A 61572-nucleotide genomic window follows, 5' to 3' on the forward strand; every position below is an offset into this window, starting at 1 on the left:
TCAGCAATAAACAGCAATGCAATGCTAATGCAAACAGAGTGCTTTAAAGAGTGCAAAAGTGTGTTCTCTGTTGGGGGTGTGTTAACTTAATTTCACTTAGTAAATTTACAAAACCTTGGAATTTGACCAGGGTCATACACAATTATGTACTTTTCTGTTTTTCAACTGCAGAATCAATATGTGCACAAGAAAAACCCCTCAGTGCAGAAAACGCAGCTTTATTCATTCGTTCGAGCTTTGAAACTGGTGGATCTCCCAAACTGCATTTGGTGTTTTTTTCTTTTCTTGAAGAATGTTCACAAATGGCAAAGAATCATTAGAAATGTAGTGGACGGTAGTGATTAAACTCACATACCCCTCTTCTGTATTTCCAGGCATGGACAGCTACAACCATACTATGGTGTTTTACCTATTTCAGTATTTCAGTGCAATTTTGTGCATAGCTAATTCTAAGTAAAATATTTTAAAAGAAAGTTACTTTGATGATTAATCGAGGCTCCACAGTGCCATCTGCTGCTCACATTCTGATAATGCATTGGGCTTCTTTCACTTTTTCAAAGCCTGGTTGAATAATGATGTTTGAATGTTGTACTTGCTGAATGTTGCATCTGCGTCCTAAACTTTGTATTTATGATTTTTGCATAATCTGTACATATAATAAGTCACATTAATGTTCAGACAAGGCAGCTCTGCTCCAATCCTCCTGGCCCTACACTATTGGAACTAAATTCTGCATCTGAGCCTGGACCATTTGTTTTCTAGCTAGTTAAAATGAAAAACAAATTAATCCGCAAGTTGTTGATTAAGGTACTTCAATATGATTTTTACCCTCCTAACAGTTGCAAGAACTGTGCCATCAATTTAAGTAATACTGGAAGTTTAAGTATACTGGGAATTCTGGAAGTTCTCTGTGACCAATGATAATTACTGCAGAGATCATAAAGGGTCAGCAGGGGCTCAAGCTTTTGTTCCTACTACGCAATAACATACCTGGCTCAACTGATCAAGTTCTAACTTAAAATACATACAGTAATTCATTTTTGTCTCCTGTGGGAAACATGAGTCCCCAAAGGATATCTCAAAAACCATATACATACTGATATGCCATAACTTTATGATCACCTCTTTGTTTCTACACTCATTGTCTTACTATATCACCTACCACTTACTATATAGGTGCACTTTGTAGTTCTATAATTACAGACTGTAGTCCCTCTGTTTCTCTGTATACTTTGTTAGCCCCCTTTTACCCTGTTCTTCAGTGGTCAGGACACCCCATGGACCCTCACAGAGCAGGTACTATTTGGGTGGTGGATCATTCAGCACTGCAGTAACATTGATGTGGTGGTGGTGTGTTAGTGTCTGTTGTGCTGGTACGAGTGGACCAGACACAGCAGTGCTGCTGAAGTTTTTGAACACTTTGTCCACTCACTGTCCACTCTATTAGACACTCCTACCTTGTCAGTCCACCTTGTTGATGTAAAGTCAGATATGATTGCTCATCTGTTGCCACACAGTTTGTGTTGGTCATCCTCTAGTCCAAGGTCCAGTTAGAGAAAATTTCCTCTGGCAAAGGTTTGGAACACCATGTCTAACGTGCATCATGATTCAGTGCCATATACTGTATACTGAGGTAGCCTAGAACTTATATAAACATTGTCAACAACTGAATTTCAAATCAAATAAAGTGCAATTCAGTCATATTTCAACAATATTTTTTGTCAATATTTTCTTTTTAGAGTGCGCCATGTGAAAAAACTTCCCTCTGACACACTTTCTTCTCTGACAGCTGTAACTCACCTTGTCCCTCCCCTGTGTGAGCCTCACTCACTCAAATCTCAGTGCTCATTATGATGCACAGATATGACTGGCTGAGTAGCATCTTGTGTGATATTTACAATGCACGTGATTGGTCTGTGAGTTTCCCGGACTGCTAAAGCCATACTGTAAAGGCTAGAAAAGTTTCACTGGTTAAAATAGGAACACCCTGATGAAATTAAATAATTTCCCATAGTTTATCGGGTATAGGGCCAGGTAAGCATAGGACAGCATCTGAGTCCGGACTCAAACCGCAGTCCACCTGTTAGTGATCTCTGCTCTAATCCTTCATCAGTAGTCACAGGACGCTGGCCACAGAACACTGATCAACTCAGACCAGCGCAACACGCACTAACACACCACCACCATATCAGTGTTACTGCCGTGCTAAGAAGTGGTCATAATATATATAAATGTATATATAAATAAATGTATGTATATGTATATATAAATAAATAACACTCAAAGAATGATCAAAGGGTTCTTTGTATCATGAACATGTTCCTTATACTGTTGGAAAATTTGTATGAATGTGCTGTAGATGGATCTGTATAGAACCTTTTTGAAATGGGGTTCTATATAACAGCCAAAAGGGATTCTTCTATCCTCACAAGCTTGACATGTTAGCAATAGATGTGTGCTATTGAACCCTTTTAAAAAGGTTCTGTATAGAACCATCTACAACACATTTTCCTTCAGTCTGAGGAATACATCCATGATACAAAGAACTCTTTAATCACATGTAGCGGATACTCCCAATCTAGGTGAGCCAGAATCACACTGCTTAGGAGGACTCCACATTCCTGAACTTTGAGCTCAGGACTTTTTCAAAGGTCAAGGAGATGTCATCAAACAGGATTAGCATACCAACAAGTTTTACGACTTAAAAGGATGCCATCTTGGGAATATGGACACAGTGGGAGGCCTACAACCCCCCGTCCAAATGGCATACCATACCAGGCCATAAATTCTGGCCTGGAATCCAGCTGCAGATCTTCCCAAACTTTAACTAAGTTATGAATTAATAGAAATCATTCTATAGACTGTACCAATACGGAATTTCCACCATTCCATGGGATTTGGTTCAAGAAGTCCAGAGACATCAAGAAATAGGTTGCTATGAGAATCTATAACAATGCTAGCCTTTTTAGGTTTCATTGACAATTTAGATATGGAACCACAACACCCCAAGTGGTGAAAATGAGGCACATCACACCACCACTATGTGCTTATAAAGAATCCAAGGGACTTGGACATCGTCTGCTTTGAGTATTAACATTTATATAGTCTGTAAGCAATACTACTTGTTATTAGTATTATGTGTGTTATCAAAATAGTACTTATATCCCTTTTTACCATTGAGTGCTAGAAATACGGAGTGTCAACTTTAATAACCAACAGCAACAACCATCTAATTGCAGTAAGTTAGACCAGTGACCAATAGGTATCCTGAATGTGGTTTTCTGTATTTCCTTTGGTCCTTTCCTTTCATGGTCAATTTGATTTCTTCAACATTTATGCAGTCTATGGTATAGGAAAAGCATTACCCATGTTTTTAACATGTGTTGTGTATCAGGTACCGAGGGTTAAACTCTCCCTTATAAACGTATCTGAATATTCTGTTCATTCATTGATTCTGAAAGTTTAACCAAGTTGATGATATAAGAATGTTCCTTTGTTTAAACTAACTGAAACAAAGAAGGCAGTGATTCTGGGGAAGGTGTTCCTAAAATTATGCACAACCAATCAGGGTTGAAAACAATGAATAGCTAATTAAGTGTTAGGTTAGGAAAACCTATCAGCACTCTGATTCCACCCCAAGGGGAAGGGTCAGCAGTTGGAGCAAAACCCCAGGGCATGGAACTTTTGTGAGACAAAGAGACAGAAAACACACAGAAAAAGAGACAGAGAGACAGAGAGACAGAGTGAGCAGGAGTCAGCGTTCTCAACCAGAAGATAGCTGAACTCCTAAGTTTGTGCCGGCCTTGGTCAGAGAGACAGGCCAGAATTGTAGGTAGTACAGACAGATGATAAACAGTTGAGGAATACAGGAGAACAAAGAATTGCAACAGTGGAGTTCTTAATCAATGCTGGATATCTTAAGGGGATACATATGGCAGCAAACCAATCAAGGGCCATTATTGCCATAAGAAATGAGCTGGTAGCAAGAAATTATCAAAATACATTTGTGTGAAACAAGCATCACATTATATGATATGATGAATTTGCTCCCGAAATAAAATACTAAGCGAATTAACCCCATTAACCCCACTTATCATGTATGTGGAAATGATTCAACACAGTGGTAAACTGTCCCAACTTTTTTGAAACATGTTGCTGGCATTAAGCTCAAAATAGTCCTATCATTAAAAAAAAAACAATACAGTTCCTCAAGTTTCAAGAATTTATACAGTATATTGGCAAAAGTATTTGCCATATCTGCCTTCACACAAATATGAAATTGACTGAGATCCCATTTTTAATCCATAGGGTTTAATATGATGTCGGCCCACCCTTTGCAGCTATGACAGCTTCAACTCTTCTGGGAAGGCTTTCCACAAAGTTTAGGAGTGTGTTTATTGGAATTTTTGACCATGTTTCAAGAAGTGCATTTGTGAGGTCAGACACTGATGTTGGATGAGAAGGCCTGGCTCACAGTCTCCGTTTTAATGCTGGTGCGCAGTAATGTTGGAACAGGAAGGGGCCATCCCCAAACTGTTACCACAAAGTTGGGAGCATGAAATTGTCCAAAATCTCTTGGTCTACTGAAGCATTAAGAGTTCCTTTCACTGTAACTAAAGGGCCGAGCCCAACTCCTGAAAAACAACCCCACACCATAACCTCCCCTCCACCAAACTTAACACTTGGCACAATGCAGTCAGACAATTACTGATCTCCTGGCAACCACCAAACCCAGGCTTGTCCATCGGATTGCCAGATGGAGAAGCATGATTCAGCACTCCAGAGAACACGTCTCCACTGCTCTACAGTCCAGTGGTAGTGCTTTACACCACTGCATTCGATGCTGTGCATTTCGCATGGTGAAGTGAAATAGGAGTTAATTAGGGTCTATTCTTTGTTCAGTCCAAGTTAGGGGTCATTCAGACCAGGGTCATTCTTGCATTGTGCTTGGTGATGTAAGCCTTGGATGCAGGTGCTTGGCCATGGAAACCCATTCTATGAAGCTATCTATGTTGTACTTGAGCTAATCTGAAGACAACATGAAGTTTGGAAGTCTGTAGCGAAAGTTGGCGACATCTCTGCACTATGCGCCTTAGCATCCACTGACCCCACATTGTTATTTTACATGGCCTACCACTTCGTGGCTGAGTTGCTGTCGTTCCCAATCACTTCCACTTTGTTATAATACCACTGACAGTTGACTGCAGAATATTAAGTAGCGAGAAAATTTCATGACTGAACTTGTAGCACAGGTGGCGTCCGATCACGGTACTGCAATGTAGTCACAGTAGCACTAGAATCTAACACAATGATTAAAAAATGTTCCCGGTTGACAAAATCAGGTAGATGAAGAGAACAGCTTGCACTATATAATATTGAGTAAGAATTCCTGGAAAGCCTTGCAGAACAAATTTAGGCATGTGCATCATGCTGTTTGTACGTATAAATGTTCCATCATTTCTAGACACCATCTGACAAAGAGAAAAAAATTAAATTCTACATTAAATTCTACACATGACTAAAAATATAGAGTTTCATTCATTAAAACATGATAGTGTTCTTAACTGCCTAACTCCATTGTTCCTGAGCAAAGTCCCTCCTTCCCAGTGTATCCACCAGCATCTTGTTAGTCTCACTGTATATGTAGCCTTTGTGTTTGTTTGTCTGTATGTCAGGTATTCTGTATGTCCACATTTACGTGAATGTGTTTTGCTATGTTGCACTTTCCTTTGTGTTCTTCTTATAAAGACCGATTCTTGTTCTCATATTTTTAGTTTGTTTAGTTTAATGAAGAAACTAATCAAACTAGTTCAGTGTTTATTCCCTGGTTTGTTGGTTTTTTGCTTAATTGCTGGCTCTCCCTCTTGCTATATTTCAATAAAGAAAAATTCATACTAAAATACACTCACCTCCAGTTTCAGGCCTTGATACAATAAAACACTAAAGAGGCAAATCAGTACCTTCTACATCAGGGCCCATATTCTCAAAGCTTCTCAGCATAAAAGTGCTGATCTAGGATCTGCTACTGTGTGTAGTCAAACTAAAGATTTGAGAAAATGGATGAAGAGCCAATAAACAATGCTGTAAAATAAAATAAGCTCTGGGTATCGAAAGGCTTCCAACGTCTTCTAGGTACAGTCTGCCCTGCTGTTAGAAATAAAAGTACTATGCAGGTACATGATTCATTCATCAAGGTACAAACAATGTAAGTGTACCCTCAAAGGTACAACAGTAGTTTTAAGGTCCAGTGGTGTACCTTACATTAGTTTTTCCTAGTGGAAAAGAAGTTATTTGTACCTTTTCATAACCAAATGTTTTAAATCAGAACATAAAAAAAGCCTGGAGATGAGACATGGGGTGTGGAGTCAATACAGCTTAGAAAATATCATTTCAATGGATTCTGGTACAGTTATGTTCCCTGACTAAAGGTACTGGGATGTACCCCTGAGGGTACCACCACAGTGACAAGAGGGGTACTGCCCCAGTGAGAGTGTCGTACACTTTTTTCTGAGATTGCGGGAGGTTTTTTTCTCCTCGCTAAGAGTGACACTTTCCTGTGGCTACTTTGCATCCAAGCACATCACAGAAAATGCTGTGTCTGAGGCATTGCTAAACACATAAAAGAAGAAAGCATTTTTTCACCAGAAGGGATTTTTTGAAGGGGGGCTACACCTCTAATGCTCAGCTGAACCTGTTGGTGCAGTGAGTGTGGGGCTCACATTTCCATGCTTGCAGCCGTTTCAGCCATTCTGCCATGACCCAGAACAGGGGTGTCCATTCTTATCCTCAAAGAGCCAGTGTGGCTGCAGGTTTCCACTCAAAACAAGCTGAAGCACACCTGATTACACTTGTTTTCAGGTGGTTTCAGTCGTCAAACTGCCAGCCTTTTGTGGATAAGATTGGACTGCTGCTGAGGACATGATAGTAAAGGTCACATGCTGTGGACACTGAATGTGTCACCGACGTTTTGTATGTGGCCTGCAGCCTCTCCATCATGAACAGCTGTACCTCTCATCTCACTGCCCACTGTTGCCTTACTCTACCAGTCAGTCACCTTTACTTGGCCACTGATAATACAAGTGAAGAAATAAAAGGGTGAGCAGCCGCCACAGCAACATTCTGCTTGTGGCCTGGACCCTTTCTTACCACTATATCTTCATGACCATGAACATGAACTTTCTCCTGCCTGCAGCCTTCCTGTTCTGCACCCAGGAACGCTATTGCTGCCCTCTTTTGGCTGGTTCCCTGTTACATTGCTGGCAGCTAAGTGTCAAAGAGAAGAACTGTTATGAGAGGGGCAATTCAGAGCATAGGTTTACACAACAAGATTGATGGTATGACACAAAATCCTAGTGCTGATAAGTAAGCAATAACATAATCTTTCAAAATGTATATTACAGTCACTAAAGCCTACTAAAGGCTACAGTCATGGTTTCTAGAGGCAGGTATCTAACGTATTCAAACATGAATAGTTTTAAAAATCTACAAATCTTTTTATTAACCCTCTGAAGTCACTGATTATGCTGGCATGAATAAAACACGTGGCTGGTGTAAAACATCACAGTATAAAAAGAAAGTCATGTTGTCATACGGTCAAAGGTGCTAGCTTGAAACTGTGTTGACAGACCAAGGAGGAATGGAGATAGGATGATTTAAAATTTATATAAATGTCAAATTAACACATGCATAAAAGTATGCAAAATGGGATGTGGCTGGCACCATTGCTAAAGGACCTGTCTACACTGCCACCAAGTGGACAAAAAAGGAACCCTGCAGCATGAAAATGCAATCCTGTAATCTAACTCCCTGTATTGTTGTTGAAAGAAACTGCTTTGAAGAGTTGGATAGATAAAAAAATTAAAAACACCCATAGCCACACCTGCTTTTTATTGTAGGTAATTGTATATAGATTAATTTGATCTCACTTTGCCATTGTATGTATGCAGTTGCAACCTGTGTTTACAATTCAAATTTTTTAAATGCTTCCTTGAGCATGTGTGTTTTTATAGTAAAAAGAAAATAAAATCAGATTTTTGTGTTTTATGTGTGGTTTTGGGGCCCAATGTGTCATAAAACATGATATTAAAAAAAATCTAATTAAAAAACAATTGTCAGGTCTTATAGGTGATACTAAAAAAGATACACTGGTATGGTAAACATTTTTAATGTGGTATATTAAGGCAAAGTCACAAATATTCAAAAATGACCAAAATAGGCCAAGATTTCTAAGGGTTAATTAGAGTTTTTTTAAAATGACATGGATACTAATTAGCTATGTGTTATAATAATATTTCATGCAGAGTTCACCAGATGAAAGTACTGTCATTTAGAAATTCTCGAAACTTCACAATCCTATCCATCCAAAAATTCCTTGGCTCTAAAACAGTTTAAGTTTTTGACATAATATGAAAATGCCTGTTACGCTTTACATTGTGTATAAATTGAAATGGCCCAGAATGGCTTGGAAAAAAAGTCTGATTCCATTGACTTACAGTAAAAGTAGTTTTTTCCTTCTCCTGTAAAGCTACCACTTTGGTTTTCTTCTGACAATAAAAGCATGAGTGATGATACAAATAAGTGATAATCATTCAAAATTCATATTATGGTCACTGAAGCTCCAGTAAAGACTATATTCATAGTATCTAGAGGCTGGTATCTGAAGCATTAAAATATTCATTTTATTAAAAGGACGTTGTAAACCTAAAAGCTCTTATACAATAAAACATACTTTACATTACATACATATAGAGTAGCTGTGTGGTATAATATTTCATGCAGAGTTCACCAGATGAAATCACTGTCATTTACTGTTATTTGTACTTGAAACATGGCAATCCTCTGAAAGAAGATGGAAAAAAGCTTCAGTACTTAGTGGTGGCAGAAAACTACCAATGTATTAATTTTTTAAATGAATAAAACAACAGTTTATTTATATATTTAATATGAATTTATATGTATATTTCATAGGGATTTGCTTACTTGATGTTAAGCTCATATTATTGATGTTAAGATCATATTAGTTCTAAATGTATGCACATCTCTACAATTTAAAGTACTTTCTACTGTAATTATTCAAGTATTCATTCTTATGCTCGTTAAGTTAAAGGGCATTTTCCATCTACTTCCACTTGTCTTTGCTTTAATTTCTTCATTAGCATTTCTTTAAATTCTTTGGTTTTAAAGCAGTATATGAATGGATTGATAAGAGCAGGAAACAGACTATACATCATTGTTAACATAATGCGGATGTCGATTCCCAAATCAAAGCTGAAAGTATGTGCCATGTACACAAAAGTTCTGGGCAGATAGTATAGACAAATGATAAACAGTTGAGGAGTACATGTTGAAAAGGTTTTGTATCGGCCCTCCTTATTTAAGATTTTCATGACTGAAATAATGATTGATATGTAAGAAAATATGATAAAAAATAAAGGACCCCAGAGCACCGACATAGCAACAGCAATAGAAGTGGCTTTTATGGCTGTTATGTCTGCACAAGCCAGTTTAGTTAGTGAAATGTAATCACAGTAGCACTGAGCTATGATGTTTGGACCACAGTAAATCACACCAAGGGCCTGTGCAGTCAGTGCACCAAGTGAGATAAGGTTTGCGATCCAAACCACAGAACAAAAAACTGCAATAGTGGAGTTCTTAATCAGTGCTGGATATCTGAGGGGGTTGCATATTGCAACAAAACGATCAAGGGCCATTAATGCCATAAAAAAAGAGCCGCTAGAAGCAAAGAAATGGACAAAGTACATTTGAGTAAAACAAGCATTGAATGATATGATCTTGTCTGACATCCAGTACCTAGAAATGATTCTTGGAACAGTTGTAGTTCCAAATCCAAGATCTGCTATGGCAAGATTACAGAAGATGATATAAGTTGGCTTTTGAAGGCTTTTTTCACACACCACAAACACAATGATAAAAATGTTCCCAGATGCCAAGAAAAGGTAGATGAAGAAGAAAAAGACAGCTAGCAGTCCGTAATACTGAGGAGGGAGTCCTGGGAAGCCAAGGAGGACAAACTCAGGGATGTTGGCTGTGCTGTTTGTATATGTTTCAGTATTACCCGACACCATCTGACAAAAAATAAAGAACATACATTTTTACAATACATGCTATAAAAGGATTCACAAAAGTTTGATTTAAAACAAATTCTGCCTTAAGTGAGAATCTGAGCAGAAACATACTTTGTGAAAATTCTTGTATCCATAAACCAGAGGTTGTAGACTAAGCTTTGATGGGGCTTTTATAAGACAGTTGAGACCTCAAACACTTGTTTGACGTAATGAATAACATTCACAATGGAGCAAGGCCTTAGAGACATCAGATGACGTGGAATTCTTGCATCATTGGACTATAGTACTGTTTGGCAGATAATGCTTCTGCAAACTTCCATCCATCCATCCATCATCGTTGCCCGCTAGTCCAAACAGGGTCGCGGTAGCAGTTGGGAGAGCAGAGAATCCCAGATGACCCTGTCCCCCGCAACTTCCTCCAGCTCATTCCCGGGGACCCCAAGCCGCTTCCAGGCCAACTTGGAGACATAATCCCTCCAGCGGGTCCTAGGGCGACCCCGGGGTCTTGTAGGCCGGGAGGTGTCCAGGGGGCATCCAGATCAGATGCCCGAACCACCTCAGCTGGCTCCTCTCTTCTGCAAATTTGCATTGTTTTATTACTGAAAATGCCAAATGGGACTGCCTGGGACATCATATCACCCTATACATATCATACATACATGTAATACATACGTATGATATATATAAATAGTATATGGCCCAAAATACAAAACCAGTGCTGATCTCGGAACAATATTACTAAGTTTCCTTAAAAGGAATAATTCTTGTTGAAATGTCCTAACATAATGCATGATTATTGGTAGCCCCATACATAAAAGTCTGGGGTGTATGTGGCTTGGGTGCAGGATCCTATCCCAGCCTTCATTGGGCAGAAGGCAGGATACACCCTGGACAGGTAATTCAAACACAGAGTTGAGTTACTTAAATAAATGCCTTAATGAATTTGGCAAATCGAATCTAGCCAATTTGTGTATAATAGCTTAGGGTGAGATGCAGGTCTCTCCTGAGTGGGGCCTGAGATGCAAATTACTTTATCAACAACTTTTGCTTCAAATTAAAAGACTCTGAGTAGAGTGACATTCTTGTAAACAGAGAAGGCAAGCCCATGCCAATGGATACCAAACACGCCACACTCCAATTGGGTAAAAATCACCAACAGTAAGATGTTACCATACTGTAGATTACTGTAGCACACCCTGTGCTACCCTGGGGTCAAGAAGGACCCCGGATACAGGAGAAACATTTGTAGCAGCCAATTCATTAATTTTCTCTGCAAGCAAACAGAACCATGAACCCAAACCAGTACAGATGGGAAGGTAGAGAAGGTCAGATGGGAGGGGAAAGATGAGGAACACTGAGCCTTCTCAGAGCAGGGACTGGAGGTGTGAGGGGAGTGAGAGTGGGGCTTCTGCCCCTATGCACACCAAGGGGTGTTGCTCCACCAGCATTCTCCTGACCCTCTGACAGTTCACAACCTGCTGCGTCTCAAGCGGCTTCCTTCGCTTTTTAGCATCATGAAAAGCAGCCTGCAGCTCCCACCAGACGGCCAGTGGCAGGTGGTTCAGGGTATTGATGGCCTCCGCTTCTACCGTAGAGACTCCCTTGGTGTGTTGGCATCCTCCTCCCAGGTTTTGACACCAATATAGCACACCCTGTGCTCCGCTGGGCTCAGGAAGGATGCTAGTGGTAGGAGAAACATTTGTAGCAGCCATATTACTTTAATTTTCTCTCCAAACACAATAATGAAATCAAACCAAAGCTAAGCTGGCCACTTTTTGGTAGTTTCAAACAAGACTTCTTAGTCTTTTGCTCACTTGACCTTTCCAGGTCTTCAGTCTGTGGAATGAATAAGAGGTGTAGTGAAGTGGCCTCACTGCGGAACAGGTAGTGGGGCCTTGGCGATGGAGTTTGGGACTTGCATTCCGCCTTTTTGCCTCACGTAACATTGTGTCATCGTCCCGACTCTGGTGGCTGATGTCCTTCTACTGCCATCACTTGCATCCCTCTGCGGTGTTCAGGATTCAGGCCTCACCTTCCAGCTGGGTAACGTTGCTGACATCAGGGCCCAGGGGTCGGGTGTATGGCACATATACCTACTGAAAATGCTCTGCAAGCAGGGCCTGTTACATATGTAATATCCATTTGCAGTAGTTATATTTGGCTCTGTTCTGGGACCTCTCTGCCCTTCCAGGTACACATGGGGTACAGCAGAAAGATCCACAAAACCAGCATACCAGGCAAACCACCAGCTAGCAGGTAGTTGCAAAGTGGCCTGCAGGGGAAGCGTGAGAATAGGCGGGCTAAAGCAGCTTAAAAAACACCCTGATGAAGTTGGCCAATTATATGCATAGCAGGTCACCTGATAACAGCTATGATTTTGAGATTTGGGCCTGAGCTTGACTTTGTGGCCTGCCTGAACTAAAGTTAATGCTTGATATTGGAAAAAAGGAGCCTGATCAGGACTATGAGTTTTTTCTTCCTTTTTCAAGCTTTTATTTTCTGGCAGGGATTGGATTTTGAATCAGTGTAAGATATCAGACTACAGAGATCATTCTTTCAATAGGCACCAGAATGAAACTCTTGCACCATTTAAAGTAGAACAGAGAATTCTTAGAAGCTGGAAAACAAAGACAATTTCAGACTTGTAGATGTGTTTATGGCTAACACAAACAGGAATTTGGTCAATCATTGAAATACCGTTAGCATTTGCCAAAGTAAAAGAAATGAAATGGCTTTGACAGACAACAAATCTTATTTCTGTCCTGGTGTGGCAGTCAGCCAGATGGGATCTTAGAAGAACTGCATTGGCTAGATATATCTTTTAGATACAAATACCTACAAATACCCTGATCAAATTATAGTGAAGGCCCTTCCTGTTACTCTAACTTATTTTTCTATGTTGTCTTGTGGAACTGTGTGAGCACTGGTGCCAAATGAATTCAAATAAGATGAGCAAAGATATAAAACGTGCTCAGAATTGAGGAAAGCTTTTCTTGTTATCTTCAGTAATATTGTTGAACAGAGGTTAATTTAAGAATTTTTGATAAATCACCAAGTCTGAGACAATGTATTATTGTTAACAGAGGTCTGATTATTTTTGACAGCATAGTAGGGGGCAGTCATGGGCTGGAGGTTAGGGAACCAGCCTTGTGACCGGCTGGTTGCTAGTTCGATCCCCAGAGCCGACAGTACATGACTGAGGTGTCCTTGAGCAAGACACATAACCCCCAACTGCTCCCCGGGCGCTGCGGATTGGGCTGTCCACCGCTCCGGGCAAGTGTGCTCACTGCCCCCTAGTGTGTATGTGCTCACTAGAGTGTATGTGGTCTTTCACTTCACGGATGGGTTAAATGCAGAGGTGAAATTTCCCCATTTGTGGGACTAATAAGGGTCTCTTAATCTTAATATCTGGTAATAAACTCTAGTATGCAAGTAGAGGATATGAAGAAGAAATAAGTGCTTATGTTTAGAATTATTGCTTATTTATATATTAGTGCTCCTTTAATAATGCTATATCTGACAATATAGGTTAAGAATCCAATCACTTTGCAAATCAGGTTGTACTCCATCTAGTTGTACTTGTCATATTCAGTAATGTTCACATTAATCTATCCTTCAATGTACCTGGTCACCACAAATTTCATAGACTACTTCCTTAAATGGCTTCAGCATCACCTTGAAGCCTTGATGTCTTATCTACACATGGACTATCCAGTGTGTTACCCATTTTGCTAGTTCCTGTTTATCTCCACTTGCCTGTAGAAGCTCATTTTCTTTTCTCAATGTTACTAACCAGCTCTGTGACCAGGAGGTTGCCTGTTTAATGCCCTCGGCTGACAGTCCATGACTGAAGTGCCCTTGAGCAAGGCACCTAACACCCAATTGCTCCCCAGGTGCCGCGGATAAGGCTGCCCATTGCTCCGGCCAAGTGTGTGTGTTCACTAGTGTGCATGTATGTGGATGTTTCACTGCACGGATGCATGAATGCAGAGGCCTAATTTCACAGTGTGCAAGCACAGTGACAAATGGTTCTAAATTCTATTCTATTCTATTCTATTCTATTCTATTCTATTCTATTCTATTCACTGTTGTCTATTCATTAGGCTACTCAAGCTGTAAGTATCAAATACACAATAATATATATTCTGTGGAGTATTCTGAAAGAGGACAAAATCATGTAAATGGCACATAAGGCCATGAAAATAGTTTTAAATACTATATATATGATAGTCATTGCCTGAATTAATTAAATTAAAAGTCCCACAGATATTGTGAAAAAATGGCAGAAGAGTATATGTTCATTGGAAATGACAAGTCAAGCATTATAGTACGGTACACACACTCCAAGTAACTACTACTGCTTAGGAATCCGTGGCCACCAGGGAACCCCAAAAACAACAGTTAGGTAATTAGTGTGCCATTATGTTGTCTAAGGTGAGTGAGAGGAAAAAGTGACTTGCATTTTTCCAAAAAGAATGTGTGTAATTCCACATCTGGAACAGAAGAATGAGATTAGAGAGATGTGAGATTAAGTAGTTCAACCACAAGGCTGTATTTTAGGACTCCTTTTATTAACATTACATATACTACCACTGGTTACTGTTATCAGTAAACATGGCATCAACTTCATGCTATGCTGCTGACACAAAATTGTATGTACTGGCCCAACCAGATGATACATTTCAAATGAGCAAGACTGAGAACTGTGTAAAAGATTTTAAAAAATTAACGTCAAGTAACATACTAACACTTAAAACAGAGGTTTTTCTTTTTCTTGGCCTACAATCTGCTAGAAAAAATGACTAATTTAAATGAAAAATCTTAATAACACCTCAGTTACATGTGCAAAAAACTTTGGCATCACTAATTATCCCAATGTGTCATTTGATACATTTAAGTAAAACTGCTAGAATAGTTTTCCTTCACCTTCAAAATATTCCTAATATAGGATGCAGAAAAGCTATTTCACGCCTTGATTACCTTGATTTATGCTCTGCTTTTGTCATTGTTTATGAGAAGTTCTGGATTTTCTAGCAAAAATTCTGACAATTAGCTAGTTTTATCAAAGCCACATTGGTTGCCAGTGAAATCCGGGATTGAGTAAAAAATTCTGCTACAGATATATAAATCCCTAAATGGCCTTCAGTACTTGAGTAAACATATGTCTTATCATGAACTGTCATGTGTACAGATCACAAGGTGCTGGCTCATTCTACATAGTTGGATAGATAGTTGGATAGTTAGTCCCGAAGGGCAATTGCAGCAATATTATTATGCAGAATAAGTAAACTTACACCAGGGTGTAGAGCCTTTTTTATATGAATGCATGCAGCATTATTATTTTCTGCAGATCTGGGGATTCACGGACATAGAATATTATGGTAAGCTGAGAAAATCCATGTTGTCATCCTGCTGCTCTCACATGTTCACTCAAGTTTGTTGACAGTGGATGGAAGGGGCGCTGACATCTCAGGAAGCCCTCATGCCTTTGCTACTTTCTGGCTCTCTCTTTTCAGTTTGGCTGTAATGGCTTGGTCTGATTGCAATTGTTAACACTATAAATTGTTCTCAGTCACCTCAAACAGAACTGTGTTTCTTTGCTGAGCTGGAAAACTGACTATCCTGTGTGTTCTGATGCTGTTGATTCATCTGCCTTGATTGGGTCCCCACTGTTTGCCTGCCTTCAGGACCAGTTTGACCAGCATTGAGCTTCCTGCTGTACTTGCTGTGCAAAAAGCCTTACCAGCATGCCTGTGACATTACTAATGATACTGCTCTCTACACAGATTCAAACTATTTGATCATAACCATTGTCTTTCCTCCCTCACAATACATTGAACTCTTTCTTTCTTTTATTCATATTAACATATCATAAGATTCTGGAGTTCAAGCTCATTTTCACTGAGACACACTCAATAGTCACTGATTTTCATTGGTTATTATTTTCTAAGACTCGTGTCTCAATTTTACTACAATAGGGCACTAACAGTAGTCATCAGATATTATTGGTTCATCTAAATACTCCTGTTCAGTGACAGCCTGTTTTCTTTTTTATCTATATTCAAAATTGTATATTAACTGTAGAATCCTGCTCTCTATTCATATTGCTCTTGTTGTGTAAGTGTTTTCCTATCCAATGTCAACCAGATGAGGATTGGTTCCCCTTTTGAACCAAAGCTGTTGTGTTAACAATAATTGTTGTAAAAGTGCTATAAAAATTACAATGACTTATCAAATTCCAAACGTAACAAATAAAAAAAAAAAATGTGTGTAAGATTTAAGAACTTTACTTTTGGCTGCATACTCCATGATATTCTACAACAGCACAGTGTTATTGTGTATAGTCAGTGTATAATCAATCACTGACAGAAAGAAAATAAAAGCATGTGGTAGATGAAATTAAACAGATTCTTTAGATTTTTTCTCTGCTTTGTCATTGTTTATCATTTTACCATGCAATGCCATTGTGTGACTTTAAACAGCAGGCCTGAAACTGTCTTTGCAGAACCTAAATCAAAGGTAAATGTGGTAAATTACATAGCTATGCAGGTCATTATGTAATTACATTTGGATCATATAGGGAAATGGCAATAATAACTAGAGGTTATTAAGGCAATTAACAGAAAAAGCACAGGGTTAACATGAGCAAAAATGGTTCTACAAGCAAGAGCAATGAACATACATACACTATATGTAGGACAAAAAATTTGTGACATACACATGGCATCTTTTCTGAAATTCTAATTCTAAAAACATTTGCTTGTGGACTTATCACGTCTACGTACTCAAAACATTTTTTTCTTTCAGACTGAAAGATCACTGCTCTTTCTTTTTCTTAATTTCGTTATTAAAACTTCGCGAATTTCCTTTGTTCTAAAGCAGAAAATAATGGGATTGACAAGCGGCGGAAGCAGACTATACCACATTCTGATCATAATACTGGCATCAATGTTCATTTGAACCTTTATGTCAGCGACATAGACAGCACATCGGGGTAGATAGTAAAGGCATATGATAAGAAGTTGAGGGCTACATGTAGAGAATGTTTTGTACGTTCCTTGAACATTGGATATTTTAAAGACAGTTACAATGATTGCAATATAGGAGAAAATGATAAAAGCAAGGGGGACCAACAGAACAAACATTGCCATAGAAAAGGCAAACAACTTTGCAGGCCTTGCATCACCACAGGCCAGTCTAGTAATTGAATTTTGATCACAAAAGCACTGAGTTATTATGTTGGCCTCACAGTAGGGTATAGCAAAGGTCTGGATAACCATCACCGTTACCCAAGAGATTGGAATTACCCAAGAAATTACACATATAATTGTAACAGAAAGGCTTGTAACCAGAACAGGGTATCGGAGAGGGTTACATATAGCAATGAATCGATCAGTAGCCATTACTAGCAAAAGAAAAGAAGTGACACTCCCTAAATAATGGACAAAAAACATTTGTACAAAGCAAGCATGAAATGGCAAAGTTTCATCTTGAAGCAGGTACTTTGCAATGATTTTAGGCAGTGTGGTTGTTCCAAAAGCAAAATCCACTGTAGCAAGATTACAGAAGATGAGATAGGTTGGTTTTTGTAATTTTTTTTCATAAGCTACAAATGCTATAGTGAAAATGTTTCCTGCTGCAAGTATGAGGTAAATCAAGAGAAGAAGAGTTCCAACTGTTGTGTAATATTCTGGAAGAACTCCTGGAAATCCTAGGAGGAATAATTGCCTAGTAGCTGTTGTATTGCTATGTTGATCCATGACTCACACTTTCACAGTGTTCCAAAACAACCTGATAGCATATTTGTGTGGTTACTTTGATTTAAAAAAAGGAAACACAAATTTGGATCATATTTCTTACATTTTGATTCTTATAAAAAAAATCTTCTTACAGCAAAAAGATTGCTATAAAATTTGGTTTATCATAAAACAATATGTTCCTAGTGACCCTGATTTAGTTAACTAGTGCTATCAAAAAACAATGCTTCCTTGGCTTTGTGTATGATTTGCAGTTCAGATACAGTCCCTAACTAAGAATGACTCACCAAAGCAACAGTTTATAAATGATCTTCAATTACACTAGAGACCAGCTACTGCTTGATGTAATAGTGTGTGCTTTCATGTAAGTCAAATGAAATGGTCTTTTCTTTTTTTTTCCAGTGTGGCTTTTCTGTACTGGAACAAAACATCATGCCTCATGTAAATAAATGATTAAAGTCACCCTTTTCTAATACACTATATCTCCAAATGTTTTCACTCACCCATCCAAATAATTGAATTCAGGAGTTCCAATCACTTCCATTGCCACAATTGTATAAAACCAAGCACCTAGGCATGCAGGCTACTTCTACAAACATTTGTGAAAGAATGGGTAGCTCTCAAGAACTCAGTGAATCCCAGCGTGATACAGTGATAGGATGCCAGTCGTGAAATTTCCTCGCTACTAAATATTCCACAGTCAACTGTCAGTGGTATTATAAAAAAGTGGAAGTGTTTGGGAACAACAGCAAGTCAGTCGTGAAGTGGTAGGCCATGTAAAATGACAGAGCAGGGTCAGCGGATGCTGAGGCACATAGTGTGCAGAAGTCACCAACTTTCTGCAGACTCAATCACTACAGACCTCCAAACTTCCTGTATCCAGGAGATTCGCTCAAGAACAGTGTGTTGAGAGGTTCATGGAATGGGTTTCCATGGCTGTGCAGCTGCATCCAAGCCTTACATCACCAAGTGCAACGCAAAGCGTTGAATGCAGTGGTGTAAAGTGCCACCACTGGACTCTAGATCAGTGGAGACGTGTTCTCTGTAGTGACATATCACGTTCTCTGTCTGGCAATCTGATGGATGAGTCTGGGTTTGGCAGTTGCCAGGAGAACGGTACTCATCTGACTGCATTGTGCCAAGTGTAAAGTTTGATGGAGGGGGGATTATGGTGTGGGGTTGTTTTTCAGAAGTTGGGCTCGGCCTCTTAGTTCCAGTGAAAGGAACTCTTAAAGCTTCAGCAGACAAAGAGATTTTGGACAACTGCTCCCAAATTTGTTGGAACGCTTCAGGAATGGTCCATTCCTGTTCCAACATGACTGCACACCAGTGCACAAAGCAAGGCCCATAAAGACATGGATGTGTGCATTTGCTGTGGAAGAACTTGACTGGCCTGCACAGAGTCCTGACCTCAACCCGATAAAACACCTTTGAGGACAGCTCCCTTGTCTTTAGCATTTTCAAAAGGGATCAGGGGAAGTAATGTGCCTTATGCCTTTTTAAGCATAAATGCAGTCATTAATTTGGTTAATTCAAGTCATGTGAGCCTTCATTTATCACAGATGATTCTAATTTCAAATTTATCACAGGTGAGTCTAATCAAGTCTAATCTGAATGGAAGTAATCAAAAAGATGCCAATAATTGTGTCACATGCACATTTACATATCTGTTTTTATGCTTTCTCTCTTTCTCTCTCTCATTATACACTGCTCAAAAAAATAAAGGGAACACTTAAGCAACACAATATAACTCCAAGTGAATCAAACTTCTGTGAAATCAAACTGTCCACTTAGGAAGCAACACTGATTGACAATCAATTTCACAGCTGTTGTGCAAATGGAATTGACAACAGGTGGAAATTATTGGCAATTAGCAAGACACACTCAATAAAGTAGTGGTTCTGCAGGTGGGGACCACAGACCACTTCTCAGTACCTTTCTGCTTTCTGGCTGATGTTTTGGTCACTTTTGAATTTTGGTGGTGCTTTCACACTCGTGGTAGCATGAGACGGATTCTACAACCCACACAAGTGGCTCAGGTAGTGCAGCTCATCTAGGATGGCACATCAATGTGAACTGTGGCAAGAAGGTTTGCTGTGTCTGTCAGCGTAGTGTCCAGAGGCTGGAGGCGCTATAAGGAGGCCGCACAGCCCTCCATGTGCTTGCCAGAGGTAGCCTGACTGCCATTAGGTACCAAGATGAGATCCTCAGACCCCTTGTGAGACCATATGCTGGCGCGGTTGGCCCTGGGTTCCTCCTAATGCAGGACAATGCTAGACCTCATGTGGCTGGAGTGTGTCAGCAGTTCCTGCAAGATGAAGGCATTGAAGCTATGGACTGGCCACCCGTTCCCCAGACCTGAATCCGATTGAGCACATCTGGGACATCATGTCTCGCTACATCTACCAACGCCACGTTGCGCCACAGACTGTCCAGGAGTTGGCGGGTACCCCCGCCCTTCCCCAAGCCTTTGCCGGTTCTACCCCCTCGGCGCGTATGACAGGTCTGTGATCAGCGCCGAATATGACTGCAGAACCAGAGGGCTGATTGCTGTGCTGGGTTCGCCTTCACCCCTCACCCCACCCGTTGCAAGTCTTGGACTCTGGGTTGTAGTGTGTACTTATGTGCTGAGGTGTTTTTTTTTTTTTCTGTTCCCAGACTGTATTCCCTTAGGAACATAGTCTGGGGTTTGTTTTTTTTATCTCCTCCCTTTCCCCATGTATTCGATATTCTGTATTTTTCCTCTCCTGTTTCCCCCCCCTGTTTGTCACATTGTATGTGCTCAGATGGGTTGATGGCCATTTCACTGGTACTTGTGACTAGTGACAATAAAGGTTCTTCATCGTCATCATCATCATCATATACTAAACTAACTGACAAAGGAAACGTGGATCAGTGAGAGTCCATAGTCATTTGATAGAGCAAGGAGTTCTGGAAATTGGAGCCCTGTTGGCTGCAGTGTCAACCAGGACACAAAGAGGCATGACAAAATGTGATATCAAAAGCACAAACAATACAGACCAAACATATCTTTTGGCTGTCTTTACTCATCCATGCCAAACGCACAACCAAACACCTCACGCAGCAGCCTCTTTGTTGCTTCTTTTTGTTCATTCTTTTTCTTTTCAGAAACTTGTGACAAACAGCTTTGCTCTATTGCCCCTAGTGGTTCTCCAAAATACCTATTTACACATTACTACATACTTCCCTCCACTTCAAGAGTTTACTTGTTACAAAAAAAAAATTCTTAACATACTTTTGAAGCAAAAATCTTTTCCAATTTGCAAAACCACACCACTTTTTTATAACCAGCCACCTTAATAATAATCAACACCATAACCTTCAACTAAAAGTTAACATTTTAACAGTTCTACTTGCTTTACTTTGAATTTTATTCTTCCTTTTTAAAATTAATTAATTTTTAATTTACAGTTCATAGTCCTTTAAGCGAGTAGGCTTCCTTACAGCCCTCTGCAACTGCCGCAACCTCATTCCACAACCGTGAGAATCATTAGTATTCTCTCTGACACTCACGGGTTGACCCTCCTGATGTTGAACATCAGAGTCCATGACCCCGTCCTTTGTCGGCTCCCTGTCTGAGACTGTAATGGTTTCAGCTATGTCTATTCTGGCCGATTGTGGGTTTGACACAAGTCTGTCCACTACATCCATCTCTGAGACCTGATTATTCTCACGTCCAGCCAATAACTGATCCACATGTCTTCTCAGTCTGACCTTGTAGGATACAGGACCAGTCACTTCTATAACTCCTTGAATCCATTTAGGACCATGACTGAAATTCCTTGTCATTACCACAACTCCTTCGGATTTTCGACCTTGATGTTGCTTGTCATAACACTCCTTCTGCTTATCCTGCTTGTCAATCACTCTCCTCCTCAAATCTGGGTGTACAAGATCTAGTGTTGACCTCAGTTTTCTGCCTTGTAACAACTCTGCAGGTGACTTCCCCGTAGTAGACTGTGGTGTAATCCTGTAACTGAACAACACACGAGCCACATTAGTAGAGATGGTACCTTCTCCCGCTTTTTTTTATCATGGTCTTGAATGTCTGAACTGCTTTTTCCACAAGACCATTTGAGGATGCGTGGAAGAGTGCAGAAATCACATGTACAATTTCATTCTTTGTCATGAATTCTCTGAATTCTGCACTCGTAAAGCAAGCACCATTGTCTGAAACTATCATTTCTGTTGGTGCTTGGTTGCTAAAACTTTTGTGCAGACATTCAATGGTAACTAATTAAGAAGTCGCATGTACCAGATATACATCTAACCATTTGGAATGAGCATCAATAACTACGAGAAACATCTGTCCCATAAAAGGTCCTGCATAGTCAATGTGCAATCATCTCCATGGTTTCTCTGGCCATTCCCATGGGTGAAGTGGGGCTACAGCTGGACATTTTTGCATTTCTTGACACTTTAAAGAGCATTTCACAGTAGCCTCCATATCTTGGTCAAGCTTCGGCCACCAGAAATAACTTCTAGCTAAGGCCTTCATATGGGTAACCCCGGGATGGCACTGGTGCAGTTGTTCCAGGAGATCTTGGCGTCCCCTTTTTGGTACTACCACATGTGCACCCCACAAGATGCAACCATCTTGAACACTCAGTTCATCTTTTCTTACATCAAACGGCATGAACTCAGGATCCATCACCTGCTGTGGCCAGCCTCTCATGATGTATTCTCTCACTCTGGACAAAACTGGATCTCTGGTTGTCCATTTGGCACATCCTCATCAGACACCAGTGCTATTTCCTCCATCATTAGCACTCGGTCTTCCTTCTTTGTCCAATTGCGAATAATTTTGCTCTGATGGTGTTAGCGTTCGTGACATGAAACTAATGGGTCTTTCTTCTCCTTTGGGCATGCAATGTGACAATACAGCCCCTACCCCGTAGGGTGATGTGTCACATGACAGAATGAGATTTTACTGACTGTCATAATGTACTTACACATCTGATGACTGAATGAGCTTCTTAGATTTCTCAAAAGTAGCCTCTTGCTCTTTTCCCCAGTTCCATTTGGAATCTTTTCTCAGTAATTGGTGTAGAGGGGCTAACAAGTTTGACAGATTTGGCAAAAATCTGTTGTAATAATTAAACAATCCAAGATACATCTTGAGCTCTGTCACATTTGTTGGTGAAGGTGCCTTCTGAATGGCACTGACCTTGTTCTGTAGTGGGAGCAGTCCTGTAGAATCCACCTTATGTCCCATGAACTCTGCTTCTTTGCCCATGATTTAGCATTTGCTCCATTTTAGCCGCAAGCCAGCTTCTTCTAGCCTTTTTAGAACTTCACTGAGGGTTTTGAGGTGTTCCTGGTCATTCCTGCCTGTCACCAAGATGTCATCAAGATACACTACTACACGAAACTCCAAAAGGAAGTTGATTCATTGCAAATAGACCCTCCTTGTGGGTACTGATAGTGACATATTACTTTGATTCTTCATCCAAAGTCACTTGTTGATATGCATGACTTAATTCTAACTTGGTGAACTTATCACCACCTGCCAACTTCTCAAAGAGATCCTCAATTCTTGGAATTAGATACTGCTCTAACTTGGATACTAGCTTGACAGTTAGTTTGTAATCACCACAGATTCTCACTGAGTTATCTGGTTTTAACACTGGAACGATAGACGCTGCCCATTCTGAGAATTTCACAGGTTCTAGGATATTCTCCTGTACTAGCCCATATAACTCAGCCTCTACTTTGTTTCATTGCGTAGGGAACTGGTTTTCATTTAAAAAACCTTGGGACAGCTTCTTTATCAACATGGATTTTTGCAGGAGGACCCTTCCATATCCCTAAGCTTTCCTTGCACATCATGTTGTGCTGCCCCAGTACTTCTTGCAATGTCTGTGCAGTCTCAGAAATTTGGTTTAAAATACACCAGTCCACAGCCAGTTCTTTTATCCATCCCCAGCCTAATAAATTTGGACCCTTTCCTGACACTACTACTACAGGCAGCTGTTTGACAAATGTCCTGGTACACTACATTGACCTTTGCTACACCTAAGGTCTCTACTCGTTCTCCTGTCTATGTTTGAGATTCACTGAAATCTTGTCTAAGCCAGAGGTTTTCCCCTTGCATTCTAGTTTTGTATACTCTGCCTGTGTCAAAATGGTCACATTACACCCTGTGTCTACTTCAAAGTTGACATCCAAGTCATTAACTTTGAGCTGAAGCTGGATGGGCTCTACATTGGGAATGTTTGACTCTTAGGTTGCGCATGGTGAATATCTCTTCTAGTTCATTGTCTGAATTTGAAGTTTCTCTGATGTGGTGGGCTGACTGCTTGTTTTCTCTTTTTTCATACTTTTTCTTTCCTCCCCCTGTAGGCTTGGAGTGATCAGCAGGCAACCATGCTCTGCACACTTTTTGAATGTCTCCCACTTCTTTTACATTTGGCACTTTCATATGGCACTTTTCTTTTACGAAGCAGCACTCCATTGCCAAGTGCGCACCTCCACATCGGTAGCAAACGGTGCCTGAACAATTTCCATCACGTGTTTTCAGTCCCACAAAGAACTTGTGTACCCCCATCTGGCATTTGTCATCCATGCCACCGTAAGACTTGCTCTGACCTTGAATATCCTGAATGTCTTTAGAAGCCACGTCTATGGCTTGAGCCAGTTTCAGGGCCTTGTCGTATGTAAGCTCTGGCTCTGCCAACAACCTGCGCTACATGCAATCATCCTCGATACCACAAACAAGCCTGTCCCTCAGCATTTCTGTCAGCTTGTCTCCATAATTGCAGTGTTGAGCCAGCTCATGAAATACAGTCACATATTCAGAAAGACTTTCCTTTGGTTTCCTATTCCTAGAATTGAACTTAAACGTTGCACTATCTCACTTGGCTTGGAGTTGAAATGTGCTTTCAACAGTTCCATAAGCTCATTATACAACTTCTCCCCCAATCTGGCAGGGCTCAGCAAGTTTCTCATGAGGCTATAGGTTTGACTCCCCACCGAGCTAAGAAGAATAGCACGCTTCTTAGCCACATCTGCAATCTCATTAGCTTCAAAAAAATGTGACAATACCTCACAATACTCCTGAAAGGACTGTATTCCAATATCGAAAAGAGACAGCGTTCCCACCATTAATGCCATGCTATTGTTTTCTCCCAAAAAACCTCACACAGTCCTACAAACAATTTAAGAGAGCTGAGTCTTTGTCCACTTTTCAACAAATACACACCGGTTTCCTTGTCGCCATGTGTGATATCCATGATATCAAAATCACAAACAATACAGACCAAACATATCTTTTGGTTGACTTTACTCATCCATGCCAAACACCTCATGCAGCAGCCTCTTACTTTGTTGCTTCTTTTTGTTCACTCTTGTTCTTTTCAGAAACTCCTGACAAACAGCTTTGCTCTATTGCCCCCTAGTGGTTCTCCAAAATATCTATTTACACATTACTACACAAAAATAAATTAAAAAGATTTCAGTTCAGATTAGTTCTTATGATCATATAAAATTTAAAATACTATATAAGTATATCATTGGTCTAGAGCCTCATGGGTGATGTCATAAAGACAAAGGCCAACCCTTCATGACCATATAAGGCATTGTGTAATGGCACAGATGAATTCAGACACTTGCGGTAAAAATGAACAAGAAAGACTTTACTAATAAAGACACAATCAGAGCTCGTAGTCACAAAGAAGGCATGAGTCAAAACCAAACAACAAAGCCAGAAAGCGAACATTACTAAAAATGAACAATCCAAAGGGTGAGGCAAAAGATCAAAGTCCACAAAACAGGAAACAAGGTCATAAACAATCAGGCAGATATACACACAGGTCATGTGATCTCCCAGAGGAGTCTGGTGGATGGAGTCCAAGTGAGTGTCAAGTGAGGGGTACATGACACATGGCATCAATACGTCATCACATGAAGCCTAATATTAAAAATGTCCATAATCTATCTACATATGCTTTCTTTTATATGCTTTCATATGACACCCACCTTATGAACAATAAAAGCATGAAAGTCATGAAGGAAAGAACATGATGAGTGCATTTTGGAATCAATGGTTCCACGGAGTTCAGCACCCTGCTACTGGCTTGCTTGGCCATGCCATACACAGGCACTTGGGAGGCCCTACTCCCAGTAAGTGAGAAACTTTAATGTTGTAAAGAAGTTGTTAGTTTAAAATGTGCGTTTGTGTTATTTGTTCCTGTTATTTGTTGTGATGGGCAGAAGGGAAGTTAGGTGGGTCTGTGTATCCACTGGGAATGGAAAACATATGGCTAAAAGTGACCTGCTTGCTGTCTAGGCCTTTTCAGGAGTGCTGGGTGGTGGTTCTCCAATGATCAATAAAGAGAATTTGTCTAAACTGTAGTCTTCCCATGCCTCTGTTTTTTCCACAACATCACAACACTAATAAATATCTTATTAAATAATTACAGTGACAATGTAATATCATTCAAGCACATCAACCAATGATGTTTAAATCATCACTAAAAATTTATTGTAGTAAAAAAAATCTATCCTATCTTTACTATCCTTTGTATTTTTTATTTTTTATTTTTTTTTCTTGCCTGAGGAGCTGGACTGTAATTATGTGCATGTGTCATACTGTACATATGGAAAGATTTCTGTAATCTTTACTGTAATTAATAAAGGTAGATTTGAAATAAAATAGTGAGATGGAGCTAAAAGCTCTAAACAATGCATTTTTCAGTTTGATCAAGACTATAAGTGCTTTTTATATCACATGCACCATGGCAATATAAACAACCTCATGATGGCATTTTCTGTTTACTTTCTATTATAAGATTTTTTTTCTTGGCATGCTGTGAAAACAACTATGTAGGTTGATGACATATTCCACAATTCAAGCATAAACATTAAGTGATATTAGCCAGGAAAGTTTTAGCTAAATTTGGCTGTAACACTAACTTTGAATGCCACAAACCCTCAACAGTTTTCCTTCATCTTAGACCCTCAAATTAACTGTGTCATTTGTAACATTATTTATATATATATATATATATATATATATATATATATATATATATATATATATATATATATATATTTTTTTTTTTTTTTTTTTTTTTTTTTAAAAACATTTTTTATATAGACATGCAACATAGATCAAATGGGTGTTTTAAAGCCATTTTATAAATTCACAGACATAGCTAACCTGTGCCTGCCATCTGTTTTTGTAAATGTTGTGGCTGGGACTGTAAATCAGAATTAGAATCGGAATCAAACTTTACTGGCCAGGTATGCTACACACACAGGAATTTGGTTTTGGTTGCAGGAGCTCAGAGTTCACAGTATCAGGCAGACATCCACATGTAGAGAATAAGATAAAATAAATATAAAATATAACAAGATAAAATAAAATAAAACGCATTCCTACTATCACTCACTCAGACACACACATGGTAATAGGATGAATTTCCATAACATGAGCAGAATGTCAGAAATTACAAATTTCATTGCATTATGTAACAGTGATATTTTACTGCTTTTATGTAAAAATGTTGTCAGAACTAATATGCTTACAGACAAGATAACTGACAGGAATAAATATATGAGAATATTTAGCCAATTTATGAGAAAATAAAGTTATAAAATTACAAGGAAAAAGAAAATTCTAAATGCTAAAAATATTTCTGACTGCATATCCTGTATTGCTACCTCATCTTTCCTCCTAAAGAAGCTTCCTGCTTACCTTTGACATTCTTTTTTCTTATTTTCATCATTAACATTTCTCGTATTTCTTTAGTTCTGAAGCAAAATATAATTGGATTGACCAACGGGGGAAGCAGACTATACCACATAATGAGCATAATGCGAGTACTAACACTCATTTGACCTTTTATGTCATTAGCATAGACAGCACATCTGGGCAGATAGTAAAGGCATATGATAAGAAGTTGAGGGCTACATGTAGAGAATGTTTTGTACCTTGCTTGAACGTTAGACATTTTTAAGACAGTTATGATGATTGCTATGTAAGAGAATATGATAAAAGAAAGGGGGCCCAACAGAACAAACATAGCCATAGAGAAGCAAAACAAAATTAAAGACCTTAAATCACCACAGGCCAATTTACTTATTGAGATTTGGTCACAAAAGCACTGGGTTATCACATTGGAGTCACAGTAGGGAACAGCTGCAGTCTGCACAAGTATCAGTACAAACCATGAGACTGGAATCACCCAACACACTACACATACAATTGCCATGGAATGGTTTGTAACAAGAGTAGAATATCTGAGAGGGTTACATACTGCGATAAATCGATCAATAGCCATTATTAACAAAAGGAAAGATGTGACATTCCCTAAATAATGGACAAAAAACATTTGTATGAAGCAAGAATGGAAAGCTATGGTTTCATCTTTAAGCAGGTACTTTGCAATGATTTTGGGCATTGTGGTTGTTCCAAAAGCAACATCCACTGCAGCAAGATTACAGAAGATAAGATAGCTTGGTTTTTGAAGGCTTTTTTCATAAGACACAAATGCAATAGTAAAAACATTGCCCACTGTAAGTATGACAAAAATGAAAAGAAGAAGAGTTCCAACTGCTGCATAATATTCTGGAAGAACTCCTGGAAATCCAAGAAGGAAGAATTCCGTAACAGTTGTAGAATTGGCATATCGGTTCATGTTTTCCAGTATTCCAAAACCAGCCAAAAAAGACTTAAAAATAAAACGCAACAAAGGTTGAATCAAGTGTTCTGATGCATTCTATACATAGTTGCTAATATGAGAGAATCACATGAGATTATGATATATTAAAGGCAATATGTCTTAATAAAATAATTCTATAAAATTTTGTAGAATTTGAATCATTATGTATGTAAATAGACTAGCATACTTTCATGCCTACATGTTTATTGAATAGTAGCTGTAGTTTCCTAGAAGCATGAATAAGTATGAAAACTCTGAGGCTTCTTCTGACTTCTGACAGAACTGAGAGAGTCTGATACAAACATCGGTTTTATGAATGCTCTGTTATGACACTAGAGACCTGAAACTGCATCATGTAGTTTTCTTTTTTTCTCTCCTCAAGCAGTCACCTGACTGCATAACAGTAGTTTGGCCTCAAGTTCACTAAAAGAACATAATTTCACAGATGGCTAAAAAAGCTGTCTATTAAAATTGTTATTTCTCAATTGTACAGTGACAAACAACAGAGTAAAAATGATCCGATTAGCATCACAAGAAATGTCTTCAACATCTTTTTATGTTCAAATTCATGTTCGGTAAAATGAAAAAACATACAATACTGTTCAAGTATCAAAGATAGCCAACGAGGTTAAATTTTAGGAGAAAATTTAGCTTTTTTTCTTTTCTCTGTCCATGTAATCCCAAACATATTCAAAGTTGTTGAGGTCTGGACTCTGGGGTGGTCTGTCCATTGTTCTGAGAACACTAACAGCTTCTTTGTCTGCATTAAAAATGTTCTTATTTTTTTTCTATTTTCTTTTCTCAGTAAAGGCTTCTTGCCAGCTATACATCCTTGCAGATCCATAGTGCTGAGTTGTCTTGCCCACAGTGGACAAAAACACTTTTTTCAGATCTGAAGAGTGGAGCTCGATTTTATTCTCTATCTTAATAATGGAAGTTTTAAGTACTAATTGGTCTGATGGTAAAGGTTTTGTGTAATGTGTGGGAGGCGGATGAGGCGGACACACATGCTGAGAGAAGCGAGATTTAAACAAACACCCATAATCAGGGTAAAAGATAAGATAAGATAATCCTTTATTAGTCCCACAGCAGGGAAATTCACAGTATTACAGCAGCAGCAGAGCAATAGAAGTAAGGCACTCAGTAATAGAAACGGGAAACAGTTTAAACATTATAAATAATAAAAATTATAGTTAAATCTCTAGACTATTTACAACAAAATAAGAATAAGAATAAAATACGAGTTGCATAAGATCTTTATTGCACTCATGAACATATTGCACAATGAAAAATATTTGCAGTCTCAATATAAGTGTATATTGTATGTGTGTATGGTCTACTGGGAGCAGTGCTGGTTGAACAGTCTCACAGCAGCAGGAAGGAAGGACCTGCAATAGTGCTCCTTTACACACTTGGGATGAAGGAGCTGGTCACTGAAGGAACTGCTCAGTGCTGCCAGAGTCTCACGCATGGGGTGGGAGTCGTTCTCCAGCATGAATGCTAGCTTGTTTAGCATCCTCCTTTCTCCCACCGTCTGCACTGGATCTAGAGGAGTTCCCAGAACCGAGCTGGCCCTCCTGATCAGTTTGTCCAGTTTCTTCCTGTCTGCAGTGGAGATGCTGCCACCCCAGCAGACCACTCCATAGAAGATGGCTGAAGCCACCAATGTGTCAAAAAAGGTCCTCAGGAGTGGCCCCTGCACTCCAAACGACCTCAATCTCCTGAGCAGGTAAAGTCTGCTCTGTCCTTTCCTGTAAAGTGCAGCAGCACACCCAGGTACCTATAAGAGTCCACTCTTTCAATGTCTGTTCCCTGGATGTTCACTGCTGGAGGGGGATGTGTGCGCCTGCGGAAATCCACCACCAGTTCTTTGGTCTTCTCCACATTGATCTGTAGGTGATTCTGCAGACACCAGTCCACAAAGTCCTGAATCAGTTCTCTGTACTCTCTGTCATGCTGATTTGTGATGCGGCTGGCGATCGCTGAGTCATCAGAGAACTTCTGTAGGTGGCAGTTTGGCGAGTTGTACATGAAGTCTGCAGTGTACAGCATGAAGAGGATGGTGCTAACACCATTCCCTACGGGGCCTCTGTGTTACAGACCACCATGTCGGACACACAGTCCTTTGTACTCGTATACTGTGGACGGTTGGTGAGGTAGTCCAGGATCCAGTGTGTTAGGTGATGGCCCACCCCTGCCTGTTCCAGTTTGTCCTTTAGGAGCCCAGGCTGTATGGTGTTGAAAGCACTGGAGAAATCAAAAAACATGATTCTTACAGTGCACCCGGGTTTCTCCAGGTGAGAAAGAGCTCCATGCAACAGGTAGATGATGGCGTCATCCACCCAGATGCCAGGCTGGTAGGCAAACTGAAGTGGGTCCATAGATGAGCTCACCATAGGGCGCAGTTTGTCTAAGGACCAGCCTCTCCAATGTCTTCATCAGGTGTGTTGTCAGTGGCACCGGCCTGTAGCTGCTGAGATCCATTGGGTGCTGCGTTTTCGGCAATGGCACCACACAAAATGTTTTCCACAGTTGTGGTACTCTCCCCAGCTTTAGGCTTGTATTGAAAATGTGCTCCACTGTCCCACACAGCTGATCTGCGCAGGACTTGAGGAGCCTGGCACTAAAGCTATCCAGCCCTGTAGCCTTCCTTGCCTTGATCTTCCTGAGCTCATTTCTCACCTGGGCCATTGTGAAAGTCAGACTAGAGCAGACTGTGAAGTGACTGACTTTTTTTGACTTTGGTTTGGTTTCCAATATGTATATATATATATATATATATATATATATATATATATATATATATATATATATATATATGACACACACACTGGACTTTCAAGTTCAAGGCCCTCTGCTGTGGACTGAGGCTCTGGGACTTTGTTGGACATGTTTTAAGTTTTCTTCTTAAGTTTCTTTTTTTATTGCTCATGTGAATAAAATGTACAGTTGATAGAATTCCTGATTCAGTGCATTACTGGTGATTCAGCTGCAGCCCCTAGGTATTTTGGGTTCTAGAATAAGACACAGAGAGTTTATATTCCCAACTGTGTGACAGTCTTGCTCCCCAAAACAATCCAGTCATCAAATGTGTGAAACCCACATCAATATTGGGGTTGGAGGTTAGGGAACTGGCCCTGTAACTGGAAGGTTGCCAGTTCGATCCCCAGTGCTGACAGTCCATGAATGAGGTATCCTTGAGCAAGACATCTAACCCCCAATTGCTCCCCGGGCACCGGGGATAGGGCTGCCCACCGCTCCAGGCAAGGGTGCTCACTGCCCCCTAGTGTGTGTGTGTATTCACTAGTGTGTATGTGGTGTTTCACTTCACGGATGGGTTAAATGCAGCGGTTTCCCCTGTTAAATTTTGCCATTTGTGGGATTAAAAAAAGTATCACTTATCACTTAAGGTCTGGATGGAAGGGGCTAACTCCCCTCTGCAGCATCTGTTCTAGCACACAGATTAGAGTATTTTTGCAACCCAGGCTGCCACAAACTCTCATAGCAACATTTACACTAACTCTGTCCTGGACCACATCAACAGCCGTTTGGACAAAGTGACAACTCACAAAATAATAAAAACCCTTCCTAATTAGAAATCCTGTATGAACAGAGAAGTTTGACTTCTGTTCAAAGCAAGAGATGTTGCCTTTAGCTCTGGAGACCAGGAGGCTTACAGCTCAGCCAGAGGCAACCTCAGAAAAGTCATCACCACCTGATGATCACCCCCTCACACTCTTCACTGTGGATGTCTGTTACACTCTGAGCAAAGTGAATGCATGAAAGGCAGCTGGTCCTGATGATTTACTCGGTCATGGGCTTAGAGCCTGTGCTAAGCAGCTGGCCGGGTCTTCATGGACATTTTCAATCTGTAACTGGCCCAGGCAGTTGTCACAACTAGCTTTAAGACTGCCACAATAGTGCCAGTGCCAAAGCAATCAACTGTTTTAGCCCTGAATGACTTCCATCATCTCCTAGTTCTTTGAAAAACAAGTTCTTACTCATTTGGAATCTTGCCTGTCTGCTACACTGGACCCACACAAATTTGCCTACCACCGCAACACTGTACTGACCCCTCCTGGACTATCAAAATGTATATGTCGAAATGCTGTTCATTGACTTCAGTTCAGAATTTAACACGGTTATTCCCTCCAACATTATCTTAAAGCTTAGCTTTAGCATCAGCATATCTCTCTGTGTTTGGATTCTGGACTTCCTGACTGACAGCGCTCATCTGTTAAGTTAGACAAACTCTTCTCCCATCACTCTGGACACCGATGTGCCACAAAGCTGTGTGATTCATGGATTCATGGGTGGTAGCTCATCACCTGAAGCACAGTCCTAGCAAGATTGAACTATTCATCTCTAGAACTACAGGTCTTATGATCTTGCCATCTCATTCGAGAACTCTGAACGTTCCATCTGAAAATGCAAGAAATCTTGGTATAATTCTGGATATCCAGTTTTCATTCTCAGCTCATCAACCTGATGCCGACATGCAGGTTTCTCCTGTACAACATCCAGAAGATTTGACCCTCTCAATCAAGAGGCCACCGAAGTGCTAGTTCAGTCTCGTCATCTCAATGCTTGACTACTGCAACTCGCGCTTGCTGGTCTTTCTATGTGGCCATCAAGCCTCTGCAACTCATCCAGAGTGCAGCAGAACAGCTTTTCTTCAAACTTTTGTTCAAAGTTCTGTCAAATCACTGCACTGCTGCACTCCCTTCACTGGATTCCTGTTGCTGCACACATCAAATTTAAAAGCCTAATGCTTGCATACAAAGCCAAAACTGGGCCAGCACCTCCCTGCCTAATAGCAATGGTCAAAATTCAAACTGTACCACAAGTCCTTTGAGCTTACAGCTTGTCTTGACCCCCCATCCTTCAAGATGCATGGAAGGCAAGTATCAAGACCTTTCTCTGTCCTGGAACCCAGGTGGTGGAAAAAACTCCCACTGGTTGTCCGAACAGGAGACTCTCTTGCGGGCTTCAAACACAGACTAAAGACACATCTCTTTATACAGCACTTAAGTGAGCACTAAAATAAGGCTTAATTGTAATGTATTGTACTACACTTATTGAAATGTATTGCACTGCAATGTGTTTAACTCTTTCTTTTTCTCTATGTATTAACATGGGCTTTATTTCTATCACTATCTGAGCTCAGGACCAGCTTTTTCTCTAACCTATTGTAACTAGCAAAAATACTTTCTCTAGATGGACAACAAAGCACTTTCTGTAAGTCGCTCTGGATAAGAGCGTCTGCTAAATGCTATAAATGTGCGCTGAGCTCTCTGCTGTACTCCCTGTTCACCCATGCCTGTGTTCCTTTTATAGCTGTAACTCCATAATCAAGTTCACAGATGACACCACCATGATAGATGTGATCAGAGGTCATGATGAGATGACCTATGGGCACAAGGTGTAGCACCTGGCAGCATTTTGTAATAACAAAAGTCTGGCCAGGCACACTCCCTCATTTACATCAACAGTGCTGAGGTAGAGTGTGTGTCTGGCTTCAGGTTCCTTGGCATGCACATACTGGATGATCCCTAAACATCTTCCACCTTAGTCAAAAAGGTGCAACAGCATCTTTACTTTCTACAGAGCCTCAAGAAAGCTCACTTGTCTCCCAGTATATTGGTAAACGTCTATTGTTCTACCAATGAGTTCATACACAAACTGCATCTCAGTGTGGTACAGCAACTGCTCCCCATGATAGCAAAGTGCTCCAGTGGGTGGTGAAAACTGCCCAACGCATCACAGGTACCCAGTTACTAACCACTGAGAACATGTACTACAAGTGCTGCCTGGGCAGGGCGAAGAACATAGTCAAGAACATTTCTCATCCTAACCAAGGAATTTTTAGCCATCCTCCCATCTGACAAGTGTTACAGGTACTTCTGCTCCAGCAATAGCAGGTTCTGCTGAACTCCACACCGCCACTTCAGCTCACTGCACTTGACTGTACTTTATGTTCTAGCATTATTTCAGGATTCACATTTTGTACTGTCCATTACTGAACTATTCATATTTGCAGTTACTGTACATTTTTTAATCTGAATACTTGTTCTACATATGCTACTCTGTCAGTATACACATACATTCTCTCCACTCACTGTGTATGTCTGTATATTATATTTACACTTGCAACATCTGTATTTTTTACCACTCTACCATCCTTTTTTTTACATATTGTAACTGTCAATTGTCAATTACTTTCTTGCACTTTGTATGTAAATAACCATATTTTGCACTACAGGTTAGGTGCCAACTGCATTTCAATGGCTCTGTACCTGTAATAATCACAATGACAAAGTTTAGCTGAATTGGGTGGTGGGGGTATGTGGCATACATCTGTCCACTCGGCACCAACGACAGCCACAAGGAAGGAGCTGGCAGGAAGATGGGTCCCAAGGTCCGAGCGGGGATGAAGGACAACAAGAGAGGACTAAAAACCTAGCCTCACAAATATCTCCTGAAAAAGAAACAATTTGTATATAATGGCTGTTTTAACTGGAACTCAAACAAGTGAAGGATGGTCTTAATCTTGATTTTGATTATTCCACAAACGTCCTAAACTTACATTGACCCTGTCCTAACTTTTTTGGAATGTGTTGCAGACATTAAATGTGGATTTTGCCTATATTTACAAAAATCATTGTTTTTTCATCTTCATCAACTCAAAAAGGTAAAATATTAAATATCTCTTCTATGAACGTCTTCCAACAAAAATGTCCAACTAGTCCAAATTTAAAAAGACTTAGAAATGACTGCTTTCTTTATTTTCATTTTACCTACTTTTTTGAATTTAGGTTTGTACATGTACAAAACAGAACCTATGAAGCACTAGTAGATTTTCTTTTTTATTGAGAGACCAATCACAGGTCTTGCTGCCATGGGGAGTCGCCTATCCCAGTAAAAGATAAATTTTGATGCTGTAAAGAAGTTGTGTTGTTAGCTTAACATTGTCTATGTGTTATTTGTCTCTTGTTGTGCTGGGAAGTGGGAAGTCAGGTGGGTCTATGTATCCATCAGTAATGGAAAATGCATAGCTAAGAGTGACCTGCTTGCTGTCTTGACCATTTCTGCAGTGCTGGGTGGTGGTTGTCCACTGCTCAATTAAGAGAATTCATCTAAAGCACATCACATCACAATACTAATAAATATCCTATTGAATAATAACAATGGCAATGTAACATCATTCAGGCTCTTTATTCAAGCAATGCTAATATTCAGATTAGTAAAATGTAGTAAAATCAAACAAAACTACATACTTTACTGTTATCATTTATCATTTTTGTTAGTTTCTTGGGACTGTATTATCTGCATATACCATATTATACATACTGAAAGATTTGAGACTGTCATTAACAAAGGCAGATTTGAAAAAAAAGGTGAGATTCTCTGCATTTTTCTTGAATTTTTTTTTATAGCAGTTGTTGTACTACAGCAACATAAACAACCTCATGTGGTCAGTTTTTGTTTAGTGTGAATAGGTGGCTATGATAGGCAAATGATGTTTCTCTCCTTTATTTTCATGCCATGAAATTAAGTACATAGACTGATGACATATTCCAAAACTCAGGCATAAATATTGTGATATTTGCAGTTAGCTAGCCGGGAAAGCTTTAGCCAAACTTGGCTATAACACTAACTTACAACCACAAACTTTCATCGGCTTTCCATAATCTTAGACCCTCAAGTCAACTGTGTCATCTGTAACATTATTTTTTATAGCATAGGCATATTTATTTTGTAGACATGTAATGTAGATCAAACTGGTGTTTTTTATACATTTTCAGACACAACAAACCTGTGCCTGCCATCTGTTTCTGTAAGTATTGTGGCTGGGACTGTGAATACACAATTCTGTGTCAACATGGTAATAGGATGAATTTCTATAACATGAGCAGAACATCAGAAAACAGATTTCATTGCATTATTTAAGTGACATTTTACAGATTTAACAAACAAGTTGTCAGAACTAATATATGAAAATCTGACAAGAATAAATATATGTATGAGAGTAGATTGCCAAATTTATGAGAAAATCACAAAAGTTATATTAAAATAACAAGGAAAAAGAAAATTCTAAATGCTAAAAATATTTCTGACTGCATATCCTGTATTGCTACCTCATCTTTCCTCCTAAAGAAGCTTCCTGATTACCTTTGACATTCTTTTTTCTTATTTTCATCATTAACATTTCTCGTATTTCTTTAGTTCTGAAGCAGAATATAATTGGATTGACCAACGGGGGAAACAGACTATACCACATAATGAGCATAATGCGAATATCAATGCTTGTTTGACCTTTTATGTCATTAGCATAGACAGCACATCTGGGCAGATAGTAAAGGCATATGATAAGAAGTTGAGGGCTACATGTGGAGAATATTTTGTACCTTGCTTGAACGTTAGACATTTTTAAGACAGTTATGATGATTGCTATGTAAGAGAATATGATAAAAGAAAGGGGGCCCAACAGAACAAACATAGCCATAGAGAAGCAAAACAAAATTAAAGACCTTAAATCACCACAGGCCAATTTACTTATTGAGGTTTGGTCACAAAAGCACTGGGTTATCACATTGGAGTCACAGTAGGGAACAGCTGCAGTCTGCACAAGTATAAATGACAGCCATGAGACTGGAATCACCCAACACACTACACATACAATTGCCGTGGAATGGTTTGTAACAAGAGTAGAATATCTGAGAGGGTTACATACTGCGATAAATCGATCAATAGCCATTAATAGCAAAAGGAAAGATGTGACAGTCCCTAAATAATGGACAAAAAACATTTGTATGAAGCAAGAATGGAAAGCTATGGTTTCATCTTTAAGCAGGTACTTTGCAATGATTTTGGGCATTGTGGTTGTTCCAAAAGCAACATCCACTGCAGCAAGATTACAGAAGATAAGATAGCTTGGTTTTTGAAGGCTTTTTTCATAAGACACAAATGCAATAGTAAAAACATTGCCCACTGCAAGTATGACATAAATGAGAAGAAGAAGAGTTCCAACTGCTGCATAATATTCTGGAAGAACTCCTGAAAATCCAAGAAGGAAGAATTCCGTAACAGTTGAAGAATTGGCATATCGGTTCATGTTTTCCAGTATTCCAAAACCAGCCCAAAAAAAAAGCTTTGTTTTCACTGCAATTATAAAAAATAAAATAAAAGGCAACAAAAGTTGAATCATGTGTTCTGTTGCATTCTATACATTGCTGCTTATATGAGTCATATGAGATTATAATAAATTAAAGGCAATATTGCTTAATAAAATAACTACACAGTTTTGTCAAATTTGAATCATTATTCATGTTAATAGCATACTTTCATGCCTACATGTTTGTTGAATAGTAGCTGTAGTTTCCTAGAAGCATTTTTAAGCATAAACTCTGAGGCTCCTTCTGACAGAACTGAGAGAGACTGATACCAGCATTGGTTTATGAATACTTCATTATGACACTAGAGACCTGCAACTACATGATGTAATTTTCTTGTTTTCTATCCTCAAGCAGTCATCTGACTGCATAACAGTAGTTCGTTTTTTTCACAGTACATGTAATCCCAAACCCATTCCATCATACTGCAGTCTGGTTTGGGAGGTGGTCAGTCAATTGTTCTGAGAACATTAATTAAGATTAAGATTAATTAACCCCTATTAGTACTGTGAAGATGTTAAACCCCAAGAAGAGGAATTTGGGTTTTACATGTGGCTTACTGGCAAGGTCTAAAAGGGTGAGACAACCAATAGGATGGGCAAGACCAAAAGTAGAGTGCACAAGCAGGCAGTTTATTTACACAATGTGAAAGAGGAAAACAACAACTGTATAAAAGTAAACTGAAGATAAAGTATTTACAGTGTGTACTAAGCATCAGGCAGGCTTAGTCATGGCATGGGAAACAGCCATGAGGCTGGGTCCCAACTCACTTTACAACTTCCCTCACACCATTACTTTAAACATTACAAGCAGCTAGTGTTCCAGAGTGCAAAAAGGGTCATGGGGAGAAGTAACCTTTCTCTCCAAGGAACCCTCAGGTTTTAAGCCTGCCCTCGGAGATCCCATTCCCCACCATGTGGTCAGAAAAGTGTGGTTTACATATGAAACAAATGATAGCGTTGTACACAGTCAGCCTAGGTTAAACAATTAATTACCGGTAAATACATTGTCGTGGCCAATTATTTTCTTTTTCCCCCCACAGTGTATTAGATGAGGTAGGCCTCACCTTACCACATCACAAGTCACACAATGGGGAAATTTCACCTCTGTATTTAACCCATCTGTGAAGTGAAACACCACATACACACTAGTGAGCACACACACTAGGGGACACTGAGCATACTTGCCCAGAGCAGTGGGCAGCCCTATCCGTAGCACCGGGGGAGCTGTTGGGGGTTAGGTGCCCTGCTCAAAGATACCTCAGTCATGTACTGTTAGCTCTGGGGATCGAACTGGCGACCTTCTGGTCACAGGGCTGGTTCCCTAACCTCCAGCCCATAACTGATGGCTGAGCCTCACCCAAGATGAACCACCTTCTTGATCATAATATCTCCCATGCCGGGTAAGACCAGCAGATCGTTTGTCTGATTTAAAGATTTCTTTTGCCTATTTTCTTTTCTCAGTGATGGCTACTTGAAAGGTATGCCTTCTTTCAGATTCATAGCATTGGGTTGCCTTCTCACAGTGGAAGGATGGACAGAAGCAGCTGTGTATTTTTTCAGATCTGAAGCAGTTTGATTTTCTCTCAAATATGAATGCTTTAAGTGCTGTTTATCTGATGGTAACAGTTTTGGCAGTCTACTGTGTCTTACATTTTTTTTGGAGTCCCTGTTTCCTGTGTATCTTTTAATAGAGAAATGCCTTATTTCTCTCCGACTTTCCCCTCTTTATTTAATTAGATTATCTTAATCTATTTCACCTCCTCAGAAAGCACTGGGATGGACTGGCGACCTGTTCAGGGTCCTGTCTTCCACCCAATGACCACTGGGATAGGCTCCAGCTCCCCCCACTACCCATAAAGATAAGGGGCTCAGATGTGTTTGTGTGTAACCTCCTCAGAAAGAATGAAGAATTTCTACTAAACGACTGTTTTGACAGTAAATTAAATAAGTGAAGGGTCTCACTTTAGCCTCCACTTCTCCAGGAGCAGCCACTTGGCCAACCACACCTGCTCATGGGCAGCGCACAAAAGCAGCACTTCAGATGCAGTAGATGACAAAGTGCAAGGTACCAGAGAGGATTGTTGCTGTTGTTGTCATCACCCTCCCAGAGCTCTGGATTTGATGCTCTGAGCTGTGAGGAGTTCTGATGTACCTAGGAGGAGAAAGTTGAAATCTCTTATGTATGGCTTTTGACCTGACAGATATCAGTTAGGGAAACTTGATGCTACACTTGGCCACCATTAGCTACATTTGCATGCAGCCTAATAATCTGTTAATAATCCAACTAATAGCTCAATCGGAATAGAATATGTCCATGTAAAGTCTAGTCCGATTGACGCCATTTGGAATACAATTTCTATCCAGTTGAACGAGGGTAAACCCATAAATAATCTGTTAAATAGAAAATTAATAGCCATGTAAATGCTTGAATCCGATTAGACTGTAACCACTAGCGTAGAGTCCCCTAATAGTTTTGCTACAAAGACATTTGATAAGGGAGGGTATCACCTGGGACCGTGTATATGTTGTGCAGTGTATGGCAATTAAACAGCAAGTTAGGCTGACTTACAGCAGTCTCCTGAGGCTGAGAGGCATACAAGATAATTAAATGTACAATAGGACATGTGTTAAATAAACAAACCAAAGTAATTTCCAGCTCCCAACCCATACCATCAAACAGTCACCGAGTGAGTGACCATTACCCAACACAAATAAAGTCCATGGGCTACTTTGTAGCTTTTAGTCAATAAGTTGGTGGTAGCACAGTTCACATAGAAGGTTTTTGCAATAGTAGTCTTGTGATGGAGAAGCAGAAGGTGGCCAGTGAGGCGGCTAATAGTGAGGTTGAGTGAAGCAGGAATGATGTACCAAGAGACCTAAGAAGTCCCAGCTTCAGCCACCCAGAACCGTCTAGGGCATATAAAATCTCCTCAACAGGCAGCAAACCCATGGTTTCCTGTTAAGGAGACAATCCACATTCTTGAGGCCGAACGGAAGAACTAGGAACTCATATAGCCCCTCGGTGGTAACAAAGGCTGACATGGGAATAATATCCTCCTCCAAAGCAACTTGCCAATATCCGCTTTTCAGGTCAAGGGTGCTAAAGACGGCTGCTCCATGGAGGGACTCTAGTATCTCTTGGACCTGTGGCATCGGGTACCCATCCAGGTGGGTCCTGCCATTGAGGCGACGGTAATCTACACAGAATCTTAGGCCCCCATCCTTCTTGGGCACCAGAACCACAGGAGCAGCCCAAGGTGATGTCGACGGCCATATAAGCCCCTCTTTTGCCATGTTCTCCACTTCCTCCTTGATGAATTTTCGTTTCTCCATAGACACCCGGTAAGGTCGCTGGCGGATAGGCAGCTCATCGATGGTGGTAATCCGATGTGAAACCACTGTAGTCCGCCCCAGCTGGGTAGTACACACAGTAGGCCATCGATGTAGCAGGCCCCCCGTCAAGTGGAGACGCGGCCTGGCAAAAATACCTCTTCAGGTGTTGGACGTGGATGGTGTCGATGAGATTGGGATCTTTGGGGTAAGTGATCTGGTAATTGTCAAGGTTGAGTTTTTTAATGATTTTCGCTGGCCCGCTCCACTTTCCGGCAAGTTTGGCAGTGAATCCCATGTCAGCCCGAGACAAGGGGTGAGTCCTCACCCAGACCAGATCCCCCTCCCTAAACTCCTCAGTTTTCCGGCGCCGGTTGTAATGCCTGGCCTACTTGACTTGGGCCTTCTCCACATTAGCCTGAACCTGCTGGATTAGGTCTTGTTGTCGCTGGATAGTTTTGTATGCCATCTGCTCAGGATCCGGGGGCCGGCTCAAGAGCCACTCTAAGGGACCCTTGAGTTTTCTGCCCAAGGCTACCTCTGCAGGAGTGAACCCAGTGCTCGCTTGCCATGCGCTATTGATAGCAAACCAGAACTCAGAGAGCCACTGGTCCCACAATCGATGCTTATCCCGGACATAGGAGGCAACCATAGTCTTTACTGTTTGATTGATGCGTTCAGTGAGGTTGGTCTGTGGAAGGTACGCGGTGGTGAGTTTCACCCCACTCCCGACAAGGCTCATGGATTAGGTGGGAGGTAAATTGGGCTCCACGATCGGACACAAGATAGGCTGGAGTACCCCACCGAGTAAACACTTCTGTGACCAGGATGCGGGCTATCTGTGGTGCTCTAGCTGTCCGCAGATGGAACATTTCCACCCACTTGCTGCAGTAGTCCACCATGATGATTTTGTCAGGGCTCTTCGGCAGCGGGCCCATGAGGTCAACCCCCAACATGTACCCAGGCTCCACAACCGGGGTAGACTGCAGCAGGCCAGATAGCTTGGTTATGCGGGGCTCATACTTTTGACATGTCTCGCATCCCCTACAGTGTGCCCAAACATCCTTCCTGAGAGATGGCCAGTATGCCACTTCGAGTAACCGTAGCAAAGTCTTCATCTGCCCCAGGTGTCCACTCAGTGGATTGTCAGGAGCATACTGTAAGAAAGACTTGCGAAACCTTGTTGGAACCACCACTTGCCAAACCTGACCCTGATGCTGCCTGGGCACTTCCCTGAACAGCATGCCATTCCTGACAACAAAACGAATCCGATCCTCTTTTGCCTTTGGGTCTTTAGCTATTTGTCGGAGTGGCTCTAGGGCATCATCCTCATCCTGTGCCTTAGCCAACTCAGACCAATCTACGGGGAGGTCATCCATCACAGTACCAGACACCCGAAAAGACTCCAATTAGAATGTGTAAGTACGTTCTGCACATGCACGTCATGTCATTGTGAAAGGTTTAACGTTCAACATGGCGGAGCAGAAACTGGTCTGCAGAGGAGACAAAGTTCACGCTCTGAACTTTAAAAGATGGCGGTGGGACGGACATCCAGCTTATGTTTTTCAGAACATAACATCTTCCTCTCGCCGCTCCCTTTATAAGTACATGTGAAGGATGTCTTTCTGAGCCTGACATCAGTTTAAAGCAAAAAAACAAGCACACCAGATAAAAACTCGTCTCACTCTGACTGGACCTCATGTGATATTCGCTGTCATAGTAACATTTACGCATGCACGTCATTTTGCATTGGATTACTTGTAGTGAGCATGTAAAAGATTTTAAATCAAATTTTATAGAGCATGCATATAAACACCTTAGTCTGAATCAGTAATCGGATTGTATTCAATCAGATTGGCAGACATCTTTGCATGTAAACATAGCCACTAAGATTGATTGCTAAAACCAATGCACTGTGCTTCTATTCCCACTCTTTTCAGTACATTTACTGGGTCAAGTTGTGTTTTCAGAAAGAGATCACAAACAAGTGGTGGTAATGAGCTTTCTTCATAAGGTGGCAGGCTACTCTCTACTTGATAGGGTGAGAAGCTCCATCATTATGAGCTTGTCTGGGATTCTCTCCTCTCCCAACTGCTACCATAACCCTAACTGGATTAAGACGTTAAAGATGATGGATGGATGAAAATTATGTTTTCAGATTTTGTATCTTTAGTTGAGTTAGTGTGGGTCTACGGCCCAATTAATAGATATTGTTGGGCTATAGCAAATTGTGCAAAAGATGCCTACAAGCTATTTTCATTTCAGGCAAAAAAAAAAAAAAACGCATCAGGGTGGATGGATTTGAAACTATTCTGCACCATAGTGACCATACATTTACTTTACAAAGCAATAGCATGTCTGTGACAGGGAGCAAGGTAGCGGATGCAAGCGACTTTTGAGGGCAAATCCATGGACAAAAACAACAAAGCAGACATCCAACAGCACAAGGACAAAGACCGATACAAAGACCAGCAAAGAAAGTGCAAACACAGGGCTAAAGTAACAAAGGGTAACGAGGGACAGGTGAACACAATCAAGGGCGGAGTAACAAAACCAAATGCACATTGAGTGGGAGGAGCCAATCATGACAGTACCCCCCCCCCCCAAAGACATGCACACCGAGGCGTGCCAAACAGAACAGAAAACAAACCAACAAGAAAGCAAAACCCAGAAAAAACAAAACCAAACTAGACGGACAGACACAGAAGCCAGAGCAGAGGCAGAAACGGGCACAGAGGCAGAAACAGAACGGGCAACAAGAACAGACACAGACGGAGAATGGGCAACAGGAATCGAAGAAGACATGGGAACAGAAACGGGAGACACAACACCAGACACAGGAACAGATGAAACAGAACAAGGACAAAAACGGAGGGAGGATGAGGAGGCACAACACAAAACGACGCTGAACGAGAGACGACCGGAGAAACAGGACGAGGAAAACAAGAACGAATGACAGACCACGCAAAAGACAGGGGAACAGGCACCAAGACAGACACAGGAATGGAAACAGGCACAGAAACAAAAGGAGAAACAGGAACAATGACAGGAACAAGAAGCGACACAACAGCAGGAAACAAGACAACACCAGGGACAGCAGAAGGCAAAAACACAGGAACCGAAAGACCATGGTGAACAGAGACATGAGGAACGGGAGGCACAAAAGGCCCATGAGGAACAGACACAGGCGAGGGCGGGAACAAAGGGGCTGTAAAGTCCACGGGGGCAGGCGGGCCCGCTACGACGTCCACGGGGGCAGGTGGGCCCGCTACGACGTCCACAGGGGCAGGCATGGTCCAGAGGCGTAAGTGTGCTGCGGGATGCGACCACGGGATCAGGAGTGTTGCGGGATGCGGCCACGGGATCAGGAGTGCTGCGGGATGCGGCCACGGGATCAGGAGTGCTGCGGGATGTGGCCACGGGATCAGGAGCTCCGGTTTTGAACAGCGGCTCCAACCTGGAGGAACACAGATACAGGACCCAACCGGCTGCTCCCAAGGCTCACTCGAGCAATTGGCAGCTCACAGTGGCACTTGAAAGCGAGCCAAGTACCATGGAACAGGATATTTGCATGTTCCAACTGTCTAACCACATCTTGCGCTGCAGGGAGGAGCGCAAGATTATATATATATAATTTTTTTAAATATATGCCCATTTTGAATTTGATGCCAACAATACATTCCAAAAACAGTTTCATCAGGTCTTGTTTAACAACTCTCTGTAAGCATTTGGAAACTGAGGAGACACTGCTGTAATTTTGAAAGAGAAATGTTTTCCCATTCTTACTTCATATAGGATTTCAGCTGTGTCTTGCTGAAATAAAGACGTTGTCTGGATGGCAGCATATGTTGCCAAAACATATATCATGTTCCTTCACAGATGTGCACATCACCCATATCATGTGCACTAATGCACCCCTATACCATCATGAATACTGACTTTTGAACTGTGCATTGATAACAAGCTGAGTGATCTTTAGCCCAGAGAACACAGCATCCATGATATTCAAAATGAATTTAAAATGTTGATTTGTCAGACCCTCTCCATGGAACACCACCTTATCGTGGTGGAGGGGTTTGTGTGCTTGAATCATCCTAGGAACTGTTGTCTGGAGCAAAAGCTCCTGGTAGGCTATGGCAAACTGGTCCTAGGTGACAGGTCAGACAAAGTGTGATCCATAATAACCCCTATGAAAACACAAAAACAGGACTTGTCTACCCTGCCCAGAACAGGGTTACCGGGGCCCCACCCTGGAGCCAGGCCTGGGGGCGTAGAGCGAGCATCTGGTGGCCGGGCATTTACTCATGGTTACATGAGTTACATGAGTCCCCCCTCCCATCGACCCACCACCAATAGGAGGGGCAGTAGTAGGGGTTCGGTGCGTTGTGGATCGGCAGTGTCCGAAGGTGTGGGCCTTGGAGTTCTGATCCTCGGTTGCTGAAACTGGCTTTTGGAACTTGGAACGTTACCTCACTGGTGAGGAAGGAGCCTGAGTTGGTGCGTGAGGTTGAGAGATACCGGCTAGATATAGTTGGGCTCACCTCAACACACAGCTTGGGCTCTGGGTCCAATCTCCTTGACAGGGGCTGGACTTTATTCTTTTCTGGAGTTGCCCATGGTAAGAGGCGGTGGGCAGGTGTGGGCTTTCTCATAGCCCCTCGACTTGGTGCCTGTATGTTGGGGTTTTCTCCGGTGGACGAGAGGGTAGCTTCCCTACGCCTTCGGGTTGGGGAATGGGTCCTCACTGCTGTCTATGCTTATGCACCAAACAGCAGTTCAGAGTACCCAGCCTTCTTAGAGCCCTTGGGAAGGGTGCTTGAAAGTGCTCCTCCTGGAGACTCTATTGTCTTACTGGGGGACTTTAACGCTCACGTGGGCAATGACAGTGAGACCTGGAGGGGTGTGATTGGGAGGAAAGGCCTCTCTGATCTGAACCCGAGGGGTGTTCAGTTTTTGGACTGTGCAAACCACAGTTTGTCCATCACGAACACCATGTTTGAACAAAAGGATGTTCATAAGTGCACATGGCACCAGGACATCCTAGGCCACGGTTCAATGATTGACTTTGTAGTCGTGTCATCGGACTTGCAGCCATGTGTTTTGGACACTCGGGTAAAGAGAGGAGCTGAGCTGTCAACTGATCACCACCTTGTGGTGAGTTGGATCAGGTGGTGGGGGAAGATGCCGGTCAGACCAGGCAAGCCCAAACATATAGTGAGGGTTTGCTGGGAACGTCTGGCAGAAGAACCTGTCAGATTGATCTTCAACTCACACCTCTGTCAGAACTTTGACCAGGTGGGGGGGAGGTGGGGGACATTGACTCAGAATGGGCCATGTTCCGTTCCTCCATTGTTGAAGTGGCTGACTGTAGCTGTGGCCGTAAGGTAGTTGGTGCCTGTCGGGGCGGTAATCCTCGAACCTGGTGGTGGACACCCCAGGTGAGAGATGCCGTCAAGCTGAAGAAGGAGTCCTACCGGGCATGGTTGGCCTGTGGGACACCAGAGGCAGCTGGCAGCTATCGACAGGCCAAGCGATCTGCGGCTTCAGTTGTCGCCAAGGCAAAAACCCGTGTATGGGAGGAGTTTGGTGAGGCCTTGGAAAGTGACTTTAAGTCGGCTCCGAAAAGATTCTGGCAAACCGTCAGGCGACTCAGAAGGGGAAAGCAGTGTGCCACTAGCACTGTATATAGTGGAGATAGTGTGCTGCTTACTTCGACTGCAGACGTCATTGGGCGGTGGAAGGAATACTTTGAGGACCTTCTCAATCCCACCGACACGTTCTCCAGTGAGGAGGCTGAGTCTGGAGACATGGGAATAGGCTTGTCCATTACTGAGGCTGAAGTCGCTAAGGTAGTTAAGAAGCTCCTTGGTGGCAAGGCTCCAGGGGTGGATGAGATCCGCCCTGAGTTCCTCAAGGCTCTGGATGTTGTGGGGCTGTCTTGGCTGACACGCCTTTTCAACATTGCATGGACATCAGGGGCAGTGCCACTGGATTGGCAGACTGGGGTGGTGGTGCCTCTTTTTAAAAAAGGGGACCGGAGGGTGTGTTCCAACTACAGGGGAATCACACTCCTCAGCCTCCCTGGTAAGGTCTATGCAGGGGTACTGGAGAAGAGAGTCTGGCTTATAGTCAAACCTCGGATCCAGGAGGAGCAGTGTGGGTTCCGCCCTGGTCATGGAACACTGGACCAACTCTTCACCCTCTCCAGGATTCTGGAGGGTTCATGGGAGTTTGCCCAACCAGTCCACATGTGCTTTGTGGATCTGGAGAAGGCATTCGACTGTGTTCCCCGGGGTATTCTGTGGGAGGTGCTCCGGGAGTACAGGGTACATGGCTCTTTGCTACGAGCCATTCAGGCCCTGTACAAACAAAGCTGGAGTTTGCTTCACATAGCCGGCAGTAAGTCAGACTCGTTCCCAGTGAGAGTTGGACTCCGTCAGGGCTGCCCTTTGTCACCGATTCTATTCATAATTTTTATGGATAGAATTTCTAGGCGCAGTCAGGGGATGGAGGGTGTCCAGTTTGGTGACCTCAGAGTCACATCGCTGCTGTTTGCAGATGATGTGGTCCTATTGGGGACATCAGACCGCGAACTTCAGCTTTCGCTGAATCGGTTTGCAGCCGAGTGTGAAGCGGCCAGGATGAGAATCTGTACCTCTAAATTCGAGACCATGGTTCTCAGGCGGAAAAGGGTGGAGAGCCCTCTCTGGGTCAGGGATAGGCTGTTGCTTCAAGTGGAGGAGTTCAAGTATCTCGGGGTCTTGTTCACGAGTGATGGTACAAGGGAGCGGGAGATTGACAGGCGGATTGGTGCTGGGTCAGCAGTGATGCAGGCTCTTTACCGGTCTGTTGTGGTAAAGAAAGAGCTGAGTCATAAGGCAAGGCTCTTGATTTACCGGTCGATCTACGTTCCCACCCTCACCTATGGTCATGAGCTTTGGGTAATGACCGAAAGAATAAGATTGCGAATACAAGCGGCCGAAATGAGTTTCCTCCGCAGGGTGTCTGGACTCTCCCTTAGAGATAGGGTGAGAAGTTCAGTCATCCGGGAGGGATACGGAGTAGAGCCGCTGCTTCTTCACATTGAGAGGAGCCAGCTGAGGTGGTTCGGGCATTTGGTTAGGATGCCTCCTGGACGCCTCCCTCGGGAGGTGTCACAGGCAAGTCCACCTGGTAGGAGACCCCGGGGAAGACCCAGGACACGCTGGCGTGACTATATTGCCCAGGGAGCGCCTCGGAATCCCCCTTGGAGAGCTGGTGGAAGTGGCTGGGGAAAGGGAGGTCTGGGCTTCATTGCTTAGGATGCTCCCCCCAAGACTCGAACCCCGGAGAAGCGGAAGATAATGGATGGATGGATGGATGGATGGATGGATGGATTTGTCAGACCAGAGGACACTTTTCCATTTACCATCATTCCATTTTAAATGAGCTTCAGCCCAGAGAAGGTGGCAGCATTTCTGCATCCTGTTATATATGGTTTGTTCCTTGCATTTAACTTGCATTTGCATATGCTGCAACAAACTGTTTTCACAGACAGTGGTTTTCAAAAGTGTTTCTGAGCCCAAGCAGTAATTTCCACTACAGAATCATATCTGTTTTTAATGCAGTGCCACCTGAGGGCCCAAAGATCATCGCCAGCAAATGCTGGTTTTTGGCCTTATGCCTTGCATACAGAGATTTCTCAAGATTCTCTGAATCTTTAATGACATTGAATACCACAGATGATGAAAAACAAGTTCTTTATTATTGTATGTTGAGAGATGTTATTCTTGAATTGTTGCACTAATTGCTGATGCGGTCTTTCACAGAGTGATGAACCCTTCCTCATCTTTACTCACCCAGAGAGGGAGGCTGAGTAGAGTAAAGATGAGGAAGCGTTCACCACTCTGTGAAAGACCACTCTGTGCTTTTTTTAGCATTACACAACTTTACCAGCCTGTCCCAAATATTTTGGAACATGTTGCTGGGATCATATTCAAAATGGGCTTATCATTTTCAAAAACAATAAAATTGATCAGTTTTGACATTTTATATTTCATATGTTGTCTTTCTAATATTTTCAACTAAACTTATGGTTTAATTCTTTGCACATAATTGCATTTTGTTTTTATTTACATTTTGCAAAGCGTTCCAACTTTTTTGAAAATTGGGTTGTATTATTTATTTACTTCTCTTCATTTTATATTCACTTTATATCATTGCTGACTTAACAAAATTGTGTATCTTCATTTTTGTTTACTGCAGTCTTCATGAAATGTCCACAGTATGTAAAGAGCAGCTGGTGTTTTAAAAAATAAAGAGGTGAGGTTTCAGTCTGACAACAATGATATATTATTTTATAAATGTGCTTTGTATACTAGAACATTATATTTTTCAGTGATTCCATTGATTTACTTTATTTGACTATGGCCACAAATGCAACTTATCACTGTTCAATTTTACAGAATACATATTATTAAAAGGTTATTAAACAAGATTTTTAAGGGTAATGGTGACTACTCAAAATGCCAAAGAGCATGCAGTCAAGGCCCCAACCATGCAGCTTTAGCTTCTTCACAGTACTGCTCAAATTCATGGGTATTCAATAATTCAGTAGACTTTCCAGATTGTTATGCTATAGCACAAAGAGTGCAGCCCAACCATGTTACATCATTTAACCAATTCACTCAAATAAATTTCAAATTTGTTAAAGTGGAAGAAAGTGGAAGAAACAAGGATAATATTAGTGTTGAGATGGAGACATTATAGTTCCTAAACAGTTGTAGTGGTCAGATTAGATTTAGGAAGGCATGTTTATAAAAAGAATAAGATGATACAGACTCAAATAAGGTCTAGAAGGAGCTGGAACAACTCTGAAAATGACAGAGAATGTGTGGCAGGTTTTGTTGATTTAAAACCTCAGTAGTGTAAAATTTGAGGAGCAATTTACAAACATAGTCTCACAAGACAAGGTCTGTGAATTGCTCATCACATACTGAAATAATGTTGAAATATTATCATTGTATTTAAAATCAATAAGACAAAAAATAACACAGATTGGTCAAAAATTGTAAAAAAGACAAATGGCAGTGTTCAGACTGGACAAAGATAGGGCAAAAGTTAACTGAATGGAAAGTTTTTTTTTCCCAACCCGTGTTTGTGAAAAACTATCAAAGTTAAATATCTGGAATCTAAAAATATTTCCAGTGTATCTGTATAATGTACTCAAAATATTTGTTGTTAATTCAGCTAAAAGGAGCTTTCAGTTGATCATTGATCTTCCTTTTTCTTATTTTCATCATTAAAGTTTCTCGAATTTCTTTAGTTCTAAAGCAGAATATAACTGGATTGACTAATGGGGGAAAGAGACTATACCACATACTGATCATTACACGAGCGTCATTGCTCATCTGAACTTTTAAATCAGCAATATAAACAGCACATCGGGGCAGATAATAAAGACATATGATAAGAAGTTGAGGGCTACATGTAGAGAATGTTTTGTACTTTGCTTGAACGTTAGATATTTGTAAGACAGTTAAGATGATTGCTATGTAGGAAAATATGATAAAAGCAAGGGGGGCCAACAGAACAAACATAGCCATAACAAAGGAAAACATCCTTGAAGCTCTTAAATCACCACAGGCCAATTTAGCTACCGAGTTGTGGTCACAAAAGCACTGAGTTATTACATTGGAGTCACAGAATGGTACAGCTGTGGTCTGCACAACTACCACTGTCATCCAAGAGACTGGAATCACCCAACACACTACACATACAATTGTAATAGAATAGTTTGTAACCAGAGATGGGTATCTGAGAGGATTACATATAGCGATAAATCGATCCATAGCCATTACTAGCAAAAGGATAGAAGTAACACTCCCTAAGTAATGGATGAAAAACATTTGAAAAAAGCAAGTATATAATGGCACAGTTTCATCTTTAAGCAGGTATTTTGCAATGGTTTTGGGCAATGTAGCAGTTCCAAAAGCAAAGTCCACTGCAGCAAGATTACAGAAGATAAGATAGGTTGGTTTTCGGAGGTTCTTTTCATAAGCCACAAATGCAACAGTAAACAGGTTCCCTCCTGCAAGTATGAGGTAAATGAACAGAAGAAGAGTTCCAACTGCTCCATAATATTCTGGAAGAACCCCTGGAAATCCAAGAAGGAAGAATTCTGTAAAAGTTGTTGAATTGGTGTGTGGCTCCATGTTCTCCACAGTTTTTCAAAACCACACGATAAAATACTTGGTTTTACTGCAATTGCAAAAAGAAAACATAATATTGGGTCATGTATCCTGATGCCATTAGATACAGATATTGTGAAGAAAATTTAGAGCCAGTCACAATATTATATCCTATTTAATATCTGGCTTAAAAACAAAAGAATAAAGGGTTGGTCATACATGCATGCAGATTTTCTATCTTAAAAACATTTACAGTAGAAACAAAAAATATAAAATGTTATAAACCATGTACAATTATACTTATCATTAACCAAAAAAGTGTCAAAATAATGCTTTCTTGCCTTCATGTATGCTAAATAGTAACAGTGATGTCTATAAGTATCAGAACTCTTATTCCCCTCCTGACAATATCTGACTAAAGAAGACTCAGGATATAAATGCTCTCCCATGACATTGGAGACCAGCTTCTGCTTGACGTAATATTAATATCTCTGTTCTTATCATGGTAGTTAAATGAATGTATAGCAGTGGTTCTTTGAGTTCATTTCATTTCACAGAACCCCATTTCCCAAAAAGTTGGGACACTGTGCAGAATGTAAATAAAAATAGAATGCAATGATATGCAAATCATGTAAACCATATTTTTAAAGGAAACTACTACAAGGACAACATACTAAATGGGTAACGCTTTCTTTTACAGTGCCGTAAGTTCTAGGTATTAACAAAGTAAGTGTGGGGTACAAACTCCAAAGTATTAAGTAATTGATTTAGGTGACAAAATAAGTACCAGGACAGTCTAAATTAATTATACTGAAATGTCTCACAGATTCTAGGTATTACACAGCTGAGGGTAAGGTATAAATTCCAAAGTACTGGATAATAATTTTATGCAATGAGATGATAAGTAACAGGATAGTCTAAAAGAATTACTATGAAATGTTTCGGAGCTTCTAGGTATTACTCTGGTAAGTGTGAGATAGAAACTCCAAAGTACTAGGCAATTATTTTAGGTAATAAGATGGTAAGTATATATATATATATATATATATATATATATATATATATATATATATACATACACTGCTCAAAAAAATAAAGGGAACACTTAAACTTAAACCACTTCCGGCGCCGATGCGAGCGGCAGCCTTCCAGCAGCTCCGTGTAGCGGTTCACCTAAAGTGAACTTTTTTCATTCCTTACTTTCCTTGTTCGTCTCTTACTATGTCGTAGTTTGTGTTTTTATGTATCCCATGGATATGGACCGCCAGAATCTGCATAAGGGCTGCAGAAACTTTGTTTACTCGAGGGAGGAACTACTCACACTGAGAACAAAGAGCAGTGCCGGCGTGATGCATCCCATTCCAACGGAGCTGAGGCGCAGCTTCAGGGGCTGCAGAGCTGGGGCTAAGCTAAAGGCTAAACAACGGGAGAATCGCTGGAGATATAAGCCTTGTATTCCTGCAGTGGTGATGGGTAACGTGAACTCGCTGGTCAACAAGACGGACGAGCTTGCAGCATTAGTGAGGAACCAGAGGATCTACCGGGAATGCAGTCTCTTCTGCTTTACAGAGACTTGGCTAACCGCTAACTTCCCCGACGCTAATGTAAACATCCCCGGATTCGTCATGGTGAGGGCGGACAGAGACTGCGCGCGCAGTGGCAAAGCCAAGGGTGGTGGGCTCGCTATCTTAACAACAGATGGTGTAATCCTGGACATGTGACTGTTAAAGAGACTGTCTGCTGTCAGGATGTTGAACTGCTTGCGGTGAGTTTAAGGCCATATTATATCCCGCGGGAGTTTTCGCACGCCATTGTTGTTTGTGTGTACTTGCCCCCCCGAGCGGACGCAGAGGTGGCGTGTGACGTCATACACGCGACCATCGCTAGGCTTCAGACACAACACCCGGATGCCTTCGTCGCGCTGTCTGGTGACTTCAACAACGTCACGCTGGACTCCACACTGACCTCATTCACCCAGTATGTGGACTGTCCCACCAGGAAAAACAGGACAATTGACCTCCTGTATGCTAACATCAGTGATGCATAAATGGCCATCCCTCTGCCCCCACTTGGAAGATCTGACCACAATCTGGTTTTCCTGCAGCCTCGGTACAAACCCTGTGTGATGAGGCAACAATCAACAACACGCTCCTTCAGGAAGTGGTCCAAAGAAGCAGAGGAGACCCTGAGGGACTGCTTTGCATCCACAGACTGGAGTGTGCTGCTTGACTCTCACAGCAAGGACATTGAGGGGGGGGAACAGACTGCACAACTGACTACCTGAATTTTTGCATGGACACTGTGGTTCCTGTAAGAACTGTTCGCTGCTTTCCTAACAACAAGCCCTGGATTACAAGTGACGTAAAGGACTTCTTAAACAAAAAGAAGAGGGCATTTAAAGACAAGAACCAGGAGGAGCTGAGGAACATTCAGCGGGAACTCAAGTCCTGCTTAAAGGAGGCTAAAGAGACCTACAGGAAAAAGGTTGAGCAGAAGTTACACGACAACAACATGAAGGAGGTCTGGGACAGTATGAGGACAATCACAGGATGCAAGCCAAGGAGTGACAGTGTAACAGCTGGAGGTGTGGAGAGAGCGAACGAACTCAATCTCTTCTATAACCGGTTTGATTGTCCTGCTTCATCCTCATCTGCTTCTGTCTGCCCTGCCATCACAGCAACCTCAGCCTCTGCCCCTCCGGACACCTCACTCCCTCTTCTCAGTGCTGCACAGATCTCCCTCCCACAGGCTGTCAGTCCAATCCCCCTCACCCACCCCCCCCCACTTCTCTGCAGACCAGGTCACAGGGGTGCTGAGGAGACTCCGTTCTGGGAAGACAGCTGGACCTGACAAGGTGAGCCCGAGACTTCTTAAGGCTTGCGTCTCTGAAATTGGGTTACCCTTGACGAACATCTTCAACATGAGCCTGCAGCTGGGGAGGGTTCCCACGCTGTGGAAAACCTCATGCCTGGTCCCTGTTCCCAAGAAACCTCACCCCAGTGAGCTCAATGACTACAGGCCAGTGGCGTTGACGTCCCACATTATGAAGACCATGGACTGCTTCTCCCTCTTCTCAGACCCCAGGTACAGCATGCACTGGACCCTCTCCAGTTTGCCTATCGGGAGAGGATTGGTGTCGAGGAAGCCATCACCTACCTCCTCCACCGAACCTACTCTCATCTGGACAAGGGGAATAGCGCTGTGAGAATCATGTTTTTTTATTTCTCCAGTGCTTTTAATACCATCCAGCCCCCACTTCTCCGAGACAAGCTGGTGAAGATGCAGGTGGATCCTCACCTGGTGCAGTGGATCACGGACTATCTCACCTGCAGACCACAGTATGTGAGGCTGACTGACGGTACATCTGAGACTGTTGTCAGCAGCACTGGAGCACCACAGGGGACTGAGCTCTCCCCCTTCCTCTTCACTCTCTACACATCAGACTTCCAGTACAACTCTGAGATGTGCCATCTGCAGAAATTCTCGGATGACACTGCCATCGTTGGATGTGTCAAGGGTGGTCAGGAGGAGGAGTACAGGAGACAGGTGGAAGAATTTGTTGCTTGGTGTCGACTTAACCAACTGCTGTTGAACATATCCAAGACCAAGGAGTTGGTGGTGGACTTCCGTAGGTCTGGACTACCCCTGCAGCCAGTCTCCATTGAGGGGGTTGATGTGGAGACGGTCAAGACCTACAAGTACCTTGGTCTGCATCTGGACAACAAACTGGACTGGTCAACAAACACGGACACCCTGTACAGGAAAGGACAGAGTCGGCTCTATTTCCTGAGGAGACTGCGGTCCTTTAACATCTGTAAGAAGCTTCTGCAGATGTTCTACCACTCAATCATGGCCAGCATTCTCTTCTACGCTGTGGTTTGCTGGGGAGGCAACATGAAGAGAAGAGATGCATCTAGGCTGGACAAGCTGGTCAGGAGGGCCGGGGCAGTGGTGGGAGTGGAGCTGGACTCTCTGGTGACAATAGCAGACAGGAGGACTTTGGATAATCTGCTTTCTATCATGAACAATGATAGTCACCCACTTTACACCATCATCATGAAGCAGAGGAGTGTGTTCAGTGGCAGACTGCTGTCACAGAGCTGCACAACGGACAGACTCAGAAGATCATTCATTCCGAGAGCCATCCAGACTCTTCAATTCCTCCCATCGGGGACGGGAGGCTGCTGCTGACTGAGTTTAACCCAGTCACACTACAAGGACATTATTCAACTACTCAACCGCTTAATTATTTATTCACAATTACACTTCCCCAACCTCTCTTACACTCAAGCACATTTACTCAGGGTGTGGTATTCATATATTCACATACACTACCGTTCAAAAGTTTGGGGTCACCCAAACAATTTTGTTTTCCATGAAAAGTCACACTTATTCACCACCATACGTTGTGAAATGAATAGAAAATAGAGTCAAGACATTGACAAGGTTAGAAATAATGATTTGTATTTGAAATAACATTGTTTTTACATCAAACTTTGCTTTCGTCAAAGAATCCTCCATTTGCAGCAATTACAGCATTGCACACCTTTGGCATTCTAGCTGTTAATTTGTTGAGGTAAGCTGGAGAAATTGCACCCCACGCTTCTAGAAGCAGCTCCCACAAGTTGGATTGGTTGGATGGGCACTTCTGGCGTACCATACGGTCAAGCTGCTCCCACAACAGCTCAATGGGGTTCAGATCTGGTGACTGCGCTGGCCACTCCATTACCGATAGAATACCAGCTGCCTGCTTCTGCTGTAAATAGTTCTTGCACAATTTGGAGGTGTGTTTAGGGTCATTGTCCTGTTGTAGGATGAAATTGGCTCCAATCAAGCGCTGTCCACTGGGTATGGCATGGCGTTGCAAAATGGAGTGATAGCCTTCCTTATTCAGAATCCCTTTTACCCTGTACAAATCTCCCACCTTACCAGCACCAAAGCAACCCCAGACCATCACATTACCTCCACCATGCTTAACAGATGGCGTCAGGCATTCTTCCAGCATCTTTTCATTTGTTCTGCGTCTCACAAACGTTCTTCTTTGTGATCCAAACACCTCAAACTTGGATTCATCCGTCCACAACACTTTTTTCCAGTCTTCCTCTGTCCAATGTCTGTGTTCTTTTGCCCATCTTAATCTTTTTCTTTTATTGGCCAGTCTCAGATATATCTTTTTCTTTGCCACTCTGCCCTGAAGCCCAAAATCCCGCAGCCGCCTCTTCACTGTAGATGTTGACACTGGTGTTTTGCAGGTACTATTTAATGAAGAAGCCAGTTGGGGACCTGTGAGGCGTCTGTTTCTCAAACTAGAGACTCTAATGTGCTTATCTTCTTGCTTAGTTGTGCAACGCGGCCTCCCACTTCTTTTTCTACTCTGGTTATAGCCTGTTTGTGCTGTCCTCTGAAGGGAGTAGTACACACCGTTGTAGGAAATCTTCAATTTCTTAGCACTTCTCGCATGGAATAGCCTTCATTTCTAAGAACAAGAATAGACTGTCGAGTTTCAGATGAAAGTTCTCTTTTTCTGGCCATTTTGAGCGTTTAATTGACCCCACAAATGTGATGCTCCAGAAACTCAATCTGCTCAAAGGAAGGTCAGTTTTGTAGCTTCTGTAATGAGCTAGACTGTTTTCAGATGTGTGAACATGATTGCACAAGGGTTTTCTAATCATCAATTAGCCTTCTGAGCCAATGAGCAAACACATTGTACCATTAGAACACTGGAGTGATAGTTGCTGGAAATGGGCCTCTATACACCTATGTAGATATTGCACCAAAAACCAGACATTTGCAGCTAGAATAGTCATTTACCACATTAGCAATGTATAAAGTGTATTTGTTTAAAGTTAGGACTAGTTTAAAGTTATCTTCATTGAAAAGTACAGTGCTTTTCCTTCAAAAATAAGGACATTTCAATGTGACCCCAAACTTTTGAACGGTAGTGTATTCACTTTACAGAACTATATTTTTTACATGTACATATTAATAATTCTATGGCACATCAGTCACTTTTATAACTTTTATAACCATTGTCGTTTGCACCTTGCACTTTGATCTGTGAATTTATTTATTGGCTGTTAGAAAAATCTACTGCACTGCTCCATCTACAGATAGTTCTTTACCTTGTACAGAAAGTTTCTATACCCTTATATATTTTCTATTGTTATGTGTTTGATAGATGTTGAATATGTTTCCTACTGTAGTGTGTTGTTGCTGCTGGATGCCTAAATTTCCTTCGGGATCAATAAAGTATCTATCTATCTATCATCTATCTATCTAAACAACACAATATAACTCCAAGTAAATCAAACTTCTGTGAAATCAAACTGTCCACTTAGGAAGCAACACTGATTGACAATCAATTTCACAGCTGTTGCCCAAATGGAAGACAACAGGTGGAAATTATTGGCAATTAGCAAGACACACTCAATAAAGGAGTGGTTCTGCAGGTGGGGACCACAGACCACTTCTCAGTACCTATGCTTTCTGGCTGATGTTTTGGTCACTTTTAAATGTTGGTGGTGCTTTCACACTCGTGGTAGCATGAGACGGACTCTACAACCCACACAAGTGGCTCAGGTAGTGCAGCTCATCCAGGATGGCACATCAGTGCGAGCTGTGGCAAGAAGGTTTGCTGTGTCTGTCAGCGTAGTGTCCAGAGGCTGGAGGCGCTACCAGGAGACAGGCCAGTACACCAGGAGACGTGGAGGAGGCCGTATGAGGGAACTCAGCAGCAGGACCGCTACCTTCGCCTTTGTGCAAGGTGGAACAGGAGGAGCACTGTCAGAGCCCTGCAAAATGACCTCCAGCAGGCCACAAATGTGCATGTGTCTGCACAAACGGTTAGAAACCGACTCAATGAGGATGGTATGAGAGCCCGACGTCCACAGATGGGGTTGTGCTCACAGCCCAACACGCTTGGCATTTGCCAGAGAAAACCAGGATTGGCAAATTCGCCACTGGCGCCCTGTGCTCTTCACAGATGAAAGCAGGTTCACACTGAGCACATGTGACAGACATGACTGGAGACGCCGTGGAGAGCAATCTGCTGCCTGCAACATCCTTCAGCATGACCGGTTTGGGAGTGGGTCAGTAATGGTGTGGGGTGGCATTTCTTTGGAGGGCCGCACAGCCCTCCATGTGCTCGCCAGAGGTAGCCTGACTGCCATTAGGTACCGAGATGAGATCCTCAGACCCCTTGTGAGACCATATGCTGGTGTGGTTGGCCCTGGGTTCCTTCTAATGCAGGACAATGCTAGACCTCATGTGGCTGGAGTGTGTCAGCAGTTCCTGCAAGATGAAGGCATTGAAGTTATGGACCGTTCCCCAGACCTGAATCCGATTGAGCACATCTGGGACATCATGTCTTGCTCCATCCACCAACACCACATTGCACCACAGACTGTCCAGGAGTTGGCGGATGCTTTAGTCCAGGTCTGGGAGGAGATCCCTCAGGAGACCATCCGTCACCTCATCAGGAGCATGCCCAGGCATTGTAGGGATGTCATACAGGCACGTGGAGGCCACACACAATACTGAGCCTCATTTTGACTTGTTTTAAGGACATTACATCAAAGTTGGATCAGCCTGTAGTGTGTTTTTCCACTTTAATTTTGTGTGTGACTCCAAATCAAGGCCTCCACTGGTTAATAAATTTGATTTCCATTGATGATTTTTGTGTGATTTTGTTGTCAGCACATTCAACTTTGTACAGAACTTTATACATTGAAGGATTCAATGAGAATATTTCATTAATTCAGATCTAGGATGTGTTATTTGAGTGTGCCCTTTATTTTTTTGAGCAGTGTGTATCCATATATACAGTGGGTTGCAAAAGTATTCGGCCCCCTTGAACTTTTCAACCTTTTGCCACATTTCAGGCTTCAAACATAAAGATATGAAATTGTAATTTTTTGTGAAGAATCAACAACAAGTGGGACACAATTGTGAAGTGGAACGAAATTTATTGGATATTTTAAACTTTTTTTAGAAATAAAAAACTGAAAAGTGGGGCGTGCAATATTATTCGGCCCCTTTACTTTCAGTGCAGCAAACTCACTCCAGAAGTTCAGTGAGGATCTCTGAATGATCCAATGTTGACCTAAATGACTGATGATGATAAATAGAATCCACCTGTGTGTAATCAAGTCTCCGTATAAATGCACCTGCTCTGTGATAGTCTCAGAGTTCTGTTTAAAGCGCAGAGAGCATCATGAAGACCAAGGAACATACCAGGCAGGTCCGAGATACTGTTGTGGAGAGGTTTAAAGCCGGATTTGGATAGAAAAAGATTTCCCAAGCTTTAAACATCTCAAGGAGCACTGTGCAAGCGATCATATTGAAATGGAAGGAGCATCAGACCACTGCAAATCTACCAAGACCCGGCCGTCCCTCTAAACTTTCAGCTCAAACAAGGAGAAGACTGATCATAGATGCAGCCAAGAGGCCCATGATCACTCTGGATGAACTGCAGAGATCTACAGCTGAGGTGGGAGACTTTGTCCATAGGACAACGATCAGTGGTACACTGCACAAATCTGGGCTTTATGGAAGAGTGGCAAGAAAAAGCCATTTCTCAAAGATCCATAAAAAGTCTCATTTAATGTTTGCCACAAGCCACCTGGGAGACACACCAAACATGTGGAAGAAGGTGCTCTGGTCAGATGAAACCAAAATCGAACTTATGTTTGGCGTAAAAGCAATACAGCTCATCACCCTGAACACACCATCCCCACTGTCAAACATGGTGGTGGCAGCATCATGGTTTGGGCCTGCTTTTCTTCAGCAGGGACAGGGAAGATGGTTAATATTGATGGGAAGATGGATGGAGCCAAATACAGGACCATTCTGGAAGAAAACCTGTTGGAGTCTGCAAAAGACCTGAGACTGGGACGGAGATTTATCTTCCAACAAGACAATGATCCAAAACATAAAGCAACATCTACAATGGAATGGTTCACAAATAAACGTATCCAGGTGTTAGAATGGCCAAGTCAAAGTCCAGACCTGAATCCAATCGAGAATCTGTGGAAAGAGCTGAAAACTGCTGTTCACAAACGCTCTCCATCCAACTTCACTGAGCTCGAGCTGTTTTGCAAGGAAGAATGGGCAAAAATTTCAGTCTCTCGATGTGCAAGACTGACAGAGACGTACCCCAAGCCACTTGCAGCTGTAATCACAGCAAAAGGTGGCGCTACAAAGTATTAAAGCAAGGGGGCTGAATAATATTGCACGCCCCACTTTTCAGTTTTTTATTTCTAAAAAAAGTTTAAAATATCCAACAAATTTCGTTCCACTTCACGATTGTGTCCCACTTGTTGTTGACTCTTCACAAAAAATGTCAATTTCATATCTTTATGTTTGAAGCCTGAAATGTGGCAAAAGGTTGAAAAGTTCAAGGGGGCTGAATACTTTTGCAACCCACTGTATATATATATATATATATATATATATATATATATATATATATATATATATATATATATATATATAATTTCCTTTTACATGGTGCTAATCCCTAATTTATACTGCAAATGCAAAATTATTGTAGAATATTGTATTGCACAGCTTTTGAAAATGGAGTTACTTTCACTGGTGTTACAGTTACACCAACATAAGACATTCTATTTAAATTAGAAAACTGAAAGCTACTGAAAAAATGGAACTCAGTTTTTACAGGAATTATTTACATTGCCTTGCTGAAATAATCATGGCCTTCCCTGAAATAGACATCGTCTGTATGGCAGCATTAAGCATTAATGATGACTTCACAGATGTGCACATCACCCGTGCCATGTACACTAATGTACCCTTATATCATTATGAGTACTGGATTTTGAACTGTGACTGATAATAAGATGAGTGGTCTAGGTTTTCCAAAAAGAATTTCAAATAATGATTTGTTGGACCATAGGACACTTTTCTGCTTTGCCTGGCCCAGAGAAAGTAGCAGCATTTCTGGATCCTGTTTATATTTGGTTTCCTCTACACATTTAAGAGTTTTAATTAGCATTTGTTGATGCAGCAACAAACTGTTTTCACAGACAGTGCTATTCAGAAGTGTTTCTAAGCCCATGCTGTGATTTCCACTACAGAATCATGTCTGTTTTTACAAAGATTTCTCAGCAATCTCTCAATCTGTTAATGTTATTATGTACCGTAGATGATGAAAAGCAAAAGTTCTTTGCTATTTTATGTTCAGAGACATTATTCTTCAATTGTTGCACTATTTGATCATGCAATCTTTCACAGAGTGGAGAACTCCTCCCCATCTTTACTTCTGAAAGCCTCTCTGAGATGCTTTTTTTATATCCAATCATGTTAGTGACCTGTTGCCAATATACCACAAGGTGTTTTTTTTATTTAGTTTTT

The 61572-nt window shown here is 41.6% G+C and overlaps 5 protein-coding genes across 5 annotated transcripts; all 5 read right to left on the minus strand.

The window, feature by feature from the left end:
• Positions 1 to 9095: 9095 nt before the first annotated feature.
• LOC108433780 (olfactory receptor 2AT4-like) lies at positions 9096 to 25246 on the minus strand. Its single transcript, XM_017708561.1, has 2 exons — positions 25186 to 25246; positions 9096 to 10085 (listed from the first exon to the last, which is right to left on the minus strand). The coding sequence occupies exon 2, from the start codon at positions 10083 to 10085 to the stop codon at positions 9096 to 9098; it is 990 nt and encodes a 329-aa protein (XP_017564050.1). The 5' UTR covers positions 25186 to 25246.
• Positions 15641 to 17845, minus strand: LOC108433779 (olfactory receptor 2AT4-like). The gene is made up of 2 exons (XM_017708560.2): positions 16920 to 17845; positions 15641 to 15713 (listed from the first exon to the last, which is right to left on the minus strand). Exons 1-2 carry the CDS (start codon positions 17843 to 17845, stop codon positions 15641 to 15643), a joined length of 999 nt encoding a protein of 332 aa, XP_017564049.2.
• A 2276-nt stretch (positions 25247 to 27522) lies between the features above and the next one.
• LOC108433776 (olfactory receptor 1500-like) lies at positions 27523 to 28503 on the minus strand. The gene has a single exon (XM_017708559.2). It carries the CDS (start codon positions 28501 to 28503, stop codon positions 27523 to 27525), a length of 981 nt encoding a protein of 326 aa, XP_017564048.2.
• Positions 28504 to 36661: 8158 nt separating this feature from the next.
• Positions 36662 to 37642, minus strand: LOC108433775 (olfactory receptor 1361-like). The gene has a single exon (XM_017708558.1). The coding sequence runs from the start codon at positions 37640 to 37642 to the stop codon at positions 36662 to 36664; it is 981 nt and encodes a 326-aa protein (XP_017564047.1).
• Positions 37643 to 50256: 12614 nt separating this feature from the next.
• Positions 50257 to 51225, minus strand: LOC108433774 (olfactory receptor 52K1-like). The gene has a single exon (XM_017708557.2). It carries the CDS (start codon positions 51223 to 51225, stop codon positions 50257 to 50259), a length of 969 nt encoding a protein of 322 aa, XP_017564046.2.
• Between the last annotated feature and the right edge of the window lie 10347 nt (positions 51226 to 61572).

Source organism: Pygocentrus nattereri, chromosome 17, assembly GCF_015220715.1.
Source record: "Pygocentrus nattereri isolate fPygNat1 chromosome 17, fPygNat1.pri, whole genome shotgun sequence".
Classification (NCBI taxonomy): domain Eukaryota; kingdom Metazoa; phylum Chordata; class Actinopteri; order Characiformes; family Serrasalmidae; genus Pygocentrus; species Pygocentrus nattereri.

What these genes read in the sequence shown, in the direction of transcription:
- LOC108433780 (XM_017708561.1), bottom strand. Translation starts at nt 10,085, where the DNA reads ATGGTGTCGGGTAATACTGAAACATATACAAACAGCACAGCCAACATC.
- LOC108433779 (XM_017708560.2), bottom strand. Translation starts at nt 17,845, where the DNA reads ATGGATCAACATAGCAATACAACAGCTACTAGGCAATTATTCCTCCTA. An exon ending in GTTTTAATAACGAAATTAAG is followed by an intron (nt 15,714 to 16,919) that starts AAAAAGAAAGAG and finishes CAGCATCAGAAC; the next exon opens with ACACAGGATAGTCAGTTTTC.
- LOC108433776 (XM_017708559.2), bottom strand. Translation starts at nt 28,503, where the DNA reads ATGAACCGATATGCCAATTCTACAACTGTTACGGAATTCTTCCTTCTT.
- LOC108433775 (XM_017708558.1), bottom strand. Translation starts at nt 37,642, where the DNA reads ATGAACCGATATGCCAATTCTTCAACTGTTACGGAATTCTTCCTTCTT.
- LOC108433774 (XM_017708557.2), bottom strand. Translation starts at nt 51,225, where the DNA reads ATGGAGCCACACACCAATTCAACAACTTTTACAGAATTCTTCCTTCTT.